Raw genomic sequence first — 72,089 nt, forward strand, 5'->3', positions numbered from 1 at the left:
CATAATCTGAATAAGAGACAAAAATGCATCATCGAGTCTATTTGAAAGCGGAACAAATGCCTCTTAATCACCATCACAAATTTGGTGCGCTTGATATGTTCCTATTTGAGAAGGGTTGTGACCTTGAATCCTTATTGTTATAGATAATGTACACAATTGGAAATACTTAGTTTTAAGTACTATGAAAATGTTTCCACTGTAAAAAAACATTTAAAAACTTTTGTGAATCTTATCAATTATATTATAAAATGTCAACAAGACAAATAAAAAAATAATATAATTAACGAAATAATGACAATAACAAACATACAACAATAGTATAAATGAATAAATAACAAGTACATATCACTCTCAATTTTCATCGCCTTGATTATCTTTCTCTCTTAAAATATTTACATTATCGTTCTCAAAATATATTTTGATCTAGGGTCATGTCTTAATACGAACCACCAATCCCTATCCAACACATCTGGGTAAAATAACACATGGTTGCATTGTTTTGGAAAAACATAAGGCTCCCTAGCTTCATGCAACATCTTTCTAGAGTTGATAGATATCAACCGACTATCGTGAACTTCCTTTACATTATTTTGATCAAAGGTGTCCCACCACTTGCACCTAAAAATAACACATTGGAACGAAAAGAAGTCCATTCGAATGATCTCGTGTATCTTTCCAATGTAGCATAATGTCCCCTGCATTAACTTTTGATCATGGTGGCTAGCATGACTAGATTGGTCGAAATCGACTTCCACTCCACAGTCTTGTGTCATGCATCCATCATTGACATCCTTCGTGCAAAAATGGTGTCCATATGCCAACATAGATGGGAACACATGAACCTATGAAAAAGTGAAAAATTAAAAGTGTCATGTGTCTAATAACCCGAACATAATTAAAAAATAAAAAACATATATAGATGTTGCAATTCAAAGGTGAAGTATAATGTTAAAACTATACAAAAAGAGAATATAATTACCAACTTGATGTACCCAATCCCTATGTTTAGCGCATCCTCTCCAGCACGTGCATAACGACCAGATGCACCATATATCTCTCTGACTTGATCAACATCCCAATGGTTAGGGCATGTCATTGGCATATTTTCTTTTAAATGATCAGGATAAGGCACAATGATACCATTAAACAATTTGAATTATTTCCTATCACTATCCCATTTCCTCCTCTTCTCTTCGTATAATGCAACCCACGGTTGTGTTGCTGCCATATTGTAAAGAATTAATTTGTTGATGGCTTCAAATTTTGAATTCGTTGATGATCAAATCAAACCAAAATATATATATTTAGTATGTATGAGATCAAAATATGCATTAATATGAAGTTCAGTGTGAATAGTTACTGTGTAGTAATTTGACAAATGATAAGCCCACACTTACTCTTTATCATGCAACTCTTTCCATTCATTTCGAGAATCTACCCTTCTCTTTTGTCTTCATCCTTTTCATCGTCCCAAAATTCTGCACCTGGTGTGTTGTCCATCTTCTTAATGTACTCACTAACATAATAGAAAGACCCATATGATATATACCCCTCTTCCATAGACCCATCAAGTTTTTCCCTTTGTCGAACAAAACCTTTGAATTTCTACATGTACCTGTCTAAGAAGAACATCCAATGACAAGAAATGACCCCATATAATTCAACCTCATCTACTAGGTTAATTAGAAGATGAACCTGCAAGTCCATGGAACTCATCGACAACTCCTTCTCAACCATACATACAATCTCAACTATCTCTTGATGCCACGTGGGATACTAGCCATCTGAATCTCCTTTGATGTGATCCAATGTAAAAAAGCAGATAATTTAGATATGGAATGTCGTAGATATTGGGGGAAGTCATGGTTGACAAACCCACACATGACCAGAGGATAATGACACTCCACAATAAATAGTACATTATGCAAAAAATAATTATAAAATATCCCATTACATAAAAGTAAAAATAATAATAAAATCATTTTTTTGATATACTTAATCTTAGAAGGTTCAAATGTCATGTGATTTCAACCACGACAAATGATCTTCCATGGTGAAGTAGTGTCGTAGTGAACAACCATATAAAGAAGGCACCCTCACACTAATTATAACTTCCTTTACCAAAGAAACATCACCTTTCTTTGAAAGACTAAGAGGGACCAACCTATGCTCTAGTTTCTTGTCTTGGCCAATGTTTGCTTTTAGTTTTTGAAGAAATAATGTCTCTCCTAACAACCAATGTGTACTTTATTTCGAAGATATGTGTATCCATAAAGAAGATGAAACATTTTTAAATATATGCATGGGATCGAGTAAGTGGGCAATCTTAAGATACTCCCAATATGGGATCTCATAAAAGATAGATTTCCTTTTCATCCCAATGGGAAATTTCTCAACATAGGTGTCGAAGAATTCTAGATCATCGAACATAGGCTCCCCATTTGAATCGAACATTTCTACAAACTCCTTCTTCTCTTTCTCATATTCTCTAAGCCATTCAAATGGTGTCATTATTGCATGCCTTTGGGTTCTCTCTGGTTTACCATTGAAAGCAAATGTTGCTCTTTTGTAAGGGTATTATTCTAGGAGGAATACCCTAAAGATGTTATATATTGGCTTTTGTCAGTGGTTAGACCACCTAGCCTTTTGAGAAGTTCCACACCATTTACATACATGATTCTCTTTTATTACAAGACCTGTGAAATTATTGTATATAGGCTGACACGTTAGCGACCATGAAGATCTAAACAAATGCAACGAATTAAATTAATATGAGAAACAATATTGTTACTAAACAAATCAGTAAGAATGTAATTTACCAAAGAAAACACCTAAGCTTGGATGGATAATCATGTATGGTGTAAGCACATATGCCATACAACGTAAAACTCCTCTTTATTGTGATGGGTCTTGATACATCACACATTTATCCCTTCCCATAATTCCTTCAATTCATCTACCAATGGCTGTAAATAGACATCCATATTCTTCACTTGTCTTCTATTAGGAACTATGAGAGAAAACATAAGATGTGCACTCTTCATGGAAAACCATGGCGAGATATTGTTATTGATCACTACTATAGGCCAAAAAAAATATTTGGTGTTTTGGAGGGAATATGGGTTGATGACATCCATGGCTATGTTGAATTGTAGATTTTTTACTTCATCCTTGAATTTTTCAGACCATGTATCCTCTATATGCTTCATGGCTATTAAATGATGCAGGAGCATCTAGCTAGGGAACCATGACCGGGTGTTGGTCTCTGCCAAGGTGGAAGTTGTGTTAACAAATTGGTTTCTTTATGTTCAGTTTGTCAAAGTAGGATGTAAGATTTTGTTTACTTTTAGTCTCAATATTAGTTAGGGACAGTTTGGTCGGTTAGGATCACTAGTTTGTTTGTCTTTAATCAACAGTAAGTTAATAATTGCTCTGTCATTTTAGAGAAAAAAACAAAAATGTGTTCAATGTAAAATATTGTCGCATAGGCAGAACCGAATGCAAGCATAGTTATGTAACTAAATAGAATTACAACTGAAAACAGTAACTACACAGTTCAGGTAACTGTGAACAGAGACTACAAATGTACATGAGAAAATCATTGGAAAAGTTCAACATTTTATGATACAAAGATTCTTAGTAAAAAGAGCAGACTTATTCGAATCCATCTGTGTAACCAAAATATTTGCTTTATTGCTTCCTAATTCACTAAATAGTCAGAGTAATTGCTAAAGTGCATGCATATAAGTTTGTTTATTTTCTTTTCCTAAGAAACAGAGTCCAGACAGCGAGACTGAAACAAATTTCCAGAATGAGGATTTGTAACCCATGAGAAGAAATCGACAGTGAATGTACAAGAACAAACGCAAACAAATTCAGACGAATTAAGCACATACAAGCCACACATCATTTTCCCAAATTTGAATCCATCCACTAGAATGAATACCAGAGCGACTATAGTGATTTCTATTCATTGAAGAAATTGTAGTCACAACAACAAATTAACAATCATAATTTGAGGAATTTCAAGCCAGAACGAAAGGAACGATAGTCAAGAGTCACCATTAAGACAGAGGAAACCCAAGCCAACATTGCCCTGAAATTTCCTTTTAATTATAATATGAAATGTCTGAGCATACATAGCAGAGTTCAAAAATAACCCACGAACAGTCACAAAACCAGTGGTTGACAAACCCTAGACGAGGGTTTTGGGAAATGGCTCCCATATTATACAAGTTACAGTCAACAAGCATAGAACCGAGGAAGCCTACATTAAAAAACGACCAGGACATTGGAATACAGCCATGAGATATCAACGAAAAGCATTGAGGAAAGCCAGACCTTCAACTTACAGGGCCTAGTTCTAAAACCAAAGATTGTTTACGTTGACAAAGCCTACCAGGCAGAGGCTGAAGTGACTGTCCAGGCATACTCAGTTGCAAACCCCATAACCTACAAGAGAATCAAAAACCAAATGTAAGTGAACTGTCAATAATGGGAAGAAAAACCAGTGCATGAATGTATGTGGAAGAGGGATACATTTCCTTACCTGAAGGGTTGTAGCAAGAACAAAGCATAGGCCATTGAGCCACGAATTCCTTACAACGACTGAGACAAAGGAGTAGCTACATTAGAAGCAGAACAATGGAAAGAGTAAATTGAATCATGGACGAACAAAGTTACCTATAGTGAAGTCGAATACCAGAGAGCGCCATTATCTTATAACCTGAGTGCATGCTAAACCACTGAGATTTACCAGCAAGACGACCCCATACCAGAAATAGAGACTGTGGAGCAAATACCAGTTAAAACAATTGCAGAAGAAGCACAGGAATATACTCACGCAGGTGGCAGAATGACCCTTGGTTGCAAAATGAACCGGGACCAATAGTTAACCAGGCGAATGTAAGAGCCAAACCCTCAAACAAGAAAACCCTGAACAACGCACCCAAAAGTTGCAATGCAGCTGCATACATAGGCAACATAACCTTACCCGAGCAAACCCTCGACAACAAAGAGAAAAAGGCTGAAATGACCAAGTGATAGATGGAGGGAAGGTTTTGGCGTGAAACGAGGAGTGGGAAATGCAACCCAAGGCACAGTACAGCACAATAAATTCACACTTAATTGCCACCACATCACATTCCAGAAATATCTGAGGATGAGCCATTAATCATTTCCTAATCCACAATTAATCACTTTTTATATCATTTAATTATTGATTAGTCTAAATAGTGCTGGGTTGGTCCCATCATAGTGCTATCAGAGCAAGGATTTGGAACTAGCAAAAGAAATGGAGGTAGGAAGGAGAGGTCATGGAAGAGGTGTTCGAAGGATAGTAGAGGAAGGACTGAGAGAGGAGATCAGGATTCTTACTGCCCATTTGGAGGCAGTTGAAGCAGGGAGAAGGAGGGATCCAAAGGTAGGCAATGATAGCGAAGAGGAAGTTGTAGTGACAACAGATGGATCGGATGGAGAGGGCCCAGAAATGAGACTGTTGAGATCAGTCTTAATGGCAAGTAGTAAACCCAAACCAGAACTCCCAAATTATGATGGAAGCCTGTCCACAGAGGTTCTGTTGGACTGGATCAGCGAGTTGGATAAGTATTTTGAGTGTGAGGAGGTCAGTGAAGACTGTAGAGTTAAGTTCGTTGCGACAAAGTTGAAGGGACACGCAGCCCTGTGGTGGGACAGTGTCCAGACAGAGAGAAGGAGATTTAAAAAGTTGTCGATCAAAAGCTAGTCAAGGATGGTGGCCAAGTTGAAGGGCAGATTTCTGCCTAAAGATTATCAGATTTCACTACACAGGCAAGTGCAAAATTTGAAACAGAAAGGAATGATAGTAAGGGAGTACACTAAAGAGTTTTATCGAGTGAACTTAAGGGATGGTTATACAGAGGATACCCCAGAGAAGACAACCAGGTACGTAAATGGTTTAAGGCTAGAAATTTTAGATGAAATTAGTATTCTTTCCCCAAAGAACATTGAAGAAACATATCAGAGTGCTATGAAAGCTGATGAGAAAATTACTAGAAATCAGAATGCCAGGAGAGGATGAGGAACCAACAGAGGAAGGGGCTAGTCCTATGGCAGAGGGTGAACTGCTAGCAGTAATGAGGAAGGCAATATTTCTAAAGCTTCCGGATCAGTAGAAACAGGTGACAATACGAGAGGTGGTAGGTCATATTAGCGAGGTAGGGGAAATGGCCAAGGCAGAGGAGCTGGTTACCAATGTTACAGGTGTCATAAGTGGGGACACAGATCATTTGAGTGTCCTGAGGCAGACCAAGCTAGACAGAGGGGTGCGTATGTCACACAACTAGAAGAAGCAGAGGCACCTCCCCAAGAAGCAGAAAATGCTCCAGAAATAGGGGAAGCCCTAGTTTTAAACAAGGTGTTGTTAAAACCAGCCAAAGAAACCACCGAGAAAACTCAGCAAAAAGCTTTGTTTCAGATGGTTTGTAAGTCACACAGTAAGTGTTGTAAGCTAATTATTGACAGCGGTAGTATGGATAACTTGGTGGCCACAAAGATGGTGGAAAAGTTGGGATTAAAGCGGTTGAAACATCCCACCCATTACAAAGTTTCATGGCTGCAAAAAGGCCATCAGTTGCTGGTAGATGAGCAATGCGAGGCAGAGTTTCAAATAGGCAGATATAAGGATAAGGTCATTTGTGACATAATGTCGATGGATGTATGTCACATACTACTAGGCAGGCCATGGCAGTACGATAGAAAGGTGGTACATGACAGACAGACAAACTACTATAAGTTTGTCAAGGATAGAATCAAGCACACACTTGTGCCCATCAAGGAGGAAGGAACAATAGGGACAAGTGAGACAAGAGCATTATTGGTAAGCGGAAAATAGTTTCTGAAACAAGTTGAGGATAGCGAGATGAGCTATGCAATTGTAAGGAGAGCAAAGATGGTACTGTTACATACAGAGGTGTCAGATTTACCCCTAGAAATTCAGCAGATGTTGCAGGAGTTTATAGATATAGTGGTGGATGACTTGCCAGATAAACTTCCCCCCAAAAGAAGCATAAGTCACCATATTGACTTCATACCTGAAGCAAGTTTGCTGAATAAGGCATCATATTGGATGAGCCCCAAGGACAATGAGGAGATTAGAAAGCAGGTGCAGGAACTGCTAGACAAAGGATTGATAAGGGAGAGTTTGAACCCTTGCGTAGTTCCAATGGTTCTCGCTCCCAAGAAAGGAGGAGAATGGCGGATGTGCACAGACTCGAGGGCCATCAACAAAATCACCATCCGGTACAGGTTCCCACTGGCACGGATGGGTAGCATATTTTTCTAAGATAGGTTTGAAGAGCGGGTATCATCAGATCCGAATTTGACAGGGGGATGAGTGGAAGACAACCTTCAAGACTGTTACACAGTAATTTGTCACCGTTTGTCACCGTCCCTGTTACCCCTCTCCCGCACACTGGAGGACTCATTCCGGGACCTGTGAGAAGTGACATGACCTGAAACCACTTGCATCATATTCCTCTAAGTATGAGCTTCATATACCCTGAAGACATCTCCTGCAGAATACCCATGAAAATAGCTCTTTTTGCATTAGTGCGGGTCCACAGTGTACTGCCCGCACCAATGAGGGAAATCCTCTAAAAAGGGCACGCCATTGGCGCTCTGTCCCAGAGTCGCACTCGCGCCAACCGAATTGAGTAAAGTTTTTAACCAACAAGCTTCCGAAGGTTCTCTTCAACCCATTCACCAACTGAATCTATGTTGAGCTAGGATGGTTTGGCTTCGAATCTCCATAGAAGGGAAAGTGGTTTGCCACCTTTCATGGAAGTTTCCAAGTGATAAAACCAATCCCATGAATAATGTGGTTGATCCTATCTCTTTCTTCTCTATCTATAAAATCTTGCCTCTATGCCTTGAGCAAGCTAGTTACAGTAGTTCTAGTTCCAGCATAGTGATAGAGAATTTTGAAGCTGCAAGAGCCTTCTTTGCACCCATAAGGCCAAATCTAAGTAAGGAGATTCTTGTCACCCAAAGAGAGAGAGGCTTGTTCCTCATCCCAACAAGCTTTGCAAGACTTGCGCAGCTGACTACCCAGCCAAAGGAGGATTTGATGTCAGAACAATGGTTGTATTCTTCTTTGTTATTTATTAATAATAGATGACTATCATTATGGTTCCACTCTCATTGTCTTATGTTTGATGTTGAGTTATATCTTTTCTGACTGATATATAATTGCATATACTAGATTTTATGCTTGTATTCGTGTTGTTCTTTGCATGTGCAGGTGTCCAATCACGGGGATCGTGGGGATCGTGACCGGCCGAGGCAAAGGAACGAGGGCGATATCTCTTCTACGAACATTAGCATTGGAATCCAAGTAGGTTCTCACCATCCACTTTTTATTTGCAATTAGGAACTTGCGTGATAGCATTGTATGATTGTTGCTAGACCCGGTTTGGGCTAGTAGGGATCGTCTCTGTCCGCAGAGAGGATTTACCTCCACAACAATTTGGCAACTCCACTGGGGATTCTTGTTGTTTGATTTGTAAACTTTAGACGGAGCTTGAAGTACGGCCAGGTAGCCTTCGAAACGCTATTGCTGTGCATTAGCGAAGTAGATCAACGCCACTTCAGTCAATCTCCGGTTTGGTTTACGAGCTAAACAACTTGGAGTTTGTCTTGTCTCTTTGGTTTTTCTCGCTTTGATTGCTTAGATAGCTTTCTGGGTTGGATTTCTTGCTGTTTCTTGCTTCCTGGTTTGCCTAGATACTGTTTTCAAGCCCTGGGTTGCTTGTTTTTGTTTTTGACTTAGAAAACTCGATTAGCGCACTTTTTAGCCCCACAGTCGCACCAATTGGCGCACGTTGCTCAAAGATAACCCGCGCCAATCCCATAAAAGCGCGAGTTGCAGCCTGACAGTCGTGCCAGGCCTGTCAACTTTTCCAGTTCGCTTGTCTTCAAGCCCTCTAAGCTTGGATTTGTATTTTGCTGCATCTTTTTCAATTACTGGAGTGTGTTTGATCCTTGTTTGACTGGTTCTAGACCTTCATCCTTCGGGTGTTTGCCATTTTCCATCGATTTCACGTTTTAGCCCTAGGACATCTAGTGGCTTTGCATGTCGAATTTTTGGTCTTCTATCATTCCAGTCGACTTTTTGGTTACTCTCTTGCACTTGTTCAGTGGTTGTTAAGTATTTTATTGCGTTATTCGAGTGATTTACTTCTTTTTCACTTGGATTCCGCTCGGCTTCGTTTTGGGCCTAGATCACATAGCTCATAGAGGTCTTTGTGTTTTCTTTTTGGTTTGAAGGACTGCCTTGGTGTTTTGGGGACTTGATTGCATTCTCATTGAGTGAAATTTGTCTCTTTTACTTGGTGTTATTATCTCTCAAAATTTGTTTAGTGCACTTTGCCATTGAAAAGAAAACGAACAGTCTCTTTTGCGTTGAATTAGTTAATGGAAATTAGAGCTTTTCATTGATTAGTGACTTTAAAAGAAAAGTTTCGTTTATTGCCATTAGCTGCATTAGAGTGGTTCTTGATTGTTTATGGTCATTTTGTTTGATTGAAAAGTTCTCAACTCTCTCGTAGTTAGTGTTCATCGAACGAAATGATACTTTTTGGCATATAGCTTGCATTTAGGGAATTGCGAGAGAATTACATACGGTAGGACCTAGAAATCGAAACCTAATCAAAGATCAACCGTAAAATGAACTGAATAAACTTAAAAATGCATTGGAACATAACGCTCACTGTTTAGAGGTCTAGGCTAGAGACGTGCTCCGGTGTCGTTAAACCTAGTCACTTTTATTTCACTTAAGGTTGGGTGATTCCTCCTTCTGTGATGCAACAAGTGGTCTAGCACGGACTTGAGCTCCCACGTACCGTCGAGTATATGGGAAGACCCCACTAGGTTATCATCCTTTATCCACAGGAAGCCGTGTCTGCTGCCTTACAAGCCGTAACGCACCGAACACAACATTCGGGAAGATTGACTGCCGTACGGGAAGTCCTTGGTTTTCATATGATTGCCAAGGTGTATATGCAGTTTTACGGGTTGTCTGGTAAACCCTTTGCCTAGTTTCTCCAGAGTAGTCACTTTTGATCCTTTTCGGACTCCTTAAAAGAAAAGGCTCAATTGGGCAGTTTGTCACTTCAGGCTCACAAAACATTCGAAGGCGACTAGAGTCACCTTTTTGTCCTTTTCTCGACTCTTAAAACATGAAAAGGTCAAGTTGTGTCCTTGCGTCTTAAAATTTATTTGGCCGCGATTAACATTACCTGGTTAGATCTTGTTTGCGTTAGCTTGAGTAGGCTTCTTTTCGTTCTCGATGGCAACTTTTCCGGGGTTCACCAACCCAGGGATCCCCTCTGATGGGAACCCTGGTCATTTCGCTCCTTTTGGAAATGTTGGTGCTCCTTATATGGCGACGTTGTCCCTCCCAGGGTTAACTGTTGGGTTGCCGGTTTGGTTGTTCTCAACCTCTTTGGTCCCTGCCGTCTCACCGTCTAGTCAATCCGTCCCTCCACCTGAACAACATCATGTTGATTCTAAGGTGGATCTCTCCCCTTCTACGCCCACTTCTACGTCCTCATCTTCTACTTCACCTGGTGAAAGTCTAGATTTGAGTAACTAGGTGGCTAAGAAGAAGAAGAAGAAGACGAAGAATAAGAAGGCTCCTAAGGGAGAGGTTACAAGTGCAGCTACCCCCTCAAGTACACCTAAAGTCGGGCCCCCTTCCGCTCCTCCGCAGAAGGTCAAGTTTCCTTGTTGATTATGCAAGGAGGACCATCTTCTTCGCGATTGTCCTGGAATTCCCAGGGTACTAAAAGTATGGTCTCGCGATCCGGCCTGCCCCTCATTGTCCACTGAGGCTCACGGCGATGTTCCCCTATCGACTCACAAAGGTAAGGAGAAAGGGAAGATTCGAATCCCCTGTAGACTTTGTGAAGGCAATCATCCCCTTCACCTTTGTCCGCTCATGGATAAAGCCTCCGGTGTTTTGGCAAGTCTTACAGCTCCTTCACCCCAACTACCCATTGGATATCAATGTCTCTCTGCAGCTGCAGATCGTCCCCTTGCTGACAAAGAGATTGCTTCAAATTCTTCTCTTGTCCAGGCCCCTCTTCCCGAACCCGGCTGTCCCCAGCCTGTTCCAGACCAACCATTGGTCGGAAAGAGTGTCGACTCGACTCTACCACTCGCTCACTCTGTTTCGGAAGAGAATCATGCCCATGTTCTTCTCATCTCTTCAGATTCTCCTGAGTCCCGAAATGACTCTCCTAACCCAGCTGCTCCCGAAGGTTCTCCTTCGGTTCCTTTAGCACATGGGGGAAATCATACGATTCCCCCACCAAGTAGTCTGGTCGCTTCCTTTGATTGGAATCGCCTAATCGCCGGTCGCCTTCCATCCCATATGCCTTTCCAGATCACAGTACATGCCTGTGCTAAGGCAGTACCTGGCACTGTTTTGGATGAAGGGGCGTCTGTCAATCTTATGCCGTACACTACTTGGCAAACTTTAGGTTCCCCGCAGCTTGGGCCAATCACTCAGAATCTATTGGCCTTCAACGGAGGAGCCTGTCCATCTCTAGGAGTTCTCCCGAAGTTCCCTATTACTTTGGGAGGCAAAACCGTCTATATAGACGTCTTGGTTACCTGAGGTTTTTTAGACTTTAGTCTTCTCCTTGGTTGCGACTATGTTTACGCCATGGGGGCCCTCGTTTCTTCGCTTTTCCGTGTGGTTTGCTTTCCGCACGATGGAAGAATTGTGACTATCGATCAAGTGTCATTCGTTAGTCCCCCGATGCCTCCTGCGCCGTTGTCGTCCCCTCCTAGTTTTCATCCACCAGTTGCATCTACCCCACCACAGATCAACTACGTGGCCACCTATCCCATGCCTGGATCCAGTGATGCCGCCATCGTGCATAGTGTCCTGGGGGCATTGGGCCCTGACTTCCAAGATGTTTCCCTTCCATCGGGAGTGGCAATCTTGGAAGCCCCGACTTTCTATTCATTATGATGAAGTTTGGGTGGAGCATAGTTCACTTTCCTATGTCAAGCTCCTTAAAAAATGAAACTAGGTTTGGTCGGAGCATAGTTCCTGATCTTGTGTCAAGCTCATTAAAAAATGAAACAAGGGTTATGAGGATAGTTCTTTTACTGTGTCAACCTCATTAAAAAATGAAACAACTCCCTTTCCAAATCGAGTCTTTTGATTAAGATCTCGTAAAATACAAGTCGAGTCTTTTATCGATCTCGAGAGTGAACCTTCATTCCATCCACTTTGTTGAATGCAATAAAGCTTGGGGGGCATGTACCTCGATTTGCACTGGGGGCATGCAAGCTTATAACAAGCATAGTTTTTCGTTTCAAGCTTGTGTAAACATGAAACAGAATCCAAGCAAAGTTCTCCATGATTCAAGCTTGTGTAAAAATGAACCCATACCCGATTTACATCTCGTGATTGCCATTTTTATCCGCTGAATTATGCTAGATAAGCCTTGGTTGTTTCATTCCATCGCCACCATCTCTTTGGCCGATCATATGCTTTCACTTGGTTGTTTATCCTTTCCTGAGGAACTGCAGCGATGAGTGGTTTTGTTAGTCAACCTCTTAACCATTACATGTTCTGAGTAGTTCCACCATTACTGGAACCAGTTGCCGCCCTTTATACCACTCGTTCCTCCAGGACGAGTCACCTTTAAGCTCTTTTCTAACTCGTAAAATATGAAAAGATTGCCGAGTATTTTCCCTTTTTGACTCGTTAAAGAGAATAAAAATGGAGATCTGCTTTCAACTCTTTTCCGACTGTTTAAAGACGAAAAGATGGCTGAGTTTTCCTCTTGACTCGTTAAAAGAAACAAGAGGCGGTCGCCTTTAAGCTCTTTTTTTGATCATTTAAACACAAAAAGATTGCCAGGTTTTTGTCGTTTCAGGCTCGTTATTGGTCACGAAACGACGTGCTTCCGATCGCCTTTTTACTTTTTCAGGTCGAAATCACTACATATGAAAAGTACTCCTCGATCGTAATGATTGGGCGGTTCTTTCAAGCATTGTTTTATACTTTTTTGGGCTCGCGAGACACAACTTTACGAAAAAGGACCCCCCTGGAGTTCACTTTTATGCTGTCTTTTCAAACTCTCTAAACATGAAAAGACGTCGAGTTCTTCCTTTGTCAGGCTCGTTAAAACCTGATGACATCAGATCCCGTCGGAATGACACCTCACAAGCATATGCTATCCCCATCAAGCTTGTTAAAAATAACTGGGGTACTCACCAGAAATGGTGGGGAAAATGGACCCATAATTATTGTCGTGTCGGCAGTATGTCGCTCTTGAACATGGCACTTGTCTGCATTCGTGTCTGGGTGGGGACATCTCATCTTGTTTTACACTTGCCTCCATGGGTTTGGGTTATCCTATTTGACCTCTCATCTACTCATTGCCTTGTCACCATGACCTCTGCTCATTTGATGTCAAATACTGCCAAGTCCATTGTCGTGCCACCGATATGTTCAAGAGACATTGACCTCTGTAGCAGTACAACCTCCTCTGATACCTCACATAATTTTGATTCACCACAACATTCTTCCTCTGTCTCGTGTCACTGATGTGGGAAACACTATGGCCCACCTTTGATCAAGGTCACTTCCTGTTGACTTCAGCTCATTACCCAGGAAGCTGATCTAGAGACTCCCTTCCGGTGCCTTGGAGCCTGCATGCCTTAATGGCAGGTTCTTCGCGTTCGACGAGAGGTTTTCATCATTGGCCTCCAATCGAATGATTCTACGGGTGTCCGACGCCAGCTCATTGATTCGCACGCCGTAGATTGTACCTATAGTACCTTGAGGGCCATTGTCATTATTGGTGGTGCCTCTCGCATCTGTTAACAGTTTTCATCATTGACTGGTAATCAGACAATGTTCATGCATGTTCGACTTCAACTCATGTATTCGCATGCCTGAACTTGTACTCTGTTCGGGTCGAGATGGAGCACAAGACCCTGGATTTTGTCTGTTGGAATCCAGGTTGCGATTTGTGGATCATTATGTTCATTACATGACTCATTCACTGGATGGCTGCAACCATGCCTGAGTCTCTATATCGATCCTCACTGGATGGCTGTGCCCATACCTTGGATCTAGATTATTATGTACTCTGCTATGGATGGCTGCGCCCATACCACATCTATCATGTACTTGAGCTATCAGTTGTACTTCTTTACGCAGGTTCTTCGACGACCATGTTTTCAGTCACGCATGTTCTTGTAAAGCATTTCACCCCTCTCTCTCTCGGGCCTCATGCTTTAGGGGGCATCTGTTACACAGTAATTTGTCACTGTTTGTCACCGTCCCTATTACCCCTCTCCCGCACACTGGAGGACTCATTCCGGGACCTGTGAGAAGTGACATGACCAGAAACCACTTGCATCATATTCCTCTAAGTATGAGCTTCATATGCCCTGAAGACATCTCTTACAGAATACCCATGAAAACAGCTCTTTTTGCATTAGCGCGGGTCCACAATGTACTGCCCGCGCCAATGAGGGAAATCCTCTAAAAAGGGCGTGCCATTGGCGCTCTGTCCCAGAGTCGCACTCGCGCCAACCGAATTGAGTAAAGTTTTTAACCAACAAGCTTCCGAAGGTTCTCTTCAACCCATTCACTAACTGAATCTATGTTGAGCTAGGATGGTTTGGCTTCGAATCTCCATAAAAGGGAAAGTGGTTTGCCACCTTTCATGGAAGTTTCCAAGTGATAAAACCAATCCCATGAATAATGTGGTTGATCCTATCTCTTTCTTCTCTATCTATAAAAGCTTGCCTCTATGCCTTGAGCAAGCTAGTTATAGTAGTTCTAGTTCCAGCATAGTGATAGAGAGTTTTGAAGCTGCAAGAGCCTTCTTTGCACCCATAAGGCCAAATCTAAGTAAGGAGATTCTTGTCACCCAAAGAGAGAGAGGCTTGTTCCTCATCCCAACAAGCTTTGCAAGACTTGCGTAGCTGACTACCCAGCCAAAGGAGGATTTGACGTCAGAACAATGGTTGTATTCTTCTTTGTTATTTATTAATAATAGATGACTATCATTATGGTTCCACTCTCATTGTCTTATGTTTGATGTTGAGTTATATCTTTTCTGACTGATATATAATTGCATCTACTAGATTTTATGCTTGTATCCGTGTTGTTCTTTGCATGTGCAGGTGTCCAATCACGGGGATCGTGGGGATTGTGACCGGCCGAGGCAAAGGAACGAGGGCAATATCTCTTCTACGAACATTAGCATTGGAATCCAAGTAGGTTCTCACCATCCACTTTTTATTTGCAATTAGGAACTTGCGTGATAGCATTGTATGATTGTTGCTAGACCCGGTCTGGGCTAGTAGGGATCATCTCTGTCCGCAGAGAGGATTTACCTCCACAACAAAGACTAATGAGGGACTATATGAATGGCTGGTTATGCCATTCGGATTGAGCAATGCGCCCAATACATTTATGCGGTTAATGAATGAAATGTTGAAAGAATACATCGGAAAATTTGTGATAGTGTACCTAGACGACATACTAATTTTCAGCAGGACAAGGGAGGAGCACCTTCGACATGTTCGGAAAGTGCTGGAAAAATTGCAGCAAAATAAGCTGCTAATAAATCTGAAAAATGTACTTTTCTGCAAAAAGAGTTGATTTATTTGGGCTTCGTAATATCATAAAATGAGCTGAAGATGGATCCGGAGAAGATTGTTGCGATAGTTAATTGGCCATCCCGAAAAGCTTATTTGAGGTACGTAGTTTTCATGGGCTGGCGAGTTTTTACTGGAAATTCATAAGAAATTTTAGTGAAATTTGTGCACCTATGTTGGACACTATTAAAAAGGCCAGTCAACCTTTTCAATGGATTGATGCAGCAGAGAGGAGTTTTCAGCTACTAAAGAAGAAGATCACAGAAAGACCGATCCTGAGATTGCCATATTTTAAAAAGCTCTTTCAAGTTCACTATGATGCTAGCGGTACGGCTATTGGAGCTATACTCAGCCAAGAGGATAAACCTGTTGCATTTTTCAGCGAGAAGTTAAATGAAAGCAGGCAGAAATATTTGTCCTACGACAAGGAGTTTTATGTTGTCATCCAGGCACTGAAGCACTGGAGGCACTATTTGTTGGGAAACGAATTTGTGTTGTTTTCGGATAATTCTGCACTATAGTATGTGATGCAACAACACAAGCTGAATCACAAACATGCCAAGTGGGTGGAATATTTGCATAGTTTCACCTTTGTGTTGAAACACATCAGCGGGAAATCTAACAAGGTGGTGGATGCGTTGAGTAGGAGGGCCTTACTTTTGCAAGAGAGTACTGTACAAGTGCTGGGTTTTGAGCACTTGAAAGATTTATACCAGAGTGACACATATTTTAAGGAAGCCTATGAGGCATGTCAGAATCCCTTGGTTAGAGATAACAATCCATGGTTGGACTACAACTTGCAAGAGAAACTGTTGTTTAGAGGAGGACAACTATGCATTCCTGACTGCTCGATGAGAGAGAACATTATTCGGGAGAAGCACAGTGGAGGTCTAGCTGGACATTTTGGCATAGACAAGACACTCAAGCAGCTCAGTCATTTCTACTTTTGGCCAAAGATGCGAAGGGATGTATAGTGATTTGTGACCAGATGTAAAGTGTGCCAGTTGGCGAAGGGTCACAGTCAAAACACGGGACTGTATACACCATTGCTTGTTCCAAGCAGACCGTGGGACTCAGTCAGCTTGGAATTTGTCTTGGGTCTACCTAGGACACAGTGGGGTTATGACTCGGTGATGGTAGTAGTGGACAGATTCTCGAAGATGGCACATTTTATCCCTTGTAGAAAAACCAGTGATGCCACTCACGTGGCCCACTTGTTCTTCACGGAGATTGTCAGGCTACATGGTTTGCCTAAGTCTATTCTTTTGGACAGGGATGTGAAGTTTACAGGGCACTTTTGGCACACCTTGTGGAAGAAGATGGATACACAGTTGAGTTACAGCTTTGCTTATCACCTGCAAACAAACGAAAAAATAGAGGTGGTAAACAGAAGTCTGGGAAACCTGCTATGAAGCTTGATTGGTGAGAATTCGCAGATGTGGGATCGAGTGCTTGCCCAGGTAGAGTTTGCTTATAACGACTTGCCTAATCGCAGCACAGGTTGCAGTCCATTTCAGATCCTGTACGGCATGCATCCTTGCGGAGTGCATGAGTTGCGAGATCTCGGACAGCAAGAAAGGCGAAGTGTAGATGGAGAAGATTTCGCTAGCACGATGAGAGATTTGCATGAGCAGGTGAAAATTAAATTGCAGGACAGCAGCCAAAAGTATAAACAGCAAGCAGATTTGAAAAGAAGGGAAGTACAGTTCAATGTGGGAGATGAAGTCCTCATGCATTTGCACAAGGAATGCTTCCCTAGAGGTGCATACAATAAGCTAAAGTATAAGAAGATAGGTCCCTGCAAAGTCCTCCGGAAATTTTCAGCAAATGCCTATGAGATACAACTGCCACCAGGGATAGGCATTTCACCCATCTTTAATGTGGCAGACCTATTTCCTTACACTGCTGACCTAGAAGAAGAAGACAGAACCACACGGCCTACACGGAATACCCAGGATGGAGGAGAAACTTGGATGAGACAGATGCCTTATGTTCAACCTCTCGAGATCGAGAGAATCCTCGACACTCAGGTGGCCAAATGAACTTGGTGGAAGGAGTATCTGCAATACCTAGTCAAGTGGAAGAACCATCCTATTGAGGACAGTTCGTGGCTTGATGCTAGGCAGATTGAGCAAGCGAGTTCTTCAGTCGAGAATCTCATGGACTGGAGTCATGATTTCTTTTTACCCCGGGATCCTGATGTAGGAGCATCCAGCTAGGGCACCATGACCGGGTGTTGGTCTCCACCAAGGTGGAAGTTGTGTTAACAAATTGGTTTCTTTATGTTTAGTTTGTCAAAGTAGGATGTAAGATTTTGTTTACTTTTAGTCTCAGTATTAGTTAGGGACAGTTTGGTCGATTAGGATCACTAGTTTGTTTGTCTTTAATCAACAGTAAGTTAATAATTGTTCTGTCATTTTAGAGAAAAAAAACAAAATGTGTTCAATGTAAAATCTTGCCGCATAGGCAGAACCGAATGCAAGCATAGTTATGTAACTAAATAGAATTACAACTGAAAACAGTAACTACACAGTTCAGGTAACTATGAACAGAGACTACAAATGTACATGAGAAAATCATTGGAAAAGTTCAGCATTTTATGATACAAAGATTCTTAATAAAAAGAGCAGACTTATTCGAATCCATCTGTGTAACCAAAATATTTTCTTTATTGCTTCCTAATTCACCGAACAGTCAGAGTAATTGCTACAGTGCATGCATACAAGTTTGTTTATTTTCTTTTCCTAAGAAACAGAGTCCAGACAGCGAGACTGAAACAAATTTCCAGAATGAGGGTTTGTAACCCATGAGAAGAAATCGACAGTGAATGTACAGGAACAAATGCAAACAAATTCGGACGAATTAAGCACATACAAGCCACACATCATTTTCCCAATTTTGAATCCATCCACCAGAACGAATACCAGAGCGACTACAGTGCTTTCTGTTCATTGAAGAAATTACGGTCACAGCCACAAATTAACAATCATAATTCAAGGACGTTCAAGCCAGAATGAAAGGAATGACAGTCAACAGTCACCATTAAGACAGAGGTAACTCAAGCCAACATTTCCCTGAAATTTCCTTTTAATTATAATATGAAATGTCTAAGCATACATAGCAGAGTTCAAAAATAACCCACGAACAGTCACAAAACCAATGGCCGACAAACCCTAGATGAGGGTTTTGGGAAACGGCTCCCATATTATACAAGTTACAGTCAACAAGCATAGAACCAAGGAAGCCTACATTAAAAAACGACCAGGGCGCTGGACTACAGCTGTGAGATATCAACGACAAGCATTAAGGAAAACCAGACCTTCAACTTACAGGCCCTAGTTCTAAAACCAAAGATTGTTTACATTGACAGAGCCTACCAGGCAGAGGCCAAAGTGACTGTCCAGGCATACTCAGATGCAAACCCCATAACCTGCAAGAGAATCAAAAACCAACTATAAGTGAACTATCGATAATGGGAAGAAAAACTAGTGCATGAATGTATGTGGAAGAGGGATACATTTCCCTACCTGAAGGGTTCGCAGCAAGAACAGAACACAGGCCATTGAGCCATGAATTCCATACAACGACTGAGACAAAGGAGCAGCTACATTAGAAGCAGAACAACGGAAAGAGCAAATTGAATCATGGATGGACGAAGTTACCTGCAGTGAAGCCAAAGACCGAAGAGCCCCATTGTCTTATAACCTAAGTGCATGCCAAACCACTAAGATTTACCAACAAGACTACCCCATACCAGAAACAGAGACTGTGGAGCAAAGACCAGTGAAAAAAGTTGCAGAAGAAGCATAGGAATATACTCACACAGGCGGCAGAATGACCCTTGGTTGCACAATGAACCAGGACCAAAATTTAACCAGGTGAATGTAAGAGCCAAACCCTTGGACAAGAAAACCCTGAACAGCGCGCCCAACAGTTGCAGCGCAGCTGCATACACAGGCAGCATAACCTTACCAGAGCAAACCCTCGATAACAAAGAGCAAAAAGCTGAAATGACCAAGTGATAGATGGATGGAAGGTTTTGGCGTGAAACGAGGAGTGGGAAACGCAACCCAAGGAACAGTACAACACAATAAATTCACACTTAATTGCCACCACATCACATTCCAGAAATATCCGAGGACGAGCCGTTAATCATTTCCTAATCCACAGTTAATCACTTTTTATATCATTTAATTATTGATTAGTATAAACATTGTTGGGCTGGTCCCATCATTAAATTTGTTGGGATTCACATAACTCTTGACTCACTTCTGTGTGAGGCATGTCATCCCTGCAACATAGCTAATTATTTACAATGAAAGATTCTTTGAATCCTTAGGATTATATGCATGTGCCTCAATATCTTATGAGGACCATGTGATTTATCCTTTTTTTTTAATTACGGTACTTGTCATACCCAAATTTCAAACATATTTCTTTATATGCATATTCTCCTCTATATAGAATACAATCATTCAAACATGCATGATATGATATGTACTCAACATCCAACATTTTCAACAACTTCGTTGCCTCTTTGCAACTACCTAGAAAGACATTATCACTCGAAAATCCTTATCTTTGAATATCCTACAGTTGGTTGGGAATATAATTGTACAATGTGAATAGTTAATATTCATTAAGTTGACCATTTTTAAATTTGATTGTGTGACAAAATACAAGGAACTTGATCAATAATGCAAGTCAATTACCTCAATATTTCCCATAAACATGCATTAAACATGCCAAACTTTTCTTTCACGTTTTACATCAATTGTTGTCCCCAGTTAAGTAGAATTTGACTTGCTGCCAGGTCCAAAGAGAGGGGTGGTGGAAGTAGATTTTAGGATTTCGAATAATGTATCAGTGATATGAGCATCATCCCCTAGCTCATCATTATGGAATGAATCTAACAACATTTCCTTCATGGAAGTCATATCCCATAAGTAATCATCCATACCAACCTCCATTTGATTGCCTCCTGCATTTCCAACTTGTGATGAATAACTACTATTGTTGTAGGCATTCCTAATTGGTGAATCTGGACATAGTGGGAATTGAATAGGTGGTTGATTCAACCATTATTTGCATTATTGCTGTTAATGCAACCTTATCTCGAGTTGACATTGTAGTGGAGTGCTCCGGAAGATGGTAGGTGGGTTGTTCATCATGACTAGAATCCTAATTTAAAAAAATATTGAATGTCATTAGTACAATATAAATGATATTAGTAAGCAGTTCTATGCAATTGGTTTATAGAAATTACATTATACCAAACAATTATTACCATCATTGATCCATAATTATAGATGGAAGATGTCATGTTCCAATTGGCAGGGTGAATAGATTGTACATTTTCATCTACCAACTGCTTGTGATCTGCTACTCCTAATAAGAGCTTCCGATGTTTTTGAAAATATGGAGTAATATTTTCTACATATGAACTGGATTCTAAATGAGGTTCCTGCAAATTTGGATACATTTTATTCAAATTGGAATGGATTAAAAAAAATTCAATTAGAGAATCGAAATATAAATAAAATCTAAACTTACTGGAGATGGAACTGGAGAAATTTGTGAAGGACATTGATTAACAATATGGAATGAGCTAGAATAGGAAGAATTAACCATTTATAGATATTATTGAGATTTTGTCCCTACATTTGAGAAAAAATAAAAATAAAAAAATTGTGCATATATAACCACAATCTAAATTTCAATATAGTTTCCAAATCATTTTTCAAGAATAGGTTGACTTTAAGTGGAAAATGTATACTATGAATTATTATAATTCATTTGGATGCATTTAAATGATAATTTGAGATTAATATGCCATTTAATGTAAAATTAAAATTTCAAATAACTTTTAAACTAAACTGGTGTGCTTATCAGAACAAAGCACACCAATGCTTTTAAAACTTTAACAACACCAGGGCATTCAAATAATATCCACACTGGTTTTGGACATTCTGATTTTTTTATCATATAAAAAACGCACTAATGCGTTTAAAAAAAATACCACTACAGGCCTATTTCCCAATTTTAAAAAATAAAAATGAATTCAACCAACTTAGTGCTCTTATAACAATTAGAGCACCCATGCTTTTAAATAGAAACCATACCACGTTAAAAAAATTAATTGCATAGTTTCGGGATTTCGAGAAAAAAATTAAAATTTGTATGATGTTGGTGTGTTGAAAAACTTTGCTACCTAGAAAATGTCAAGGCACTTTTTGTATAAAATCATCAGTGTACTTGACTATGGAACACATCAATGTGTGGAGAATTTGAAAAAAAATAAACACGATTTTTTTTTTTAATTCAAAAACGAGGGAGCAATTGATTTTTCGAAATCTAGTTTCATAAATTCTTTTAAATAGTAAAAAATTATTCACCATTTCATTATCTTACCCAAAATTTCAAATGAGTGAGTTGTGAGAAAGATATACCAGAAGTACTATGTAGAAGAAGAATACTTTGGAGCAAAAGAACTATTCAAAGGATTATAAGCTGAAAGGTATGGTGATCCTGCATACTAAAAAAAAAATTATTATTGTTTATTTTACTAATAAAAAAAGTTACAATTTATGTTAGGGTTTAATTAAAAGAAAGATCATTTGCAAGAGAGACATACTGAGAGCATTGTTGAGATCCAAAATATTTTGGATCCATTGAAAGATCAGAAGTTAAAACGTATGGTGATTCACTCAAAACCCTAGATAGCAAAAATTTTAAATTTTACTCTTAAAATATTTTACAATTTCTGAGATTTATTTACAATTCAAAAGAAAACTCTGTATAAGAAAAAATTCACTATAGTTTTTACTAGTAATTTTTTTTTATGATATGTTTTCCCATTTAAATTCAATTAAAATTCATGTAGAAAACAATATTTACCTTAAACCTTTCTTTCTTCCTGCAAAATTTCACATTAAGATTTAACTTCCTCTACCACTTCACAATTAGGATTTTCAATTTAGGGATTTTAAATTTAATGGGTTTGTGTACTTTATATATGGCATTTGATAGATAAAGTAAGAAAATCAATTATTGAATTAGATCCAAACTCTACCGACCATCTTGTTTTTTTTTTTTAAACAACTATATGTTGTGCGGTGCGCCCTCTGTAATACAAGTGCTCCCTATGTAATAGAACGCACCGAAATATTAGGACACTCTCAATTTTGTCTAGCATGTTTTGTCTAGCATGTTTTGTGTAGCCTGTTAACGCGATGTACTTCTTCCAAATAACACCGTTAAATCATTTTGGTGCATTTATCTTAAAAGATCACACCGTAATCATTTTGGTGCATTTATCTTAAAAGATCACACCGTAATAAATTAAAATTAATTTTCCATGATGGTGAGCCTAAACCATTAAACACCCGATGCATTTAATGTTCTAAACACACCGGTGCATTTATTTACATAAATACACCGGTTACCAAAGTATTTTTGGTAGAAAATTATTTGGTTTTTCCATAAAATATATTTAATGGGTTCTAACATATTGATAAAAAATGTTTCAGAAGGTTTCAAGCAATAAAATAAAATATTGATTGACATAGTGATAACATATCAAAAAAAGCAGAGAAATAAAATTCTTTATAATTTTTTGCAAAATTAATATGTTTGAGCTATATGTAATTTTAACTAATATGTATTATTTGGTGTGTGCCATGCAGAGCAGAAAAAGATTCTTTCTAATCTAAGTGCAAAAGAACATAAAATCATGATAGAAAAATAGCAGCATGATGAGTTAGGTGCATGGGAAAATACTATTCAATATGAGTTTTTTTTTTTCATCAATAATATATTTAAGAATATTAGATAACATGTTTCAAACAATCTATTAATTCATATATATTTGATGTTCTATGGAGAGCAATAACCATGGAAAATATCAATGTCTTTCTAAGAAAAGAAAAATTAAGGAATTTAGACTTCTGTGATCCATAACATTGTTTAGATAATCTTCGGCAAAATCACATAATCAATCTTTTGTCGACGCGTTTCGAACCAACCAGTGTGGTTCATCGTCAGGACAAGTTGAAGACCAATCTGGCTAAGCTGGCTTAAATAGAGTGTGCAGAGATCCCAACGGCTATAATGCCAACAGCTAATTTTGACCAAAGGTCTTAGTCAAACCACTAATTATATTTTTAAAATCGCTAAAACCTATAATCTATTTTTATTAGCTTATATACTAAGAGGGTTTCTTTGTTAATTTTGAGTATGAATAATATAGTATTTATACAATCTATTCTTAAATATAATGGTCATGTATAATCGTTCATATTTAATTTGTACATTCCACGTTTAATGATGTTATCCCTTATTGACATACAATCATATATATATATATATATAGTTTTTTCTCACTGAGACTATGTTATTTCAATTATCATTTATAGTTTAAAGACAAATTACAAAGAAGTCTTCATGTTTTTAAATAAACTATATTATTAACAAAAACATAAGTTGAAAAACTATGAATAATTTGACCCAATTAACATAATATAATATTACAATATTTCTTTATAAAAAATACTTTTAAATATACTGATTTCACATTTAATGTATAATATAACATTACAATATCTATTTATAAAAAATACTTTTAAATACAATGATTTCACATTTAATATTTAAAAAATTAATAAAATTATATGTATAATTTATTTATTTTAATATAAAAATTTTAATCTATTAACATTGTGTTAACATCATAAATACAATGGAATAACAAAATTATAATGGACAAAAATAAACGGATTGCAGTGGACAAAAGTTAACTGAGTGTACTAACAATCGAAAATACATAATAATGTAGAAAGCTTTTTAATTTACATTTATGATGCAAGTGCTGTATATTACCAAATAAATTTTATTATAAAAGTATTTTAATGGGATAAGTTCTGTATATTACATAATCAATTTTAATATAAATTTAATTTAATTTTGATAATTAATAATAGGTGTGATAAAAAAATATAACAATGATGTTATTTATAATTGTATGGATAAATGTGTTAATTTTTAAATTAATTTTTAGGAATTAATTTAATCGTCAATAATTATTAAGTGAGTAATTGAGATTTAATATTATAAAATATTTTTAGTAATAATCATAAATTAAAAATTGAAAAGTATTTCTAAATTATTTATTCATAATACATAGTATTTTAACAAAAATTATTTGTAATTTAATAATATACATGTAAAAATAAATTTATAATTAAAAAAATTATTTTATATATATATATATATATATATATATATATATATATAAATTCACACATTAATTATTTTCATAAACAATAATAATAAAATAATTATAATTAAATTAATCTTTATAAAATTTTCCTTAAAATTTTTAATTAAAAAATCTAATCATTAAACCTAAAATGCTCATGTTTAAAATAAATATTTATAGGAACATCTTATAAAATTGAAACCATATAAAAAAGATTAACATGACATGACTATGGACATGGATGGCACACCATTAACTCTTCTTTAATCTTATTAATGAAGTATGTTTGACTTAAAGTAAAATAAGCTTAAAGCTACATGTATATAAAATATTAACAAATACATAATACATAGTTAACTAACATTGAAAGCAGTAACTTTTTCAATTGTATAGAAACATCTTATAAAATTGAAACCATATAAAAAAGATTAACATGACATGACTATGGACATAAATGGCACACCATTAACTCTTCTTTAGTCTTATTAATGAAGTATGTTTGACTTAAAGTAAAATAAGCTTAAAGCTACATGTATATAAAAAATTAACAAATACATGTATATAAAAAATTAACAAATACATGGTTAACTAACATTGACAGCAATAACTTTATCCATTGTAATCTGGATATATTATGCTGCATTAATAGAGGGAATGTAAACGACAGTCAGAGGAAAGGAGATTATATAGCCAGATCCCAAAGGGTGCAGGTTACAGATGGAGACTCTGGAAAGGATGGATCTATGTATATGATGCAGTAGATAATTTTGTAAATAATTTTAAAATTATATAATGTAGGTTTTTGTAATTTATGATGAATTACAGTAAATGGTTCGAAATGTCTCAAAGCATTAAAATTAAATTTCCACTAGGACAATTCAGAGGAATATTATTCTCATCATTTTATTTTTGTAATTTATGATAAATTATAGTAAGTGATAAATATGTTTCGTCTATAAAATCAAAATTAGTTTAATCTGCGACAATTCAGACGAATATCACCCTCATCGTCCTCCTTGACGTCGACGAGTCCCATCCTGACCATGGCCTGCGAGAAGTCGAAGAAGAAGGTAGCCTGATTCATGGCATAAGTATTCACCAGGGCTCTCGTTCTGGGGCTCGACATCAACGTGTCGTCCGACGTCAGCAATCCTGCTCCAGATTGCAGCATCGAGAAATACACATTGTCGAACACAAACTTGGTGGTGTCGAATGCCACGTTGGCATCGTCGTCGAAGTCATTGCTGCTGCTCGACTTGAAGCACGTCCTTTTCAGGGTGGCCAAGAATTGGGGGTTTATGGATGGGTCCACGTCGTGCGTGGCATCGAAGTTGGTCAGCCGGTTTTTGAATGAAGAGCACCGTGATACACCTAGTGTGTGCCCTCCTGCACAACATTAATATCAACCTCAAACTCAAATTTCTGAAATTAATTCTTGCTATGAATAATTTACATTTAATCTGCAATAGAAATCACTGTCATTATAATCTTGAATATATATATATATATATGTTACCAGATAGAACGACCATTTCTTGGGAAGACAAGCCGTGCTGTTCGAAGGTTTTTATAAGTTGAGAAACGTTGAAAGTGGCAAAGGGCAAGTTCCTGGTATCTTCTATTCTGGATCTGCTTCCGTCCTTTCGTCCCTTGGGCAAAGCGTACATGGGGCCTCCCGACTTTACACGCACCACAAAATCAGTGACATTGTAAGGTTGAAAATAAATAACATACTACAGGGTATTATTAATTAATTGGGCGGCGGCTGTATATGCACATATTTCCATTTTGGTTTTGCTAAAATCCAAACTATGTATATGGGGCCTCCAACTATGTATATGGAGGTATATGGGCCTTCAGACTTTACAAGCACCACAAAATCAGTGACATTGACATTGTAAGGCTGAAAATAAATAACATGCTATGTTATAGGGTATTAATTGGGCGGCAGTTGTATATGTCCACCGTTCCATTTTGGTTTTGGTAAAATCAAACTATGAGTATATATAGTTGCGGTCCAATTAATATCTTATAGCTTGCTCAATATTTGTTGCCATATTGTAATAAGATAATAATTAACAAATACAATAATAATAAGGCCAAATGGCATTTAAAAATATTAGTAAAAGTAAAATTGACATTTTTATATTTTATAGAAATAAGGGTATTAATTTTTTTCCTCCTAAAAGTTATTGGACCACATCCTTTGGACTTGTTATAATATAATGAAATGATTCTACTGAGTTAGTCACTTCTTATATTGGCTAGCATAAAAAAATTTGGAAATTTAATGGATAAGAGTAAAATTAATATTTATTTATTTTTGCATATTTTTAAAATGAGAAAACTACTATAAATTTTAACCATAACTCTCTGAAATATAAAATTCTCCAAGTAATTAGAAAATACCCAAAAACCCAAAAAAGATTGGAAAAATATTAATGGGTTTTACTAGTACATTTTGGAAAAAAATTAAAAATCATTGAGTGTAAGATAAAAATTTAAATCTTTATCGCATGTTTTTAGTTTTTATTAAAATTATCATAAATTTTGGAATATTTTTAAAATTAATTATAAATTTGTAATATTAAAAAAAAAGGTTATTTGAAAATGTTCATAACCTCAAAAGATAATGGAAAAATGTAAACACATTGCATATAGAAAATGATTTTAACAGTGGATTTTGAAAAAATTCATAGTAAGAAATCAATGATTGTAACATAAAAATTATGGAGTTTGACATAAAATTTTAAATGTATATTATATTGAGAGAAAATATTACAGGTTTTTAAGTCATTATTAAAATTAATTATAAATTTTAAAATATTTTAAAAATGAAAAAAATATTATAAATAATAGTTAAGTGTCGTATAAAAATCATAGAGCTTGACCTAAAAATTTAGGTGAGCATTATATATTCTAAATTATTATTACAATTGAGTGTAGATTTAGAATATTAGAAAATTTGAAAAATAAAAACAAAATCATATATTTAACTTCACTCCGATATATCGAATTTACAGAATATTCTAAAACTTATAAACTCTATAAAAGTATTATTGAATCAACATCGTCAGACTTCCTAGTATATATTACTCTCAAGGGTGCTGAGACTTAGCTAACTTTCCACTGAACTAAACTCTCTGTGGTCAATTTGGGTAAGAAATGACAGTTAAGTAACCTTAATGACATTTAAGTATGTATGATTCACGAGGAGGAGTTTTTAGTTGGATGTTTTGGAATTTCTAGTGCTTCAATCCGGTGGAAAAATTTGAGGTGAAATCTTGATTTGTATTATTCAAACTGGTTTTTTTCACTGTATATATGGATTCAACACACTCAAAAACCCCTAGGGCACTTAGATTCTACGAGGTTACCCATCAAGCTTGTGATTTCAATAAATTACTGCCAGATCTTAGAGAAATTAAACCACAAAAATCCATTCGAAAAGCTTCCAAAACATCGCACTAAAAACAACTCGGATTAAGAATGCTAAACTCTCTGTAGTCATAATTGGGTAATAAATGACAATTAAGTGTTGTCAACCTTAATGACAATTAAGCATGCATGATTAAGAATGCTAAACTCTCTGTGGTCAGAATTAGGTAATAAATTGTTGTCAACTTTAATGACAACTAAGCATGCATGATTACGAATGGGTGGATTATTTCTACTTTGATTGATTAGTTATCTTTATCTTGATTAGATTTTAGGTAATTAAATCATTGATTTACCATTTGTCAAATACCAAAAATATACTAAAATTTGTAATTTTAATTTCAATATTTTACTTAAAAAATTCACTTCACCCTTCTCTATGGGTGTTCAAAAATTTATTAAAAATTGTAATCTACTTGAATTAAAAACCTAAATTCAAAATTTTGCTGCTTCGCAATAAGTGAAGTGAGTGAGAGAGAATTCTAGTTGATTATTATTGTAAATACTAAAACTATTAAACTCATGATAATCATCTCAAAATTCAAAAATGCCTACACAAACTGTGGTAACGGGTAATTAATCATATGAAATGCATGTTCAAAGAATTTTGATATACCATGACAACTGCATCTCGAGCTGCTATTGCAATAATGTCAGCACAAGAGACAACACCAGGGCAGCTATCTTCAATTCTTGCTTTTGCCTCGTCGATTACCTCGTACCCACGCAAGCTCAGATTGGCGGGAGAGTCTTTTTCAGCCTTATTATCACTAGTGGAATCTATGAGAATAGATCCATCGCATCCCTGCAAAAGTTAAAAACAGCCATTGACAAAATCTCTGTTTGAATTTTTAGTGAACCAGAAGAATAATTGATAGATAACATGGGTACCTCTACGAAGCAGTCATGAAAATGCATTCTAAGAAGTGCTGCTGAAATGCTGATATCTCGTTGCATAGCTCGGTTGACAGTATCCCCAATAATAGCTTCTGCAAAAGGGCGTGTAAAAGCATAATAATCTAAGCTTAAACCCTCACCAACATGGGCACCAATTAAGATCAGGACTGTAAACAGCAGATCCCTGGCCTCCATCTTGCAATTAAAGTACACCCCAAGTGATTGAAAAAACACAGAGATCTCAGCAATATTTATAAAGCTATTTCAATCCCTTGGACTGATCCAATAATTTTAGAAATATTGTGTACCACTCTAACCGGCGAGAGAGATTTATAGATTTATAGAAAAATGGCGCTTATCAGTAAACGCGGAAATGGAACTTTCGGTGCACCACACTCATTATCCAAACATTATAATAAAATGCAGTGGGATAAATATTCTGGAAATTTCCTTCTCCCAACATTATTGGCTTGCAAAACAAAACGCAATCAATAAAACCCTAAGTGCCAAACCCCACACAAACGCCATGTCACAGAAAGTTTAAATGTCGGCCATATAGTTGCTCTGCACTTGATCATCTCATCTGACTAAGGTTGACAGAGTAAATTTAAATTATTGAATGTCTTGCAAGTGTATTAATCAAATTGTTTTATAATCGGATTGGGCTGGCAGACAAATTTAAGTTTAAAAGTCGGCCATATAGTTGCTCTGCACTTGATCATCTCATCTGAATAAGGTTGACAAAGTAAATTTAAAGTATTGAATGTCTTGCAGGTGTATTAATCAAATTGTTTTATAATCAGATTGGGTTGGCAGACAAATTTAAAATTATTGCATGTGGCAATGTATTCACCAAGCTCTCTTCCAATCATACTGGTGTGAATGAAAAAACTAGAAAAGTGGCATGGTGGGGGAATAATGGGATGGCGTTGTCAGGAATAAACTTTAATTGCTGGCACAATATACTTATCCTTTATACACAACAGGTCAGTAGTCGACAAATGAGAGAGAATGAGTGCTTGAGCACACAAGCACCACACAGTCGGATCGCAAGTGCTTCAAATGGGTCCATATTCTTCCAGATCCTTTGCATCCTCCCTGCATCATTTGGGCACACCATCATTCCTCCTGTCATTTCTCAGAGCACTTACATTTCACAGGAATCTACGTGAGCCAACCATATTATAACAAGTCACTATATTGATCATAAAATGGAGAAAGCTATCTCCTAAATACCATGTTTCTAAATGCCATGCGTTTTTCCTGGGAGATTGTGCAGCAAAAGTCAATACCACATCCCAACCTGTGACCAACGAGTGTTTTGATATTTAATGACTTAAGACTTATTTATACATTTTGAGTGAGTTTAATGATTAAGAGTATGTGTTTTTTTCGGAAAAATCATAAAGTTTAAAATGAGTGGTAAAATATATATGTTAAATGGCTACATACTAGCTCGGTCCCTTGTTTCATAAACAAAAAGGTCTTATACACTAATTTGGTGTTTGGGTTGATGGCGACCTTACAATTGGATTATCTCAAGAGGGTCTCATACACCGATTTGGTATTTAGCTTGGCATTGTCCCCTTAAAATTGGATTGTTAGATGTGGGTCCCTTGTCACATAAACAAGGTATTTGGCTTGGCATTGACCACTTAAAATTGGATTATCAGAGATTGGTCCTTTGTCACATAAACAAGGTTGGTGTTTGGCATGGTGATGACCTTGAAATTGGATTATTATCATTTTTTGTAACCTAAAATTGGATTATTATTATTATTATTATAAATAAACTCATAAATGTTTCCTCTCGACAATCGGAGTGGTTGATACAATGGAATGTTATTCCCTCCACTTGGTTTCAAATACCATGGGGGACATCTTTGGCCCGTTGTGATAAGGCTCAAGGAGTAGGCTAGTCTTTCCTAGTACATCTTACAAGCTACGAGTGGACTGAGTGGTTGGCATAATGGGATGTTATCCCCTCCACCCAATTTCAAATCCCATGGGGGGCATCTTTGGACCTTTGTGATTGGGCTCAAGGAGTAGGCTCCCCCACCCTTGTTGAGTCTCAACTCTTGCTAAGTCATAACTGGTGCAATCTTCCCTTGTTATAAGGTTGAGGGAGTCTCAACTCTTGCTAAGTCATAACTGGTGCAATCTTCCCTTGTTATAAGTTTGAAGGAGTAGGCTCCCCCACCATCTTGCTAATTGGGATATCTGAGCTCCTTGCTAAGTCATAAATTCTTGATATATTTGAGCTCCATTCCATGTTTTGATAATACAATTTTTGGTGATAGCGTGATTTTTTTGTTATTTAAAATGTGTTTTTAAATGTTTTTGTCTTTTTTTAGGAATTCTTGCTAAGTCATAACGGGTGCAATCTTCCCTTGTTATAAGGTTGAGGGAGTCTCAACTCTTGCTAAGTCATAACTGGTGCAATCTTCCCTTGTTATAAGGTTGAAGGAGTAGGCTCCCCCACCATCTTGCTAATTGGGATATTTGAGCTCTTTGCTAAGTCATAAATTCTTGATATATTTGAGCTCCATTCCATGTTTTGATAATACAATTTTTGGTGATAGCATGATTCTTTTGTTATTTAAAATGTGTTTTTGAATGTTTTTGTTTTTTCTTTTAGGGATTCGACTGTAAAAAATTTTCTGAGAGCCTAGTTTTTTTTATTAGTCTCTCCCCATGCAAAAATCTAGCAATCTATTTGCAATTTGATTTCTATTAGTTTAACTTTAACTTATGCAAAACCTAATGTTAAACTTTGGAAATAAATAGCGTATTTTTTATTATAATTTAAAAAATTAATTTGTAAACACTTGATTGGACAATTTTTTTATGTCTTATTTCAACCTTAATTCCATATTATAATTTAAAAAATTAATTTGTAAACACTTGATTGGAAAAAAAAATATGTCTTATTTCAACCTTAATGTCATTTGTCCCAGTCTCACCAATAAACTCTATTAACTCTACAAAGTTGTTGGTGTTCATGCCCAGCATATGTCATCATGCTTTATAGTTTGAAATCATACCATAATTATAAGTATTTAAAAATGCAAAACCCCTACTTCATGAGATCCCAATTAGTGACAAGAGGTTGATTTGGACTAACATGTTAGAAATAAAATATTGCAGAAATATAAACACAGAAAACGCACAAAACAAGAGAGACACAGATATACGTGGTTCACCCAGTTTGGGCTACGTCCACCCCGAACAGCCAGTCCTTCCTTTCTATTATCCAGCAAAATGACTAGACACAACCTATAGCAAATCCGCTGTAATATCCTCTGTTTTCTCTCACAGTCTCACCTCTCTGTTTCTCACTCACAGAATACACATTTGTATCTCAGCCTCAAATAGAATACCCTCATACAAAGAGAGGGGTTGCCTTCTAGGGCAAAAAACCCTAAACTAAACATAAGTTCTACTATCAGATCATCTGCCTAATGAACGGCTCAGATTGACTAGAAATTACTATACTTTTACAAGGCAATTTTACATTTGTTTTTAGCTTCGGGGGCACTGCCCCCGAGCCCCCGCCGGGGGACTGCTGGTCCCCGTACCCCCTAGTCAAGGGGGATAGGTCCCCCCAGACCCCCGCGGGGGGAACAAGTCCCCCCCGCACCCCCCCGTGTGGAGGGGTGTACAAACTTCCTGGGGTATACATCCGGCTGAAACAAAGACCTCTGAACAATCATGCTCCACACACAACAATCTCCCACTTGGAGAATGATTGTAGAAACTCCACTGCTGCTTCATTTGCTGGACAATGACTCCTCTTTGGACCTGGCTGTTTCTCATCTTCATCGTCATGCTTGAAGACCAATTGAAACTGAGCATATTCTCAGTTTCTCCCTGGTTACAACTTTTGTTAGCATATCTGCAGGATTCTGGCTAGTGTGTATCTTTTCCAGCTTCAACTCTCCATCTTCCAACACTGATCGTATGAAATGGTACTTGAGCTATATGTGTTTAGTCCTGGAATGAAATGTTGAGTTCTTTGCAAGATGAATGGCACTTTGGCTATCACTGTATAACGTGCCCATATCATGCTCCTTACCCAATTCACCCATAAACCTTTGTAACCAAATCATTTCTTTACTAGCCTCTGTAGCAGCAACATACTCTGCTTCTGTTGTTGAAAGTGCAACAACACTTTGGATTTTTGAAATCCAACTGACAGCTGTTCCACCAACAGTAAATACATATCCTGTAGTGCTCCTCCTATTATCCCTATCACCTGCCATATCTGCATCAACATATCCCTGTAGAGAAATGTTTGCACCACCAAAGCATAATGCTTGATTTGTGGTACCTTTCAAATATCTGAGAATCCATTTCATTGCCATCCAATGTTCCTTTCCTGGATTGTTCATGTACCTGCTTACAACTCCCACTGCATGTGCAATATCAGGCCTTGTGCAGACCATTGCATACATTAAGCTTCCAACTGCTGATGCATATGGAACTTTAGACATATAATCCATGTCTTCTTGGGTCTTTGGGCACATTTCCTTACTAAGTTTGAAATGGCTAGCAAAAGGTGTACTAACTGGTTTTGCATTGTGCATATTAAATATTTTCAACACCTTTTGTATGTACTCATTCTAAGACAATGTTAATTTGCGATTTTTCCTGTCTCTAGTGATTCTCATACCAAGGATTTGTTTTGCAGCTCCCAAATCCTTCATTGCAAATGAATTTGCCAATTTTCTTTTGAGTACATTTATTTCCTGCATGTTAGATCCTGCAACAAGCATGTCATCCACATACAATAACAATATAATATAGCTGCCATCATTTTTCTTTTTCAGATAAACACAATGATCAGAGTGACATATAGTATAACCTTGTTCAGACATAAACTTGTCAAATTTTAGATACCACTGCCTTGGAGCCTGTTTTAAGCCATACAAGCTCTTCTTCAACCTGCACACTAGTTTCTCCTTCCCTTTCACCTCATATCCTTGTTGCTGCTGCATATATATCTCTTCCTCCAAATCCCCATGGAGAAAGGCTGTCTTTACATCTAACTGCTCAAGATGCAAATCTTCAGCTGCTACAAGACTTAAAATAGTTCTTATTGAAGTCATTTTAACATTAGGAGAAAATATTTCATCAAAATCAATACCTTTCTTCTGTGAAAACCCCTTCACCACAAGTCTAGCTTTGTACCTCTGTTTTCCTCCATCTTCTTCCTTCAGCCTGTAAACCCATTTATTCTTCAATGTAGTTTTTCCTGCAGGCAACCTGACTAAATCCCAAGTCTGGTTATGCATTAAGGAGTCCATCTCTTCTTCCATGGCTACCTCCCACTTCTTCCTGCTTTCAACCTGCGTTGCTTCTTCATAACATTCGGGTTCACCAGAATCAGTCAACAATAAATAATATACTGAAGGAGAGTATCGTTCATGGGGTCTACTTATCCTAGGAGATCTTCTAACATCACTTTCAGGTGTTTGGGGTGCCTGTTGCTGTTGTGGTGGTTGTTGTTGTTGATTATTATTATTTTCAGGCACCTTTACCTTTTCAGTGATTTCATCAAGAACTGCGTATTCCTTGTTTTCTTTTTCCTGTTTCTTTTCCTGTAACTGATTCTTATACAAGACCTTTTCATTGAATATTACATCTCTGCTCCTAATGATTTTGTGATTTTCGTAATCATAAAAGCGATAACCAAAATCATTAACACCATATCCAATAAAGGTACATTTTTTTGACTTTGCCTCAAGCTTTGTTCTATTTTCTTTATCAATATGGACAAAGGCCTCACAACCAAAAGGCTTTAAAAAAGAATAGTTTACCTTTTTACCTGTCCATGCTTCCTCCGGAACACCACCATCCAAGGAACTTGAAGGCCCTCTGTTTATTAGATAAACAACAGTATCTATAGCATCTGCCCAAAACTGTAAAGGCAATCCTGCATGCAATCTCATGCACCTTGCACGCTCCATGATTGTTCTGTTCATCCTTTCTGACACACAATTTTCTTGTGGTGTTCTTGGAACTGTCTTCTCTCTGCGAATTCCATGTTTTGAACAGTACCTATCAAACTCTTTGTTGCAATATTCATCTCCATTGTCTGATCTAAGACACTTCAATTTCTTTCCTGTCTCAATCTCAACCAAAGCTTTCCATTTCTTGAAAGTATCAAATACATCAGATTTATTCTTAATACAATAAATCCAAGTTTTTCTAGTTACATCATCAATAAAAGTAACATAATAACGAGAGCCACCAAGAGATGATACCTGAGCAGGTCCCCATACATCTGTATGCACAAGCTCTAATTTTTCGTTCTTCTTTTCTTTCCCAACTCTGAGAAATATGACTCTCTTCTATTTTCCATAAATGCAATTCTCACATAAGTCCAAATCAACATTCTTCAAACCTGGCAACAAATTCCTTGAGTGAAGAATCTTCATCCCCTTTTCACTCATGTGTCTGAGCCTATGATGCCATAATCTGCATCTGCTCCTTTGGAAGTTAAAGCATTAACAGAGTTAGAAATACCATTGCATAAATACAATGTACCAACCTTTTCGCCTTTTGCTATTACCAGGGCTCCTTTGGTGACCTTCCAAGCTTTATCTGTGAAAGTTGTCACACAATCTTCACCGCCTAACTGCCCTGTTGAAATCAGATTTTTCTTTAGATCTGGAACATGCCTTACCTCCTTTAATAGCCATTGGTTTCCATTCTGCTATTTTACAAGAATCTTACCCATTCCAACGATTTACAGGGTTTATCATCACCCACACAAACTTGTCCAAAATCTCCTTGAACATAGTCATGAAAGTATTTCTTATCAGGTGTGGCATGGAATGAAGCCCCTGAATCTACCACCCAGGAATCAGTAATATTTTTGAAAGAAAGAATCAAAGCATCTTGTAACACCTCACCTGTCACATTTGCTTCATGATTGTTTTCTTGTTGTGCATCTCCTTCTTTTCCCTTTCGAGATCTACAGTCTTTCTTTAGGTGTCCTTTCTTTCCACATTTCCAGCACACTATCCCTGATCTGGACTTGGATCTGCCTTTCCTTGATTTACTGCGATATCCTGAGCTCTTTCCTCTTTCCATTTTTCTTCCTCTAGACTCTGCACTCAAAGCATTTCTCGATGTCTCACCGAATCTTTTCCATCTCATTTCCTCGCTAAGGATAGCACTGACAACATCATCAAACTTTAAAGTACTAGATCTAGAAACGGAGTTACTAATGGCCATTACCAAACCATTCCAACTTTCTGGTAATGAGCACAAGAATAATAGAGCTCTAACTTCATCATCAAAGTTTACCCCTACAGAGCTTAACTGACTTGTAACTGTATTACAATCATTTAAATGGTTTGCAACAGATCCACCTTCCGACATATTATTCATATTAAATAACCGTTTCATAAGAAATACCTTGTTTGAGGCCAAGGGTTTTTCATATAGTTTCGACAGCGTCTGAATCAAACCCTCTGTCGTGGTTTCCTTCGAAATATTGAAGGCGACTGACGTAGCAAGGCACAACCGTATTGTTCCGAGTGCCTTTCTATTGAGAAGGTTCCATTCTTCGTCTTTCATACCCGTCGGCATCTTTGTTTTTCTGCCCAATGGTAGGTATAGATCTTTCTGATACAGATAATCTTCCATCTGCATCTTCCACAGCGAGAAGTTTTGGCCGTTAAATTTCTCGACCCTAAACTTACCATCTTCCGCCATTGCTCCCACTCGAACCAAGAACCCTTTTTTCCTGAGAGTTTATCAACCAAATAGACCTTCGGCTCTGATACCAGTTGTTAGAAAAGTATATATTATAGAGCAATGGAACACATAAAATATTGCAGAAATATAAACACAGAAAACGCACAAAAAAATAAAGACACAGATATACGTGGTTCACCCAGTTTGGGCTACGTCCACCCCGAACAGCCAGTCCTTCCTTTCTATTATCCAGCAAAATGAATAGACACACCCTTTGCCACAAATCCGTTGTAATATCCTCTGTTTTCTCTCACAGTCTCACCTCTCTATTTCTCGCTCACAGAATACACATATGTATCTCAGCCTCAAATACAATACCCTCATACAAAGAGAGGGTTTGCCTTCTAGGGCAAAAAACCCTAAACTAAACATAAGTTCTACCGTCAGATCATCTGCCTAATGAACGGCCTAGATTGACTAGAAATTACTATACTTTTACAAGGCAATTTTACATTTGTTTTTAGCTTCGGGGGCGCTGCCCCCGAGCCCCCGCCGGGGGACCGCTGGCCCCGGGACCCCCCAGCCGGGGGGGATCGGCCCCCCCAGACCCCCGTGTGGGGTACAAGTCCCCCCCGCGTGGACGGGTGTACAAACTTCCTGGGGTATACATCCGGCTAAAACAAAGACCTCTGAACAATCATGCTCCACACACAACATAACAGAAAATACCTTCATTAATGGAAATCTGTAACTTTTGAACTAAAATTTTGAAGTATTTAAAAATGCAAAACCCCTACATCATGAAATCCCAATTAGTGACAAGAGGTTGATGTGGACTAACAAAAAATCCCTTCATTAATGGAAATCTATAACTATTGAACTAAAATTTTGACTCTAAAGATCATTGGATAAATTACAAGCAAATTAGTTGAGTAAACCTTTAGTTGAGGAAGTAACTAACATCCCATGACTATGAAAAATCAGGAAGTAGGCCTATGTCAGCGTTGACACTTGCTCAAATCACCCTACTTCTATGACGACACTTGCTTGACAATGTTCCTTCTTCATCGAGGGATCCATTTCATGTAGCAGGACTGAAAATGTTTAAAAAAAGATTGAAATAACAAATAATTGATTTGTGTTTGAATTGTTGAAAAATTATCTTTGAGATTATTGCAAAAATGAAAGAAACAATAAAGCATTCAGAATACATGCATGATCTATTTCATTATTTTACTTATTTTGTTGGTGTTTCTTGCAATAATCATAAAAACCAGCAGAGTCCTGCATGATTAAAGCCTAATTTTTTTTCTTATTGTAGATGCTTGTTCTTTGAACCTTCTAATTTATTCTCAACACTAGAGGCAATGTATACTCTCACCTATTCATCCAAACAACGAACCCAAGATTCATATTTGTTGAGACTTTTAATATATATAATTTTTTAAGATGTGATGTTTCATCTGTCAATGCCAACCAAAACACACAGACCATCCATCTAAGAAGCCTTTCTATCCATCATGCTCCTAGATGGCTCACCACACCGCCCTGAGCTCTTGGTTCTGCCAAGCAAGCCTGACAAAGAACCAGACCAAAAAAACACAAGTAAGACCAACGTCGAAGAGCCTCACCCAAACACTTGGACTCTTAACTTTTACGAAGCTAAATCCCAAGCTGGGGCAAGGGCAGGAGCCGTATGACAATCTCCCAAGGGGCCACCTATACTTTTATTGAGGGAAACTTAGAGTAATAGTCTGGTTAAGCCCTAGTCAACTACAGCGTGGGGAAACATAGATTCTTTGGGGACACTTGAAAGTACCTCACAATGGGAGATGATGGACTTCCACATGACAAGGAAAATGTTATTAGCGGCCTAGGCCATTTCAAACCATAAACACTTCTTAATGTCACCCCTTTTTCCATCTTTCCTTTTCACTCTCAAACAAAAGTATCAACAAATGAGAACCATCATCCTTGATATTTAGTATAATGCTTGTTCGAGTGTTACCAGTTTGTATGAGGTGATTCCTTATTTCAGTGTCAGTGTAAAATTCATTAGTGTTTATCCCTGGATTTTTGAGAGTTCTAGAAGAATTTGTCACACCAGAGCTATCTTTATTTGATATTTTCCTAAGCCAACAATGTTCCATCTAAAATATTTTTGAGTATGAAAATAAATCCCTGAGAACAAGATTAATGTGTTGGGTGAGAAGAGTAGAAGCATGATTATAGGTAGAATTTATGGTGGGAAAAAAACAATCTCCTTCTATGACTTTAAATTTGAAAATCCAAGAAATTTTTATCTAGGTTTCTAGGAAAAAATGGAATTCATGTTGCAATCGTTACCCCATCTTGACAACATGATTGATGTTGTATGACCTCCATTCCATGAACTAATTTTATCATTTGTTTGTATCGATGCCATGGGTAAAATGGTTTGATCTTGACCTCAATGAAGAATCATGTCTAGCATTCCAATCATTGATGTTTCACTGAACAATCTCATCACTGACATGAATTTCTATAACATTGTCACGTAGAGTTGTTTAGAAGTTGGGTTTAAGAACACTCATGTTGGTCAGCACTCAACACTTCCAAGCATGAACCAACTCTTTACTCAAACCAATGCTTATACATTGTCCATTACAATCCTATATTCCTTGAACCAATGTTGGCACACTTTCTTCTAGTGGCTAGGTAGTTCAATGTTTAGTCAAATGATGCATGGTATCATGAGCATAGCACTTGGAGTCCCCTAAAACAAAAAATAATGGATCAAGGTAGATAGTCAAAATAAAGAGGATTTACACATGGTAATAGTATTCCCTTGCATGCCCTCAATGATTTTCTATCCTCTAATCCTTTTGTTGTTTGGATATCAAGGCGAACAAGGACCTTTTCAAGAAAAAAAATTAATTGTGCCTTTTATCCATGTTTCTCAAGGTTTACATCATATTTCATCATGTTTTGTGAACCCCCATCATACAGATTTATATCCCTAAGTTGGGGATGCAGTTTTACAACCTCATACTTTTCATAGCACAATCCAAGACATGTTAAATTGTCGTCTAAGAAAAGAATAATTGGGGATGTATATGTATCCTTTCCCTTTTTTTGGTACTCCTTGTCTAAATCACCATTTGCTTCAATAATGGAATCCATTGTGGAACATTGAAACCCACCTTCTTCAATAAGATGGAAAGTAACATTATTTTTAGGATTCTAATCATGACAACATGGGAACAATATATTTGTTTTCATTTCACCAAGTGAATCTACCAAAGAACAAGCTAAAATAACAAAAAGCATTTACATGCACTCCCTAAATAGGTATCCTTTTGAATTAAAGATCGGTTTTGGAAAACAAAACTATAAATATTGTAGAAGTGCTTAGAGAGAAAATTGATTGTTACTAACACCACACCAAGAATAGTGGCACAAAAATTCCTACAACTTCCCAAAATTCATAGAAGTAACTAAATTCAAAATTAGTGGGTAACATTAGGCTCTCGCTTGGAGACATGTGTTCTTCTTAGGAGTGGATGAGAATCCCAAAATATTGTCATGACCTATGTATCTACTAATCAAAAAATTATCTGTTCTTTATCAAAACTAATGAAATCGTCTTATGTGCTTGACCACCATATAAAATAAGGCCACATCGAGTTATGAGTGAGTAATTTGAAGACTACGTCACTTCTAGTCTATGCAAAGACTCTGGATGCTTGAAATCCAATGATATTATCTAGAATATGAAAAAATGGATGAGGTTTTCTACAAGATTTTTCAACACATTTTTAGTATGGATGTTGTAGTTATTGGTATCCCATGGCATATCTTCCAACCCGAAAAAGTATCATATGTCATTAGATTGCTCACATATTTTCTAATAGAGGTTAGGTTTGTCAGTGCATTGCTCAAACATTTGCTAATATAGGTAGGTTTGATAGCTAAAATGGAGGAGTAAGCATATATCCTATGAAAAACACAATTTGTAATTATGTTTTGAAAGAGGTATTTATTCCTCTACCTACCAAAACGACATCATTTCCCAAGGCATGCTACTACTCCAAAATACCTATCAGGTCTACATTAAAATGTACATGATAAACATATGCCAATACAATATGTTTCCTTGAAAATAGGACATTTTCTGAAGGTTCATCCAGTGGGCATATAGTTTTTATCAATAGACTTACTTAAATTTATTGTCATCAATCCCATCACATGATACATAACCTCCCAAAGAAACATTTCATTTTGTTGATGCATCTTATCTCCATTAGCACATAGGTTATATAGTATGAGCACAAATATCAATTCTGGAGTCTAGACCCTAAGTACAAACATTTACTTGATCAAGTGCCTGATCTGAGAGTCAATTGATCAGCTCAAGGCATTTAGAATTTGTATCTTCCAAAATAATATCCATATGGTAAAAGAGAAAGTGATCTATTTGAGTTTCATATGGTCGTATTATAGTGTGATAGAGACTCTATCCTTTCATTTTAAAATCCATGACATATAAAAAACCATTGAAACATGTCATGTACACCCTTTGACTGTAGTGTTCCAATTTCATTAGCATTCATATGAGAGGAAATCAAATTTTCCTTGCCTAAATTCCATCTTCGTTTAGAACAATTTGCTCCAAAATAGAAAGATCAATCCCCTGAAATAACGAAAACTCTATAAAGTATGTAATGTAATGTATCCATTTAAAAATTTCAAAGCTGCAATGCCCTTCACTTTTGTGTTTCAACATTATCCAGAACATTTTCAAGTATTGAAATAGAATAAATATCACTCTCTTCTCTTCATCACTGGTACATATTTGTTAATGATTTTAGGTCCTTTCAATCACCTATTCTTTTCCTTTGACTTTACCTAAAGGGAATGAACCTAAACTTAAAATTTTAATCAACTTTTTCATTGTAAACTCAAGTACCAAATTAATATTTTATATTTCTTGTATTTAATAGCACTTTCACTTGAGTAACTACCTTCAAATTGAAAATTTGTTATTTTGTATGCATGTCATGACCTTTTCAACTAATAGGACTTCTACAAGGAAAGGAAAATGTGACTAGTGGTTGAGGCCATTTCAAACCATAAACACTACTTATTGTTTCCTCTTTGTCCATCTTTCATTTTTACTCTCAAACACAATTATCAAAAAATAAGCAACATCATGCTTTATTTTAGTACAATGCTTTCTTAAGTATTACCAATTTGTATGAGGTGAGTCTATCTCTCAGTGTCAGTGTAAACTTCAACAATGTCGATCTATGGGTTTTTGAGAGTTCTAGAAGAATTTGTCACACCAGACCTATGTTTATTTTATATTTTCCTAAGCCAACAATGTTCTATCTAAAATATTTACATGTATGAAAAAAATTGTTGAGAGCAAGATCAAGGTGTTGGGTAACAAAAGCAGGAGCCTGATTATAGGTATAATTTTTAGTGGGAAAAGAAATCAAATTTTTTATGAAAATTTGAAAATCCAATAAATTTTTGTGTATTTTTCTAGGAAAACTTGGAATTATGGGTTTTATTCTTCATGATAACACATTCATTCATGTTGCAATCGTTACCCCATCTTAACAACATGATTGATTTTGTATAACCTACATTCCATACAATAATTTTGTCATTTGGTTGTACTAATTCCATGGGTAAAAACTTGTTTGATCTTAATCTCAATGAAGGATCATGCCTAAAATTCCATTCTTTGATATTTGATTGAAGAATATCATCATTTCCATGCATTTCTGGAACATTTTCATGTAGGGTTGTTTGGAAGTTGGGTATAAGATCACACATGAATGTCACTAGTATGTACTTCCAAGCATGAACTAACTCTTTACTCAAACCAATGCCTATAAAATTTCCATTAGAGTCCTATATTCTTTGAACCAGTGATGGCACACTTTCTTCTAGTTGTTAGGCAATTCCCTATTTAGTCAAAGGATGCATGGTATCATGAATAGAGCAATTGGAAGATCTTCAAACAACATTTAATGGATCAGGTTATTCTGTCAAAGTCAAAAGTCAGATTTAAACATGGTAATTGTCTTCCATTACATGTCCTCACTAATTTTCTATCCTTTAATCCCTTTGTTGTTTGAATCTCAGGGTGAAAAGGGGCCTTTAGCAATAGTTTTGATTATGCCTTTACTCCATGTTTCTCAAGGTTTAAATCATAGTTCATGAGTTTTTTTTTTTACCCTTCTCATACAAATTTCTATCTCTAGGTTGGGGGTGCTTTTTGACAACCTAAGACTTTTCATAGCCCAACCCAACACGTGTAAATTTGTCATCTAAGGAAGGATTTATTCGGGGTGTAGATGTCTCCTTGAAAATTTCTAATTGATACCCTTTTCTTCTTCATTTTTATATGTGATGACATGTGCTTCAATTGAGCCTATATGGTACCTGAGCAAGGATGGAGAACCATCCATGTCATTTTGGTAATGAGCCTGAGTGAAAAACTTAGGCATGGGAGCACTATGATAATCCTTATTTTTCTCATTAGTGATGAATAAATCATTTAAAGGAATCTGACATAGGTGTTAATATACCAACATTATTTCTTGGATCATTCTATGACTAAAATACCTCATAGGGACCTTTTTCCCCAAATTGCTGCATATTTATCATGTTCTAATAATGCATAATCACTATCATTGTTTCATCTAGATGAAGAGAAGTGGTCTTAGATACACCATATCTATGATTGTTTCATCTCTAAAATTTCATGTTGGAAGGTGAAGGTTACTTTAGGTAATCAAATACCATCCATAGTTACAATAGTGTTATCTTGTTTAATTGCTAGCCATGAATATCTATCAACTTTATCATAGTGACACAAACCTTCATCTACAATATGAACCTTCATCTTCAATATGAAAATATACAACAAAATAGAAAAGGATTTATTATTGTATTTCATATGGGTCACAAAACTAGTATGCGACATGTGTAGCCCTATACTCGAATTTTCCACAGTAATCATAGGTATCATAAATACAAGGGTCCTCAAAATACATCATACATGATGTATGATTGTTTTTTCCATATCAATGGATTATCATCCAATAATTCATGGAGAGGACAACATGCTTCCTTTGTCTCGAGAGACTTTTTAGATTCCATCTCATCAATGATCATTCTAGCATCCCATTCAATTTAAGAGATACAATTGCATTTAGTTCTTGAATTAACATCCATGTTTTTATCACAATTTCCACTGGTGATTAGGCTAATTGATTTATTTTCAAATACATCAAAATAGAACCCTAATATGTACTCCCTTCAACATCTAATAAATCTTCCAACTTCCAAGAAATTACACAATTGGTAGAAGGTTGTTCCTTTCCCTTTTGTGTTAATTTGGCAGCTCGGGGATAAATTCCCTCCATTGGAAAGTATTCCTCATCTAAATAAGCCAAAAATTACATTAGAAGAGTTTAATTTGGTTAAGGAAAAAAATATTTTTAAAGTGAAATCCAACAATGGCACGAAAGTCCAAGTCGGCCTAGAAGACAAATTAGCCCTCCTCCAATGCATATAAATACAAGTCAAGGCCCATAATTTTGGATCATCACATCAAGCATCTCTCTCTTCTCTCCATTGATTCATACATCAAAAATATTGCATATTCTCTTCACACATTCTTTCTTTCCATTGAACAAATTTTGACATTTGTTTGGGCTAATCTCACCTGCGTTCGTTAAGATTATTTTGACTTGGTTTGACCAGATTTGGACCTGTTTGAGGAGGCATTATTTATTAGCACAATAACCGAGGATTTTTGGATACGTTAACTTGTATTTACTGTGGTACTTTTACCTACGTTGACTACAGACCAGCTAGATCTTTGACCACATATTTTTCTCTCTTTTGATCAAGTTCCATTGACTATTTTGGAGAGGTTTGATAGATATTTGGAGGTTGCATTTAATTCTTATTTGACTGAGTTTATTGGAGGACTTTGACCATTTATTGGTGGACTAGTTAGGGCACATTTGACTATTTTGACTTTGACCATATTTTACTTAGGGCAGATTTGTTTATTGGCTCATCATTTGATATTGTTTGATTGACTTGGTTGGATAGTCAAAGGATCAACTTTGACTCTTAGTTGATGAATTTCATAACATTGTTCTCTCTAATGAAAATTTTATGACAATATAATAAGAAGAATATTTTGAAAGGGTTTTCCTCCTTGTGGGGTTTTTCCCTGTCGTTTGACTAATTCTTGTGTCTTGTCATTTCTCTTTATTGTCTTATATTGTACATTGTATTTACTGTTCTATCTACAATTGCTATTTATTCTAGAAGATTGAATTGACTGTTAATTAAAGTTAATAATTTGGATAAAGTGATCATAATAACATAGAATAGTGGAAAATTAACATTTTGTTGGTACTCCTTGTCTAGATCACCATTTCCTTCAATTATGGAATCCAATGTGCAAAACGAAAGCCCACCTTCCTTAACAAGATGACAAGTAGCATTATCTTTAGGATGCTCATCATGACAATAGGGGAACAATTTATTTTTTTTCATTTCACCAAGTGAATATGCCAAAATAACAAGCTAAAATAGCTACATGCAATCCCTAAACAGGTATCTTTTGAATCAAGGATCCCTTTTGGAAAACAAATCTATAAATATTGGAGAAGTTCCTACATATAAACTTGATTGTTATGAACACCCCACCAATATAAATGACACAAAAACCAACAACTTCCCAAAATTCAGAGAAGTAACTAAATTCCAAATTAGTGGGTAACATTAGACTTTTACTTGGAGACATGTGCTCTTCTTAGGAGTGGACAAGAATCCCAAAATCTTGCCATGACCTATGTATCTGCTTATCACAAAATTATCACATCTTCCTATATGCTTGACCACCATATAAAATAAGGCTACATCGAGTTCTAAGTTATGGTAATTTGAAGATTATGTCACTACTAGTCTAAGCAAAACATTGAGTGCTTGAAATCTAATGATATTATCTAGCATATGAAAAATCGACAAGGCTTGCTACAAGATTTTCCAATGCATTTTTTAGTATGTGTGTTGTATTTATTCATATACCATGACATATCTCCCAACCCTAAAAAGTGTGATATATCACTACATTGCTCACACATTAGATAATATATGTTATGTTTGCCAGTACATTTCTCAAACATTTGCTAATATAGGTTAGCTTTGATAGCCAAAATGGAGTAGGCATATATCCTAAGAAAAACACAATTTTTAATTATTCTTTGAAAGAGGTATTTATTTCTCTACCTACCAAAACAACATCATGCCCCAAGGCGTAATTCTACTCCAAAATACCTAGCATGTCTACATTAAAGCATACAATGGATAGTCATAGGCCAATACAATCTATTTCCTTGAAAACAAGACATTTTATGAAGGTTAATCCACTGGGCATATTTTTGTTATAAATAGACTCACCTAAATTGATTTTCATCAATCCCATCATATGATACATAGCCTCCCAAAAAAACATTTCCTTTTGCCGGTGCACCATATCTTCATGAACACATAGGTTAGATATAATGGTATGAGCGCAAATATAAATTATGGAGTCTAAAACCTAAGTGAAAATGTTTACTTTATTAAGTGCTTAACTTTAGTGTCAATTGATCAGATCAAGGCATTTAGAATTTATATATTCCAAAATAATATTCATAGGGTAAAAGCGAAAGTGATCTAGTTGAGTTTCATATGGTCGTATTTTAGTGTGAACACGACTCTATCCTTGATTTTTAAAATCCATGGAATACAAAAAACCATTGAAACATATCATGTACACCCTTTTACTGTAGTGTTCCAATTTCATTGGAAGTCCTAAGAGATGAAAGAAAATTTTCCTTGCCTAAGTTCCATCTTCATTCAGAAAATTTAGCTCCAAACTAGAAAGTTCAATGTCTTGAAATAGTGGAAACTTTGTAAAATATGTAATGTAATGTAACCATTTCAAAATTTCAAAGTTGCAATGTTCTTCAATTATGTGTTTCAACATTATCCATAATATTTTTGAGTATTGAACTAGAATAAATATTGCTCTCTTCTCAGCATCTTTGGTACATATTTGTACATGATTTTAGGTCCTTTTAGTCACCTATTCTTTTCCTTTGACTTTACTTGAAGGGAATGAACTTGAATTTAAAAATTTAATCAAAATTTTCACTATAAAAGTCAAGTTATCAAACTTGGTATGTAAACATACCAAATTAGTATTTTAGATGTCTTGTATTTAATAACATTGTCACTCGAGTAACTACCTTAAAATTTAAAATGGGTTATTTTGTAAGAGTGTCATGACTATTTCCATTGGTAAAAAATTGTAGATGCTTCCATTTTGTTTAATGTGGTGGTGATAAAGTCCCATGTGGAACATAACTCATAACCTATTCACGTTTGAATATTTCTACTAAAACACACCAAGGAGCTTAGCATGTAATTGATTAGGGAAAATTATACCTATTAGTTATACTCTATGGAAACCATTGTATTTAGCTAGATATGAGCTTACCATCTAATGAATATAGGCTATGTGTTCAAGATATCTATAACTTGTCAAGAGCTCGTTACGATGCTTACTTGTTATGGAAATATCTATCCATTTTGTTTGCAATATGTACCTGAGTAATTAGTCATGTTCAACAAAGATAGATACATGATTGGTTATGGAATACGATATTGATATAAGTGAATATAACTGATATGTAAGCTTAAGTTGATCTAAGTGATTTGGGAAACATGTCTACTATGTTCATTGTTACATAGGTAAAGCTCAATATTATGTAGAAGTGTGATGAATAAATGTAACTAATTATGGAAACAATGTATAACTAGTGTTACAATAGAACTAGTAAGATTAATCATACATGGAACATAGAACCAATACCATTTTTAATTATATTAAGAGAATAACTTATGTTACACAAAGGTATAAGCTTAGTTATGATATATGTCCCATGTATTGAATATGGGGATACTAGTGATTAATGTACACAATAGATATGAGTTAGTAAGTTATAAGCTTAGGATCCCATAAGAACAATAGGACATTCATGTACAAGCTCATAAGAAATATATTACCTCATATTATATTCAATTTTCCATAGTTAGGGTGATGGGAAATTGTAAAAAAAAAGTCTTATCTTCATGCTCCATTGGTGCTTAAATGGATGAAACAAAAAATAATTTCATCATATCATACATCTTTCCATGGGTCACTACAAACAAAAATGGGGAATCCATGTGCTCCTACAATAAAAATTTGGGAATCTAATATAGGGGATGAGGGAGATGATATAAACTGAGCTTGAAAATTATTTCCTTATGGAGTTCAAAACCAAATTTATTTGATTTCATCTTTATTTGTCTTCCCATGAATCCCTACAAACTGGGAATCCAAGATAGGGGTCAAAGAAGAGGATTCAAATTGAACATCTGCATTGTTTCCAACTAGGGTTCATAACTAGAACACTTTATTTAATCATTATTTTCTACCTCCTTTAGAGGAGGAATTCTATATTTTTTTCCTCACATTCTTGTCATGGCTTAGGAACCCTTTTCTCCATACACATTAAATACACATTGCAACCTACCATTTGAACTTGCTCTGGTAACCAAACTTTCTATATCAATATACTATGAAATTGAAGTTAATATTCAATGAATAATTCATAATAATAATAATGGCTCACCTCAAAATTTACATGCCCAAAATTTCTCTCTCTATATGCACTAAAGTCGAGCTACCTATCCCAACAAAAATTTCCAATTTTTGGACCAGACGTAAAATTATATGCACGCAATCCACCCATACAAATGTTTGGCATGGAAGTCAGATCAAGAAAATTACCTAGTTCATTAGCATGAGATATTGCCATATTTTCCTTGTTACCACCATCCTCCACTGTAGTGTAAATAGGAGCACATAGGTCCAATGTGTAGTTAAATACTTGGTTTGATCTCTCATATGCATGGACCTACAAAGAAAAAACATTATTTTATAGTTAAACCAAATTATTTGAGTCAATTCTTCCTCTTAACACAATTTACTTATACACCTCTAGATATTGTTTCACATATTTCTGCTACAACCATAATAAAAGTAGAAGAAATAAAGGAAAAATCATGAAAAACAATTAAACATATATATTGAATGATTCTTTAGTTAGTTACTCACATGACCATTAAATACAACATCAACACCATATATGTACAACAACTCCTCTATTTCTTGTTTCATGCATTCAACCTCACAATAATGGGCTTTATAAGTGTTATTCCAAGGAGTGTGCCAAGCACAAGCAAGCCAAGGAGTCATGCTCTTGCCAACATCTAGTAAATCATGCTCCAACCATTCATATTGTTCCCCTATGAACAAATAGTTTATCATAAATATCATACAACACATAGAATTGAGCCTATATTTTATGTCCAAATGCATGTTGTTTTCACTACAACAATGTAAATATGTTTGTGACCTACACTACACCTAATGTTAGGATGGCTTTCTCATGTTGTTACCATCTGAAAACACTTGTGAATATTACTATTACACTCACCAAATATATATTGAAAGCTAGAAGAAACCCCGTTAGACTTGTTTTATTGTAATCTATGTATCCTCTGAGCATGATGAAATAGATTCCTCCAACATTGAAGATGTAATAGAATGTGCTACCAGATACACTCTCTTGACTTGGAAATAAAAATCTTGAATTGTAAGCTTCAAATGTCTTATTTCCAACTTGCTCTTCTATTTGTAACATAGCTCCACTTACTTAGAAGTATTAGATATTTTTCCAAAGACAATTTGTAAGCCTGAAAAGTATGGTAAAACATGATCACAGGTTGGTCCAAGTAGGTTATTTTGGTTGGCCATCCATGCCCTTGTAACTTTGCTACAAGCACTACCTTAGGAATGGGAATATTCTGCATTATCCTTTTCTTTATGTTGACCCCTTATTTTCTACTTCAAACAAATAATTGTGCTAGCTTAGATGTGGTGTGTTAGAGTCTGTGGAGCTAAAGAAGGAAAAATAGAAACATAACATATGGTTCAATAACATAATATTTATTTCTTATCATTTTAGGATACAAAACAACTAGTTTTTGGTATTCATTAGGAACATCTTCCTGTCTTTTTGGATTATATGGATTGGTTACAGGAACACCATAAACTAAAACTAATATCATGCCCATTTCCTAAATACCTTGACTATCCTTCAAAGCATAATGATGAACCTCCACCCTCTACTACCAATGTGGTATTCGGTTCTTAAGTTGCTAAGTCATTTTCTTGCAATTTATGCTTGGATGTATTAAAGATAGCCATTCAAAATAGCTTTCCATCTAGAACCTTGGAGAGATAAATTACAAATCAACTAAATTTCAATAATATATGTTGCCATGTGATGAAGTGCTTAGTGTGAAAAAAATTAAGCCAAATTGCATAGATTATTGAATCCCAATTTTCTAGTGAGTAGTTTTGTGCATTTTTTTGTATATAGGAGCCAATTTCCAAAGATGACAAGGGAAGGAACTATATTATTCTTTAATTTATCATATCTATTTAATGTTATTATAAAATTATTATTGTCTTTCATTTCAGGAATAAGCTATATTGGCTAACATAATTCAAAGAAAAAACAAACAAAGTACCATGGTATGCATTTATGAAATAGAATTGTTTCTTTCCTGTAATCGCATATAATGAAAAAATAACAAAAAAACATATGTTTTTTTCTAACACAAAAATTCATTCCCACTTGGGCACTAAAAGAGTTTATTAGTTAGGTTAGGACTATTGGGGATAGGTATCCAAACAACTCCCCTTAGTTGTTATACATTAAAACATATCAATTGTCTTTAGGGAGCTTGAAATCCTTTACCATCCAATGGTAAAACCTAGTGCAAGAAGAAACCTGCGAAGGGGGTAAGACCTAGACTTTGGATCTGGTAGTTCTCATTGAGGCTCCCAACCCTTGGTTGAGAATTTGGGTCTTGAGTTGATACCTAGAAGTTGAGATTCACTTGCCAACACTATACAAAGGTAAATTTAGTGGATATTCATAGAAAAATTACCTAATAGGTGGTGTTTGTGGGAAGTAATTTCACCTAGGATAGACATTTATGAGTCTACGATATTCTATCACCTGATAGTCATAAGGTTAACTATTTTTGATACCTTCAGTCAACCTCACTAGTCGTGATTACCCGAGATATAGGTTGTTTGGAAGGCCATTTAAAACATAGTATGGGACTTGTTTAAGGTGTAATTAATATTTTAGGAAATAGTCATTTTTCTTTTATAATATGAGACTCATTCAATTGACTTAACATATCATTATACAATAAACCACTTTGCAACACACAAACAAATTCAGTGAAAAACAAAACACAATTTCTATTTCATTAAAATTAAATGTTCATTATACTAAATTAAATGTTCATGTTTTCATTTCTATTTGAATAAACACTGAATTTATTTTTATGAATTTGGATTTCTTCATAAAATTTCATTCCTAGTTGTTAGTTTAGCTTCAAACTGTTATGAACATTTAATTCAAAGTCTGTAGTTTATCTTTTTCTCTAGGATTTTAGTGCTAGACAAGAACCTCTTCATGTCAAGCCACTATTTTGGTGTATTGTTATGTTTTTACAAGTTGTTAATGTAGATAACTAGTCATAAGCATTTTCCTTCCTTGCAGTAGAATAAATTACATGAATTCTTGGCATATATTGCTTTCCTTTGGTTGTGTACTTAAATTTCCCCTACTGAAACTAGATTTGGCACAATGCATTAAAAAATAGAGTATTTTACACATATTTTGTGAAGATTAAGTGTTTATTCTCATGCTTTGGCATTTTCTTGTAATTAGATTGCATCTTACTTTCACCCATGAAGCATCATTGTACCTTGATTATGTATTCCCTGTAGAACAGGTCATGCATGATACACATTACGTAAAGCAGCTTGGATGTATTTTTCTCAAGTTTTAGTCATTTAGTATTTTACAATTAGAGTCTTAGCACAATTGATACAGCTTTCCTTTTGTTAGCACCAAGTTTGTACCTTTCCTAAAGGTCAAAAGGTTATGATTATCATTTCATTGTGCAAGGGGTTATGTAATGACTTAGGAATTTTTTTGTGGAAATGTAACATAACCTTAGGAACATTTCTAAATAATTATTTCACCTAATCCTAAGTGTTCCCTAAGTTTTTGCAAAAAAATAAACCTATCATAGGTCTACAGGTGGCGGTATGAAAATATTTCATCGTGCCCATATCAAGTTTTAAAATATGAGTTTCCAAACTACTTTTCAAGTGCCCAAACAGTTTTTGAAGGATATTTACCCTTATTGGACCTTGATATGATATTTGGAAGAGTTTTAAAGCCTAAGAGAAGGATTTTAAATTAAACCCTAAAACGACAGTTTGCCCTAAAATGGTAGTTTCCAACATTTTTCCTGTTTTAGTCACTATGTTCAAACACACATTTCAAATAGGTGGTGTTGAATATAAAAAAAACAAAAGACTATTTTGTTGGGAACAGGATGATTTACAAAAACCTCCCTTAAATTTTACTCAGACATCATGGTTTGGAAATTACAGAGGAATATTTGAGGCCTATTTTTCCATATTTTATAATTAATATGTTATTTTCCTATTTTAGCCACTATTTTCAAATGCAATTTCCGAAAATATGGAGATGAATTTGTAAAAATAAAAATAAAAATTTTGTTGGTAACATAATAGTTTTAAAAATCCTCTCTCATTTTTTACCCATCTAACATGATTTAAAGGATATGAAGGAATGTTTGCAACCTATTGTTTAGGATTTAAATAATTGATTATTTCCTGGTTTAGTCATCCACTTTGGGCAAGGTTTTTGAGAATATGAAGATGAATTTTCCAAATATGAAAGAGGATTTTGTGGGGAATAAGTTGATTTGAAAAAAATTATTTCAGTTTTTACACATATATCACAGTTTGGGAGATCAGAATGCATATTTGAAACCTCTTTTTCAGAAATTTGCCAGATTTTTCAAAATTTTGTTTCCTATAAAAATGCCAAGTCAACAGCTGAAAGCCACCTCATCAAATCCGACTTGGGGATAAGACTAAATATGGGTGAAGAGGTTTTTCAAATCCATTTCTTTTGGATCTTGATAGTTATTGTAATTAATACCTTTCCAAACACTGTGGATATCAAATTTATGTATTTTTCATATATAATGAATGGAAAAGAAGGACCAAGGGTTGGATTTTCAAGTTCTTGAGAAGAAACTATTGCTCTATTTTGTAATCTTTTTTGAATATTAATTATTACAAGTGTAGAAGTACAAAGTTCTTTCATACCAGAGATTCATGATGATGATGTTTTGAAGTTTATCTCCTTTCTTATGTATATGTGATTCCCTTCTCAATTGTTCATTTATGTGTAAATATTCTAAGTATTTAAACTAAAAGTAAATATTGTAGAACTCATCCTTTGTTAGACACTCCATTTCATAAAGTTAAATAATCACAATTTTCCTCTATCGTTAGAATTGAAATTCATCCATTGTTAAATGCTTCAAATGTGATAGATTGTTAATCCTTTTTTCCTCTTTCATAATGCAACAATAATATTCATAGATAGACATCATTTACCTTATCTCTATTTCTTGGATCATTTTATCAGTCATTGATAATCTTTATAAACACTCAGATTTGACTCCATTTCCCAATAGATAATATTTCTTCAACCCTACCCAACCACCACACTCAAAATCCAAAAACACTACTGAAGATATAGCCATTGATTGAAGATACAACTAGTTGCTAAACATTTAGTGATTAAATTGTCAAAGATATTCCTCTCTGGATTGAAGGGGATATCCTTCAATCAGCAAGATTGGTTTGAAAAGGTCACCTTAGTACTTCCTCTTTCACAACCAAGAGGACATTTATGAGTGATAACATATTGGCAACCATACTAGGGAAGAGTGACTCATCTTCCTAGAACCTATTACTATTGTTTCAAAATTGATTGTTGATTATGGACATAAATTAGAAACAAAAGAGCGGTTGTACATTATTCACCTAGTGACTCCATTATCAACAAGATTTAGAATTTAAAGGGTCACTAATGACTCCACTATACGAATATGGCTTTCATGGAGGCTTACACATCTATCACGGTTTGGAAGATATGAATGCATCTTTGAAGCTTATTGTTCAAAAATTTGCCCGAGTTTTCAAAATTTTGTTTCCTATAAAAATGCCAAGTCAATAGCTGAAGGCCACCTCATCAAATTCGACTTGGGGACCAGACTAAAGATAGGTGAAGAGGTTTTTCAGATACATTTCTTTTGGATCTTGATGGTTATTGTAATTAATACTTTACCAAACATTGGGGATCTCAAATTTATGTATTTTTCCTATATAATGAATGAAAAAGAAGGAAGAAGGGTTGGATTTTCATGTTTTGGAAAAGAAGCTATTCCTATGTTTTTTAATATATTTTGGTATTAATTATATCAAGTGTAGAATTAAAGATTTCTTTCATACCAGAGATTCATGACGATGATGTTTTGAAGTTTGTCTCCTTTCTTATGTGTATGTGATTCCCTTCTCAGTTTCTCATTTATGTGTAAATCCTCTAAGTATTTAAACTAAAAGTAAATGTTGTGGAACTCATCCTTTTCTAGATTCTCCATTTCATAAATTTAAATACTGACAATTTTCCTCTAAAGTTACATTTGAAATTCATCCATTATTATGTGTTTCACATGTGATAGACTCTTAATCCTTTTTTCCACTTTCAAACTACAACGATAATATTCACAGATAGACATCATTTACCTTGTCTCTGTTTCCTAGAGAATTTTATCAGTCACTGATAATATTTACAAACACTCAAATTTGACTCCATTGCCCAATAGTTGATATTTCTTCAACTCTACCCAACGACCACACTCAAAATCCAAAATCCTACTGAAGATCTAGTCATTGTTTGAAGATACAACTAGTTGCTAAACATTTAGTGATTAAATTGTCAAAGAGATCCCTCTCTAAATTGAAGTGGCTATCCTTCGATCTACAAGATTGGTTTGAAAAGGTTACCTTAGGACTTCCTCTTTCATAGCCAAGAGGACATTTCTGAGTGATAACACCTTTATTATTAATTTTGTCGTGGTTTAAATTTGACATATTATGTTACTTTGGAATTTCATTCACTACCACTTTATATTGAATGTAACTTTGTTATAGTGTATGTTTTATTTGAGAGAGAGATTTGAACATTTCTTTCAGACTTGTTTTTTGATCTCTACAGAAATATTTGGTTGTTTTGTTGTGGCTTGATTTTGAATATAACACATGGATTAACTCTATTTAGAATATGACAAATTGATCATGACCCATATTCATCCTTGGATTGGCCCATTCTATAGATATGTCATCTCGATATTATCTACTCTAATACCTATTAGAGTTATTATCTAGGTATAAAATTATAATCGTTATTGCCTTTCTATTCCAGTAATCATGAGGAGGTATATATTATTGTAGTCTTGTTATATTGTCATCATAATTAATTAGGATTTTGGAATTTTAGCTTTTTGAGCATTACGTTACCATATTGTTTTTTTGTTCGTTTCCTATCCAATATTATCATCCTTAACTAGGAATAACACATCAACTTTTTGACTTTTAGGTCACTAATCTAGTTGGTCATATGTTAAATCACATTAATCAGAGTAAGTTGGTCTGTTATTTGTTAGGATCTACTTGGATTGGTCTAAGTTATAGAACTTTCCAAGGTTTTGTTGGGTTGTGTTATATTCTTTCCACGACTATCCCACATAGTTAACCGAGGGTTAGAGAGGGGGCGGAGCCCCCCTTCGTTGCGCCGATTGTGTAGCGGGGGGGGTCACAGGGGGTTTGAGGCGTACCTATAACCCCACTTTATGGGGTTCGAGGTAGCGCCCCGGAAAATTTTAGTTTTGGACCCTATGTTACGTTGGGCGAACCCACCTATGGTTTTGTGTATGATTTTCGCACATGTTTTTGGACGCAATGGTTTTCGGTCCATGGTATTAGATGCTTCGGCATGTATAAATATGTATTATAACATTTGTTGGAGAGGTAAATCCCCTCTACGGATAGAGGCGATCCCTACTAGCCCAGAATGGGTCTAGCAACAATCAGTCAATGCTACTATGCAAGTTCCTAATTGCAATTAAAAGGTAGGCAAAGAACACCTACTTGGATTCCAACGCTATTGTTTGATGAAGAGATGCCGCTCTCGCTCCTTCGCTCTGGCTGGTCACGATCCTCCGCGATCTCCGCGAACAGATACCTGCACACACGAAGAGAAAGACAAACACAAGCGTGAAATCTAATAAAAGCAACTATACATCAGTCAGAAAGGATGTAATTCACATTAACCATTGCAGAGACAAATGAGAATGGAACCATAATAGTAGTCATCTATTATTAATCAATAACAGAGAAGAGTACAACCAAATGTTCTGACGTCGATATCCTTCTCAAGAGGGTCCAGTCAGCAAGTCTCTTAAGCATTCACCTTTAGAGATGGATCTCCCAAGACAAGAGCTCTCTCTCTCACACAAGTAACACAACACAACCTTCCCTAAGCCATCTAGCACTTCCACACTTATCACACCAACTACCTATAGTAGCGGCAATCTGAGCACTATAAACTCCACACAATCCAAAAACTAAAAACTAGCTGCTCATGGCAATGGTAGAGGTTTAAATAGGAGAAGGAGTCTCCATGAATGGTGGAAGGATGAGCTTATCTTCAAGGGAGGTGGTTTCAAATGACGAACAGACATGCCATAGAAGGGAGGGCAACATTTACAAGGCCAACAACCAGGTCTAGAGTCATCTGGAAGGCCGACTGTTAGAACAAAATCGCCCAAACTAGATCAGCGCGGGTCCATAACTGCACTGGAGCGCTGACATCGCAGCTGAACAACAAAGAAGGTCATGTCAGCGCGATCAGATATGAATAACAAACGCGCTGGCTCATGAAATTCAATCAGCGCGGGAAACACGTGTGCTTCCACACTGGCAGCGCATTCGGTCTGTTATGGAGCGCCCATCAACGCGGTTATTTGGCCAAAAGTCGCGCTGATAGCAAAAACTTTGGAAAAGTGGGTCACTTAGCCAGATTAGAGAGCATGAGCATGATTGATTTGAATTCATGACATAGGAGGGAGACTGACAAGGAGATAGTGACAAATTACTGCGTAACAGATGCCCCCTAAAGCATGAAGCCCGAGAGAGTGGGAGGGGTGAAATGCTTTATAAAACTGCTGAACTAGAACACCACCAGGAAGGACCTGCACATATGTACAACAGATTTCTCAATTACATGTAGTCTAGGCATGGGCGCAGCCATCCAAAAGACATACGAAGAAGGTCTGTGGTATGGACGCAGCCACCCAGCTGAAGAGACCATGATGATAAGAAGGTATGGTCGCAGCCATCCCAAAGACTCAGGTATGGGCGCAACCATCCATCAAGGAGTCATGCAATAATAATCCACAAAATCGCAGCCTGGTTCCTAATAGACAAAAACCAGGGTCTTGCGCTCCATCCCAACCCGAACAAAGTACAAGTCCAAGCATGTGAATACATGAGCTGAAGTCGAACATGCATGAACATTGTCTGATTACCAGCCAATAATGAAAGTTGTTAACAGACGCGAGAGGTACCATCAATAATGACAATGGTCCTCAAGGTACTCATAGGTACAATCCGCGGCGTTTGAATCAATGAGCTGGTGTTGAACACCCGCAGAATCATTCGATCGGAGGCCAATGATGAAAACCTCACCTCGAACACGAAGAACCTGCCATTGAGGCATGCAGGCTCTAAGGCACCTGAAGGGAGTCTCTAGGTCACTTTCCTGGATAATGAGCTGAAGTCGACAGGAAGTAACCTTGATCGAAGGTGGGCCATGATGTTTCCCACATCATCGACACGAGACAGAGAAGGATAAAAATATTTTGTGTGAGACATCAGAGGGAGGTGGTAAGTTTGCAGAGGTCAACTTCTCTTGAACATATCGGCGGCATGACAGCAGATTTGGCAGTATCTGACATCAAATGAGCAGAGGTCATGGTGACAAGGCAATGAGCAGATGAGAGGTCAAATAGGATAACCCAAACCCACGGAGGCTAGTGTAAAACAAGATGAGAAATCCCCACCCAGACACGAATGCAGACTAGTGCCATGTTCAAGAGCGACATACTGCCGACACGACCATTATTACAGTTCCATTTTCCCCGCCATTTCTGGCAGGTACCCCGATTATTTTTGGATGACAAGTTTGACGGGGATAGCATATGCTTGGAGAGTGTCATTTCGATAACGCCCGATGTCATTAAGTTTTAACGAGTCTAACAAAGGAAAAACTCGGCGTCTTTTCTTGTTTTGAGAGTCTGAAAAGACAGCGGAAAAGAAAACTCTAGGGGTTCCTTTTTCGTAGAGTTTTGTCTCTCGAGCCCGAAAAAGTATAAAACAATGCTCGAAAGAACTGCCCGACCAGTATGATCAAGGAGTACTTTTCGTAAATAGTGACTTCGACCCGAAAAAGTAAAAAAGTGGTCGGAAGTACGTCGTTTTGGGGCCAGTAACGAGTGTGAAACGACAAACACCCGGCAATCTTTTTAGTTTAAACGGTCGAAAAAAGAGCTTTAAAAGCGACCGCCTCTCATTCCTTTTAACGAGCTGAGAGGGGGATTCGGCGATCTTTTCTTATTTCACGTCAAAAAAGAGCCTAAAGACGACGTCCATTTTTATTCCCTTTAACGAGTCAAAAAGGGAAAAATACTCGGCAATCTTTTCATATTTTACGAGTCAGAAAAGAGCTTAAAGGCGACTCGCCCTAGAGGAATGAGTGGTATAAAGGGTAGCAACTGGTTCCGGCAATGGTGGAACTGCTCAAAACATGTAATGGTCAAGAGGCTGGCTAAAAAAACCACTCATCGCTGCGGTTCCTCAGGAAAGGATAAACAACCAAGTGAGAGCATATGATCGGCCAAAGAGATGGTAGCAATGGAATGAAAACAACCAAGGCTCATCTTGCAGAATTCAGCGGATAAAAATGGCAATCACGAGATGTAAATCGGGTATGGGTTCATTTTTACACAAGCTTGAACCATGGAGAACTCTGCTTGGATTCGGTTTCATGTTTACACAAGCTTGAAACGAAAAACTATGCTTGTTATAAGTTCGCATGCCCCCAGCATAATGACGCAAATCGAGGTACATGCCCCCCAAGCTTCATTGCATTCAACAAAGTGGATGGAATGAAGGTTCACTCTCGAGATCGATGAAAGACTCGACTTGTATTTTACGAGATCTTAATCAAAAGACTCGATTTGGAAAGGGAGGTGTTTCATTTTTTAATGAGGTTGACATAGGAAAAGAACTATCCTCATAACCCTTGTTTCATTTTTTAATGAGCTTGACACAAGATCAGGAACTATGCTCGGCTAGACCCAGTTTCATTTTTTTAAGGAGCTTGACACCGGAAAGGAACTATGCTCCAACCAGACCCAATTTCATTTTTTAGGGAGCTTGACATAGGAAAATGAACTATGCTCCGCCCGAACTTCATCATAATGAATACGAAGTCGGGGCTTCCAAGATTACCACTCCCGATGGAAGGGAAACATCTTGGAAGTCCGGGCCCAATGCCCCCAGGACACTATGCACGACGGTGTCATCACTGGATACAGGCACAGGGTAGGTGGCCACGTAGTTGATCTGCGGTGGGGCAGATACAACTGCTGGATAAAAACTAGGAGGGGGCGACAACTGTGCAGGAGGCATTGGGGGACTAACGAACAACAATTGATCGATAGTCACAATTCTTCCATCGTGGGGAAAGCAGACCACACGAAAAAGCGAAGAAACAAGTGCCCCCATGGCATAAACATAGTCGCGACCAAGGAGAAGACTAAAGTCTAAAACACCTTGGGTAACCAAAACGTCTATATAGACGGTTTTTCCTCCCAAAGTAATAGGGAACTTCGGGAGAACTACTAGAGATGGACAGGCTCCTATGTCAAAGGCCAACAGATTCTACTTGACCGGCCCGAGCTGCGGGGAACCTAAAGCTTGCCAAGTAGTGTACGACATAAGACTGACCGACGCACCTTCATCTAGAACAGTGCCAGGTACTGCCTTATCACAGGCAAGTACTGTAATCTGGAAAGGCACATGGGATGGAAGGCGACCGGCGACCAGGCGATTCCAATCAAAGGAAGCAACCAGACTACTTGGTGGGGGAATCGTATGATTGCCCCAGGTGCTAAAGGGAACGAAGGAGAACCTTCGGGAGCAGCTGGGTTAGGAGAGTCATTTCGGGACTCAGGAGAATCTGAAGAGACGAGAAGAACATGGGCATGATTCTCTTCCGAAACAGAGTGAGTGAGCGGCGGACTCGAGTCAACACTCTTTCCAACCAATGGTTGGTCTGGAACAAGCTGGACACAGCCGGGTTCGGGAAGAGAAGCCTGGACAAGAGAAGAATGGGAACCAATCTCATTGTCGGGAGGCGGATGATCTGCAGCTGCAGAAAGACATTGATATCCAACGGGGAGTTGGGGTGAAGGAACTGTAAGACTTTCCAAGACAACAGAGGCTTTATCCATTAATGGACAAAGGTGAAGGGGATGATTGCCTTCACAAAGTCTACAGGGGATTCGAATCTTCCCTTTTCCCTTACCATTCCCAACTGATAAGGTAGCATCGCCGTGAGCTTCAGAGGACGACGAGGGGTGGGCCGGATCGTGAGACCATACTTCTAGTACCCTGGGAATGCCAGGACAATCGCGAAAAAGATGGTCCTCCTTGCATAATCGACAAGGAAACTTAACCTTCCGCGGAGGAGCGGAAAGGGGCCCAACTTCAGGTGTACTCGAGGGAGTAACAGTTATACTTGTAGCCTCTCCCTTAGGAGACTTCTTCTTCTTGGTCTTCTTCTTCTTCTTCTTAGCCACCTGGTTATTCGAATTGAGACTTTCACCAGGCGAAGTACAAGAGGAAGACGTAGAAGTAGGCGTCGAAGGGGAGAGATCCACCTTAGGATCAACATGATGTTGTTCAGGTGGAGGGACTGATGGACTAGTAGCCGATACGGCAGGGACCAAGGAGGTTGAAAACAACCAAACAAGCAACCCGACAGTTAACCCCGGAAGGGATAACGTTGCCATATAAGGAGCACCAACATTCCCGAGAGGAGGGAAATGACCAGGATTCCCGTCAGGAGGGGAACTTGGGTTGGTGAACCCAGGAAAAGTTGCCATGGTGAACAAAAAGAAGCCTACTCAAGCTAACGCACATAAGATCTAACCAAGTAACGTTAATCGTGGCCAAATATATTTTAAGACGCAGGAACTAAACTTGACCTTTTCATGTTTCAAGAGTCGAGAAAAGGACGAAAAGATGACTGTAGTCTCCTTCGAATGTTTAATGAGCACGAAGTGACAAGACACTCACTGGCACCTTTTCTTTTAAGGAGTCCGAAAAGGATCAAAAGTGACTACTCTGGAGACTCTAGGCAAAGGGTTTACCAAGCAATCCGTAAAACTGCTTATACACCTTGGCAATCGCATGAGAACTAAGGACTTTCCGTACTGCAGTCAATCTTCCCGAATGCTGTGTTCGGTGCGTTACGGCTCACAAGGCGGCAGACTCGGCTTCCTATGGATCAAGGATAAAAGCCTAGTGGGGTCTCCCTATATACGCGACGGTACGTGGGAGCACAGTCCATGTTAGACCACTATCGAGTCACAGAAGGAGGAATCACCCAACCGTAATGTGAAACAATAGTGACTATGTTTAAAGACGCCAGAACACGTCTCTAGCCTAGACCTCTAGGTGTTTGCATTAAGTTCCAATGCGTTTTTAGGTTTATTCAGTTTATTTTATGGTTGATCTTGAATTAAGTTTCGATTTCAGGCCTTACCGTGTGATCTCTCACAATTACCTAGATGCAAACTACATGCCAAAGAATATCATTTCGTTCGATGAATTCTAACAATGAGAGGGTTAAGAGTTTTCGACCAAACAAAATGAACTCAATCAATCAAACAATCTAATGCAGCTAATGGCAAAGAAATGAAACTTTTTCTTTTGAGAACACAAATCAACGAAATGCTCTTTTTCCCATTAACTATTGAATGCAAAAGATATTAGTTTGATTTCTTTTCCAATGGCACAATGCACCAATACACTAATCTCACGATGCATCAATACTACTAATGAAAGATTTAAATTTTACTTTTCAATTTCTCAAACATGAAAATTCGTAATGCAAATGCACTTTCACTTTCGTATGCTAAATGAATGCAAAAAAAATTTGTGAATTCAAGAAGACAAACAAGCAAGTGTGAACTGACCGATCCAAACAATTGTGATCTATGCTTGGTAGTGAAGAAATCGAATCAACATAAAAAAATCGGTTCAATAATCGACACTAAAAATCAACCAGCAACAAGTAGTGAAAAAGCCTCGAGCAAATCAATAAGAGGGTTGTGGATGAACCTTGAATAGACAAGTAACCCAAGCAAGTGGTTTCTTGATGAACCTTCTAAAGGGCTAGGTCACATGGTCTAAAAAACACAAGACTCACTCGAATGAAATCAAAGAGAGAGCATCCCTTAACCAAAAGCAATCAAAACAAGCTAATGAGAGACAAGAAACAATAGGGGATAAGAAATATTGATGAATTCAGGAGATAAAGTTATAAAAACAAATTTTCAGGAATCAACGCAATTTTTACACAGACCACCCGAGATGATCACAATGTGATCACAATGTCAGCGCAATTTTTACACAGACCACCCGAGATGTCAGCGCAACTTTTACACAGACCACCCGCGCTTATCCGATTTCAGGAGTCGTCGCGGGAATTAAGCTACCAATCCAAGGTCAGCGCGGGTAAAAAGCATACCAAGTGGCGCTGACATCGCGATTGTACACGTCTTTTCCGCGCTGATCCGATTTCAGGAGTCGTCGCAGGAATTAAGCTACCAATCCAAGGTCAGCGCGGGTAAAAAGTATACCAAGTGGCGCTGTCAGTGCGACTGTTTTGATATAAACCGCGCTGAGGCTAAAAAACAGGCAGAATCAAGCCAAAAACTCCCAAACCAAGGCCAGAACTCTTTAAACAATTAATACACCTCCCAGACTGAACCAGGAAGTCTAAAAGCAGAGGACTAATCCCCAATTTTTGAATAGAGAGAAACAATCAAACTCAAGAACAAGAATGAACAAAAAGAGACAAAGGCCAGCTCCCCAGCGGAGTCGCCAAATTGTTGGAGAGGTAAATCCCCTCTACGGATAGAGGCGATCCCTACTAGCCCAGAATGGGTCTAGCAACAATCAGTCAATGCTACTGTGCAAGTTCCTAATTGCAATTAAAAGGTAGGCCAAGAACACCTACTTGGATTCCAACGCTATTGTTTGATGAAGAGATGCCGCTCTCGCTCCTTCGCTCTGGCCGGTCACGATCCTCTGCGATCTCCGCGAACAGATACCTGCACACACGAAGAGAAAGACAAACACAAGCGTGAAATCTAATAAAAGCAACTATACATCAGTCAGAAAGGATGTAATTCACATTAACCATTGCAGAGACAAATGAGAATGGAACCATAATAGTAGTCATCTATTATTAATCAATAACAGAGAAGAGTACAACCAAATGTTCTGACGTCGATATCCTTCTCAAGAGGGTCCAGTCAGCAAGTCTCTTAAGCATTCACCTTTAGAGATGGATCTCCCAAGACAAGAGCTCTCTCTCTCACACAAGTAACACAACACAACCTTCCCTAAGCTATCTAGCACTTCCACACTTATCACACCAACTACCTATAGTAGCAGCAATCTGAGCACTATAAACTCCACACAATCCAAAAACTAAAAACTAGCCACTCATGGCAATGGTAGAGGTTTAAATAGGAGAAGGAGTCTCCATGAATGGTGGAAGGATGAGCTTATCTTCAAGGGAGGTGGTTTCAAATGACGAACAGACATGCCATAGAAGGGAGGGCGACATTTACAAGGCCAACAACCAGGTCTAGAGTCATCTGGAAGGCCGGCTGTTAGAACAAACTCGCCCAAACTGGATCAGCGCGGGTCCATAACTGCACTGGAGCGCTGACACCGCAGCTGAACAACAAAGAAGGTCATGTCAGCGCGATCAGATATGAATAACAAACGCGTTGGCTCATGAAATTCGATCAGCGCGGGAAACACGTGTGCTTCCGCGCTTGCAGCGCATTCGGTCTGTTATGGAGCACCCATCAGCGCGGTTATTTGGCCAAAAGTCGCACTGATAGCAAAAACTTTGGCAAAGTGGGTCACTTGGCCAGATTAGAGAGCATGAGCATGATTGATTTGAATTCATGACATAGGAGGGAGACTGACAAGGAGACAGTGACAAATTACTGCGTAACACATGCCCCCTAAAGAATGAAGCCCGAGAGAGTGGGAGGGGTGAAATGCTTTATAAAACTGCTGAACTGGAACACCACCAAGAAGGACCTGCACGTATGTACAACAGATATCTCAATTACATGTAGTCTAGGCATGGGCGCAGCCATCCAAATGACATACGAAGAAGGTTTGTGGTATGGACGCAGCCACCCAGCTGAAGAGACCATGATGATAAGAAGGTATGGTCGCAGCCATCCCAAAGACTCAGGTATGGGCACAGCCATCCATCAATGAGTCATGCAATAATAATCCACAAAATCGCAGCCTGGTTCCTAATAGACAAAAACCAGGGTCTTGCGCTCCATCCCAACCCGAACAAAGTACAAGTCCAAGCATGTGAATACATGAGCTGAAGTCGAACATGCATGAACATCCTCTGATTACCAGCCAATAATGAAAGTTGTTAACAGACGCGAGAGGTACCACCAATAATGACAATGGTCCTCAAGGTACTCATAGGTACAATCCGCGGCGTGTGAATCAATGAGCTGGTGTCGAACACCCGCAGAATCATTCGATCGGAGGCCAATGATGAAAACCTCGCGTCGAACACGAAGAACCTGCCATTGAGGCATGCAGGCTCTAAGGCACCTGAAGGGAGTCTCTAGGTCACTTTCCTGGATAATGAGCTAAAGTTGACAGGAAGTAACCTTGATCGAAGGTGGGCCATGATGTTTCCCACATCATCGACACGAGACAGAGAAGGATAAAAATATTTTGTGTGAGACATCAGAGGGAGGTGGTAAGTTTGCAGAGGTCAACTTCTCTTGAACATATCGGCGGCACGACAGCGGATTTGGCAGTATCTGACATCAAATGAGCAGAGGTCATGGTGACAAGGCAATGAGCAGATGAGAGGTCAAATAGGATAACCCAAACCCACGGAGGCTAGTGTAAAACAAGATGAGAAATCCCCACCCAGACACGAATGCAGACTAGTGCCATGTTCAAGAGCGACATACTGCCGACACGACCATTATTACAGTTCCATTTTCCCCACCATTTCTGGCAGGTACCCCGATTATTTTTGGATGACAAGCTTGACGGGGATAGCATATGCTTGGAGAGTGTCATTTCGACAACGCCCGATGTCATTAAGTTTTAACGAGTCTGACAAAGGAAAAACTCGGCGTCTTTTCTTGTTTTGAGAGTCTGAAAAGACAGCGGAAAAGAAAACTCCACGGGGATCCTTTTTCATAGAGTTTTGTCTCTCGAGCCCGAAAAAGTATAAAACAATGCTCGAAAGAACCGCCCGACCAGTATGATCGAGGAGTACTTTTCGTAAATAGTGACTTCGACCCAAAAAAGTAAAAAAGTGGTCGGAATTACGTCGTTTTGGGGCCAGTAACGAGTGCAAAACGACAAACACCCGGCAATCTTTTTAGTTTAAACGGTCGAAAAAAGAGCTTTAAAGGCGACCACCTCTCATTCCTTTTAACGAGCTGAGAGGGGGACTCGGCGATCTTTTCTTATTTCACGTCGAAAAAGAGCCTAAAGACGACGTCCATTTTTATTCTCTTTAACGAGTCAAAAAGGGAAAAAATACTCGGCAATCTTTTCATATTTTACGAGTCAGAAAAGAGCTTAAAGGCGACTCGTCCTAGAGGAACGAGTGGTATAAAGGGTAGCAACTGGTTCCGGCAATGGTGGAACTGCTCAAAACATGTAATGGTCAAGAGGCTGGCTAACAAAACCACTCATCGCTGCGGTTCCTCAGGAAAGGATAAACAACCAAGTGAGAGCATATGATCGGCCAAAGAGATGGTAGCAATGGAATGAAAACAACCAAGGCTCATCTTGCAGAATTCAGCAGATAAAAATGGCAATCACGAGATGTAAATCGGGTATGGGTTCATTTTTACACAAGCTTGAACCATGGAGAACTCTGCTTGGATTCGGTTTCATGTTTACACAAGCTTGAAACGAAAAACTATGCTTGTCATAAGTTCGCATGCCCCCAGCATAATGACGCAAATCGAGGTACATGCCCCCCAAGCTTCATTGCATTCAACAAAGTGGATGAAATGAAGGTTCACTCTCGAGATCGATGAAAGACTCGACTTGTATTTTACGAGATCTTAATCAAAAGACTCGATTTGGAAAGGGAGGTGTTTCATTTTTTAATGAGGTTGACACAGGAAAAGAACTATCCTCATAACCCCTGTTTCATTTTTTAATGAGCTTGACACAAGATCAGGAACTATGCTCGGCTAGACCCAGTTTCATTTTTTTAAGGAGCTTGACACCGGAAAGGAACTATGCTCCAACCAGACCCAATTTCATTTTTTAGGGAGCTTGACATAGGAAAATGAACTATGCTCCGCCCGAACTTCATCATAATGAATACGAAGTCGGGGCTTCCAAGATTACCACTCCCGATGGAAGGGAAACATCTTGGAAGTCCGGGCCCAATGCCCCCAGGACACTATGCACGACGGTGTCATCACTGGATACAGGCACAGGGTAGGTGGCCACGTAGTTGATCTGCGGTGGGGCAGATACAACTGGTGGATAAAAACCAGGAGGGGGCGACAACTGTGCAGGAGGCATTGGGGGACTAACGAACGACAATTGATCGACAGTCACAATTCTTCCATCGTGTGGAAAGCAGACCACACGAAAAAGCGAAGAAACAAGTGCCCCCATGGCGTAAACATAGTCGCGACCAAGGAGAAGACTAAAGTCTAAAACACCTTGGGTAACCAAAACGTCTATATAGACGGTTTTTCCTCCCAAAGTAATAGGGAACTTCGGGAGAACTCCTAGAGATGGACAGGCTCCTCCGTCGAAGGCCAACAGATTCTGCGTGACCGGCCCGAGCTGCGGGGAACCTAAAGCTTGCCAAGTAGTGTACGGCATAAGACTAACCGACGCACCTTCATCCAAAACAATGCCAGGTACTGCTTTATCACAGGCAAGTACTGTAATCTGGAAAGGCACATGGGATGGAAGGCGACCGGCGACCAGGCGATTCCAATCAAAGGAAGCGACCAGACTACTTGGTGGAGTAATCGTATGATTGCCCCCAGGTGCTAAAGGGAACGAAGGAGAACCTTCGGGAGCAGCTGGGTTAGGAGAGTCATTTCGGGACTCAGGAGAATCTGAAGAGACGAGAAGAACATGGGCGTGATGCTCTTCCGAAATAGAGTGAGTGAGCGGCAGACTCGAGTCAACACTCTTTCCAACCAATGGTTGGTCTGGAACAGGCTGGAGACAGCCGGGTTCAAGAAGAGGGGCCTGGACAAGAGAAGAATGTGAACCAATCTCATTGTCGGGAGGCGGATGATCTGCAGCTACAGAAAGACATTGATATCCAACGGGGAGTTGGGGTGAAGGAGCTGTAAGACTTTCCAAGACAACAGAGGCTTTATCCATTAGTGGACAAAGGTGAAGGGGATGATTGCCTTCACAAAGTCTACAGGGGATTCGAATCTTCCCTTTTCCCTTACCATTCCCAACTGATAAGGTAGCATCGCCGTGAGCTTCAGAGGACGACGAGGGGTGGGCCGGATCGTGAGACCGTACTTCTAGTACCTTGGGAATTCCAGGACAATCGCGAAGAAGATGGTCCTCCTTGCATAATCGACAAGGAAACTTAACCTTCCGCGGAGGAGTGGAAAGGGGCCCAACTTCAGGTGTACTCGAGGGAGTAACAGTTATACTTGTAGCCTCTCCCTTAGGAGACTTCTTCTTCTTGGTCTTCTTCTTCTTCTTCTTAGCCACCTGGTTATTCGAATCGAGACTTTCACCAGGCGAAGTACAAGAGGAAGACGTAGAAGTAGGCGTCGAAGGGGAGAGATCCACCTTAGGATCAACATGATGTTGTTCAGGTGGAGGGATTGATGGACTAGCAGCCGATACGGCAGGGACCAAAGAGGTTGAAAACAACCAAACAGGCAACCCGACAGTTAACCCCGGAAGGGATAACGTTGCCATATAAGGAGCACCAACATTCCCGAGAGGAGGGAAATGACCAGGATTCCCGTCAGGAGGGGAACTTGGGTTGGTGAACCCAGGAAAAGTTGCCATGGCGAACAAAAAGAAGCCTACTCAAGCTAACGCACACAATATCTAACCAGGTAACGTTAATCGTGGCCAAATAAATTTTAAGACGCAGGAACTAAACTTGACCTTTTCATGTTTCAAGAGTCGAGAAAAGGACGAAAAGATGAATGTAGTCTCCTTCGAATGTTTAATGAGCACGAAGTGACAAGACGCTCACTGGCACCTTTTCTTTTAAGGAGTCCGAAAAGGATCAAAAGTGACTACTCTGGAGACTCTAGGCAAAGGGTTTACCAAGCAATCCGTAAAACTACTTATACACCTTGGCAATCGCATGAGAACCAAGGACTTTCCGTACTGCAGTCAATCTTCCCGAATGCTGTGTTCGGTGCATTACGGCTCACAAGGCGGCAGACTCGGCTTCCTATGGATCAAGGATAAAAGCCTAGTGGGGTCTCCCTATATACGCGACGGTACGTGGGAGCACAGTCCGTGTTAGACCACTATCGAGTCACAGAAGGAGGAATCACCCAACCGTAATGTGAAACAATAGTGACTATGTTTAAAGACGCCGGAACGCGTCTCTAGCCTAGACCTCTAGATGTTTGCATTAAGTTCCAATGCGTTTTTAGGTTTATTCAGTTTATTTTATGGTTGATCTTGAATTAAGTTTCGATTTCAGGCCTTACCGTGTGATCTCTCACAATTACCTAGATGCAAACTACATGCCAAAGAATATCATTTCGTTCGATGAATTCTAACTATGAGAGGGTTAAGAGTTTTCGACCAAACAAAATGAACTCAATCAATCAAACAATCTAATGCAGCTAATGGCAAAGAAATGAAACTTTTTCTTTTGAGAACACAAATCAACGAAATGCTCTTTTTCCCATTAACTATTGAATGCAAAAGATATTAGTTTGATTTCTTTTCCAATGGCACAATGCACCAATACACTAATCTCACGATGCATCAATACTACTAATGAAAGATTTAATTTTTGCTTTTCAATTTCTCAAACATGAAAATTCATAATGCAAATGCACTTTCACTTTCGTATGCTAAATGAATGCAAAAAAATTTTGTGAATTCAAGAAGACAAACAAGCAAGTGTGAACTGACCGATCCAAACAATTGTGATCTATGCTTGGTAGTGAAGAAATCGAATCAACATAAAAAATCGGTTCAATAATCGACACTAAAAATCAACCAGCAACAAGTACTGAAAAAGCCTCGAGCAAATCAATAAGAGGGTTGTGGATGAACCTTGAATAGACAAGTAACCCAAGCAAGTGGTTTCTCGATGAACCTTCTAAAGGGCTAGGTCACATGGTCTAAAAAACACAAGACTCACTCGAATGAAATCAAAGAGAGAGCGTCCCTTAACCAAAAGCAATCAAAACAAGCTAATGAGAGACAAGAAACAACAGGGGATAAGAAAGATTGATGAATTCAGGAGATAAAGTTATAAAAACAACTTTTCAGGAATCAGCGCAATTTTTACACAGACCACCCGAGATGTCAGCGCAACTTTTACACAGACCACCCGCGCTGATCCGATTTTAGGAGTCGTCGCGGGAATTAAGCTACCAATCCAAGGTCAGCGCGGGTAAAAAGCATACCAAGTGGCGCTGACATCGCGACTGTACACGTCTTTTCCGCACTGATCCGATTTCAGGAGTCGTCGCGGGAATTAAGCTACCAATCCAAGGTCAGCGCGGGTAAAAAGCATACCAAGTGGCGCTGTCAGCGCGACTGTTTTGATATAAACCGCGCTGAGGCTAAAAAACAGGCAGAATCAAGCCAAAAACTCCCAAACCAAGGCCAGAACTCTTTAAACAATTAATACACCTCCCAGACTGAACTAGGAAGTCTAAAAGCAGAGGACTAATCCCCAATTTTTGAATAGAGAGAAACATTCAAACTCAAGAACAAGAATGAACAAAAAGAGACAAAGGCCAGCTCCCCAGCGGAGTCGCAAAATTGTTGGAGAGGTAAATCCCCTCTACGGATAGAGGCGATCCCTATTAGCCCAGAATGGGTCTAGCAACAATCAGTCAATGCTACTATGCAAGTTCCTAATTGCAATTAAAAGGTAGGCCAAGAACACCTACTTGGATTCCAACGCTATTGTTTGATGAAGAGATGCCACTCTCGCTCCTTCGCTCTGGCTGGTCACGATCCTCCGCGATCTCCGCGAACAAATACCTGCACACATGAAGAGAAAGACAAACACAAGCGTGAAATCTAACAAAAGCAACTATACATCAGTCAGAAAGGATGTAATTCACATTAACCATTGCAGAGACAAATGAGAATGGAACCATAATAGTAGTCATCTATTATTAATCAATAACAGAGAAGAGTACAACCAAATGTTCTGACGTCGATATCCTTCTCAAGAGGGTCCAGTCAGCAAGTCTCTTAAGCATTCACCTTTAGAGATGGATCTCCCAAGACAAGAGCTCTCTCTCTCTCACAAGTAACACAACACAACCTTCCCTAAGCTATCTAGCACTTCCACACTTATCACACCAACTACCTATAGTAGCAGCAATCTGAGCACTATAAACTCCACACAATCCAAACTAGCTGCTCATGGCAATGGTAGAGGTTTAAATAGGAGAAGGAGTCTCCATGAATGGTGGAAGGATGAGCTTATCTTCAAGGGAGGTGGTTTCAAATGACGAACAGACATGCCATAGAAGGGAGGGCGACATTTACAAGGCCAACAACCAGGTCTAGAGTCATCTGGAAGGCTGGCTGTTAGAACAAACTCGCCCAAACTGGATCAGCGCGGGTCCATAACTGCACTGGAGCGCTGACATCGCAGCTGAACAACAAAGAAGGTCATGTCAGCGTGATCAAATATGAATAACAAATGCGCTGGCTCATGAAATTCGATCAGCGCGGGAAACACGTGTGCTTCTGCGCTGGCAGCGCATTCGGTCTGTTATGGAGCGCCCAACAGCGCGGTTATTTGGCCAAAAGTCGCGCTGATAGCAAAAACTTTGGCAAAGTGGGTCACTTGGCCAGATTAGAGAGCATGAGCATGATTGATTTGAATTCATGACATAGGAGGGAGACTGACAAGGAGACAGTGACAAATTACTGCGTAACAACATTGAAAGGAACATAATGAAAAATCAAGCTGGTAGTCTCGGTTTTGGGATCCAGGGGAAAATCTCTATGTATAAGTGTTTTATGTGTTATTCTCTCGCATTGTTTATTTTTTATGTTTTAGAATTCGTATGCAGGTAATTTCTAGCAACATTTCTGTACAGGGTTAAAACCTACATTCGGTATCAGAGTTGTTTTGGCTTAAAGGGGATGCCTTTGTTGCTGAGGGGTTTCGCTCGGACCTGTGGTAGACCCTGTTCAATGGGAGATCTGCGAGATCAATTCTGGTGGTGAAAGAAGATGGCGAGCAGTGGAAAGATAGAGATCGAGAAATTTAATGGTCAGATTTTTGAGTTGTGGAAACTCAAGATGGAGGATCTGTTGGTGGATAAAGATCAGTGGATTGTGGTAGATCTG

The 72,089-nt window shown here is 37.9% G+C and overlaps 1 protein-coding gene and 1 pseudogene across 1 annotated transcript; both read right to left on the reverse strand.

The window, feature by feature from the left end:
• Positions 1–25,884: 25,884 nt before the first annotated feature.
• On the reverse strand, positions 25,885–29,571 carry LOC149206214 (peroxidase 47-like). The gene is made up of 4 exons (XM_089393653.1): positions 29,261–29,571; positions 28,986–29,174; positions 26,448–26,610; positions 25,885–26,317 (listed from the first exon to the last, which is right to left on the reverse strand). Exons 1-4 carry the CDS (start codon positions 29,459–29,461, stop codon positions 25,899–25,901), a joined length of 972 nt encoding a protein of 323 aa, XP_089249779.1. The 5' UTR covers positions 29,462–29,571; the 3' UTR covers positions 25,885–25,898.
• Positions 29,572–48,765: 19,194 nt separating this feature from the next.
• On the reverse strand, positions 48,766–49,788 carry LOC149206215 (purple acid phosphatase 15 pseudogene; annotated as a pseudogene).
• Between the last annotated feature and the right edge of the window lie 22,301 nt (positions 49,789–72,089).

Source organism: Pinus tabuliformis, chromosome 1_2 (assembly GCF_031772625.1).
Source record: "Pinus tabuliformis cultivar Carrire ecotype Pingquan chromosome 1_2, CPIR1, whole genome shotgun sequence".
In the NCBI taxonomy this organism is placed as follows: domain Eukaryota; kingdom Viridiplantae; phylum Streptophyta; class Pinopsida; order Pinales; family Pinaceae; genus Pinus; species Pinus tabuliformis.

What these genes read in the sequence shown, in the direction of transcription:
- LOC149206214 (XM_089393653.1), bottom strand. Translation starts at nt 29,461, where the DNA reads ATGGAGGCCAGGGATCTGCTGTTTACAGTCCTGATCTTAATTGGTGCC. An exon ending in TTCATGACTGCTTCGTAGAG is followed by an intron (nt 29,175 to 29,260) that starts GTACCCATGTTA and finishes TAACTTTTGCAG; the next exon opens with GGATGCGATGGATCTATTCT. An exon ending in AGAAATGGTCGTTCTATCTG is followed by an intron (nt 26,318 to 26,447) that starts GTAACATATATA and finishes AATGTTGTGCAG; the next exon opens with GAGGGCACACACTAGGTGTA.